We start from the raw sequence: 72089 nt of genomic DNA on the forward strand, positions 1-72089 counted from the left end.
TCACCCTAAAGAAATATACACTTGGCACATGGCCAACTGGGTGGCTTCAGAAAAAAGCGCTTGCCGTTTTAAGCGTTTTCTTGGAAACCACCAGTATCTTAGATCTATATTGTATTTTCCGCTGAAAGATACACGTACAATGCAAGTCTATGCTTATTTTCTCAGAAGTTTATTTAGTATGTTATGTACGGGTATAATTACGGGTCTGTACACTCGTCTGTGAAACTGAACTTTATGTCGCGGACGAAACGAAGCACATGCGTTTATATATGCAACTGCATACACGTGCATCTTCTGTGAGTCCCTGGACTCATGTACAGAACTTTTGGATATTACTGACTGACTGTTTTTGTGATAATTTTGTACCGCATTTCGTTACCAATATTGTGGCAATAGTATTCTTTGCCGGGCGACGAGGAGTAGCCGGTGCCACTTGAAGGCGCCATTCTTTCCTAATAAGACACGCCAATAAAAAAAGCACAAATCGAACATTAGGAACGAATAAGCACTTTGTTCGGATGTACAGGATTCTTGGGAGGATGCGAACTATTGCTGTATATAATCGGTAAGGTCTGGCTCTCTCATAGACGTAGCCTGCTATAATGCGCAAGTCGTCATCGTTTAGGTCAACACTGTGTTCGTGGAGATGAAATTTAATGTATTTTAGCTTAGATGTTATGTTTTATTACAAAAACAGTTCACGGCTTCAAATATTCGAAAACTTTTCGGAAAATATTTGCGTTTACAAATGGTAGCAATTCAATTCGAAGACCGCATTGAATTGCTTCGCGCGCCAGACTACAAAAAGGAATTAATAGTTCAATGCGACGCAAGCGACAGAGGTATGGGCGTGGTACTTAGTCAGGTCGGCGACGATAACGAGGAGCATCCTATCCTCTATGCCAGCCGTAAAGTAAATCTAAGAGAGGAAGCCTACAGCGCTTCAGAGAAGGAATGCGCTTGTTTAGTTTGGGCCGCCCAGAAGTTGTCGTGTTACATGTACGGAGCGAAGTTCATCTTCGAGACCGACCACTGTCCTCTGACGTGGCTCAATCAAATGTCACACAAAAATGGCCGCTCGCTCCGATGTAGTCTTAATCTCCAAGAGTACAACTTCTCCGTTAGATATAAGAAGGGAAAGTTGCATAGCAATGCGAATGGTTTGAGCAGGCTAATTTGAATTCTGCGTTTGAGGGTCCCGCCTAAATTTTAGGGTTACTAGTGTTAATTTTATTAAGCCAAGAAGATCGCATCTCATTTAGCAAGATTCGCTCCATGATTGCTGAATTTGTCAGCACGAAATTGCTTCAGAAATTGGCATAGCGAAATGCAGCATTTTTTTTGTTTCTGCACTTATTTTTTTTGGAAGCCTACAGGGTCTAAAGTCAGAGCCAATGTACGTCATCTCGGCGTAGAGCCGTGTTGTGGGGTTCATTTTGCAGTTGGTGGTCCTTGTTGGATGTTTTGGGGCGGTGACATTACACAAGCCACCAGGCATTCCCCCTGGCCACCAGGCATTCTCTTCCTGCCCAGCGGTTATCTGCGCTAGACAGTCGAGATTTTCCGGGACATGGAGGCGCTGTTAAGAACGGCCAGCTGCAGTGCAAGTTTGCCAGCCATTTACGCAAGCGGTGGCAACCTCATCTTCGAACGCCGCCGCCAACCACTGGCCATGCCGCGACTAAGTCGACTTTGTGTCGGGAACAATTCGCGCATCCTCCACTCTCCGTCGCTTTAGCTAGGATGCGTTTGACGAAGTAGGCTTTGTGCTGAAACCACCACCGTTACGGTCTGGCCTCGTCGCCGTTGTGACTGAAGGAGTTCGACGAAGCAGGCTTTGTGCGCAACACGACAACGCCGCCCTGTTCTGCAATGAGTGGGGGAGTTGCCGCGGGAACGCCGACGAAGGCCCCTTCCCACGTGCCGACTAAGACGCAGGACAATGGCTACCCGGGCGTGCTACCCGGGTCCCCTCCGAGTTCTACAAAATTCGTGTGGTGTCGGTTTCGGACCGTGAACACGTGTGTGTGTGTGCATGTGTCTGTGTAAACTGTCCCGCGGAGAGGCGGCAGTTTACGATGACTAAACGAACGTTCGCGTCACCTTGTATCGCGGGAGGACCGAGTGTTTAAAAACTGCTGTTGTGCGGATGCTCGACACACTTAAGCAGTCACGTTGGACTGAGACACTCTCTCAAGCAGTCGTGTTAGACTGACGTACTTTCTCTCGCAGTCATGCTAGACTGATGAACTGCATGTAAATACCGTAAATAAACCCCTTTCCTCGTTCTCGATGAGAAGCAGTCCTTCCCTTCATCATCGTCCTCAGCGTGGATAACGGCATGGGCGAGCTACCTTCGAATTAATGCCGGACTCCAATCTTGACAACGGGTTACGAGCGATGGGATTCAGCCCCCAATCCTGACACCATGGAGGCTTGGACGCCATCCCCGGGCGGTAGTGACAGCGAGCCCGAACGGACTCAGGCGCATAGAAGGGTCGTGGACGGAGGGGGATTAAGACCCGTGGCTCCGTGTTTCGCGCCTGCGCCATCATAAAGCAGAGATGCAGACAGCCTGCTATCGGCCAGAATGCCTGTTTACTTCTACTTCTTCAGCCCCTCTCCATCCATGGAGTCCGACCGCGCGAGCCTAAGTGTGTCATTCTCTTCAATACAATATATAAATGCAAGACTCTTCTCTTTCAAATCGCCTTTGGCATATGCAGCGCGACCCACCTCATCAACCAGCGTAGTGAATACGCATGCAGTGCTTCTTAGCGAGTCAAAATAAGAGAGTAAAAATTGAGAAACTTTTTTCAGGAAATTTACTTAACCATTTTTTAGAACAATCGCGCATATGTGGAACTGAATCCAGTGAGCATTCTGTGCCCAATCGAAAAAACTCCTACGCGCCATATTCACTAATTCCAGTGAGCCTCATTGCGGTGGCATTAAAAAGCCGTTCATTCCTATGTATCATATGTGGCCACCATGTGACATATGGAACTGTACTAGATTTTATATGTGTCCTGATATGTTTTCCATGTTTTCCAAGTATTATGTCTCCTCCATCTTTGATTAAATCGACTGTTATTTCATCTTCTCCTGCAGCTCTTGATCGTTTCATCTGGCGGCTCTTTATACGAAGTGTCTATGGACTGCAATGTCATCCCAATGTCGTGTGTAAGAATTGTAGTCGTGCATATCAAAAGGGGGTATGTCGCCTTGCCGTCGTCTGCCTTATCCACACCAAAGACGACGTTGAAAAGAGGAGCAGCTTCTCATCGGGAATGAAGGAATATAATTTACACCAGGAATAGACAAGGTTACTTCGCAACACTCTGGCGTGACTGAACTGATGTACACCGAAGGAGCCGAAAAATGTCTACCTGAATCCCCTCTGCCCTCCCTATATCTGTAGGTCAGAGAAACCGACAGGTACACCTTCCTCTAATCGGAGCATCTAAAGTAACCGAAGACTCCGCCTTCAAGAGATGGCCACGCGCAATTACATATTACCTTTGTTAACTAAACACAATGTGGGAATACCCACCGGCCCAAGCAGTTAACTACCCCAGAGACAGGAGGGAACCACTTGCTGAAGAAGGGGTTCAAACTTGCCTCACTTGACCCATATCGGCTGATTGATTGGACAATCAATTAACTGGTTCGTTTGACAGTCGCCTTGAGCGGCTAGCAATTGCCTTTACACTTGCTTTCACAGGAGCTTCTTGATCCCGTCATCGTGATCCGCGGTCGAGCAGCATCCAGAAAACACCGCTTTACAACCGCGCATTCTTCGTCAACCATGCATGTCACGCAATGCCATCACCGGTGGTCCGGTGGGGCGTGCTGACACCTTCACGATGCTGAAGCGGTTGACAGTTCGTTGATGCTACTGGCTTATCGTAGCGATGCGTTCGTCGTCCCGCCGTCATCGTCACACAGTCGTTGTAATTCCAGCATCATCATGCCGTCATCGTCATTCCAGCTTCTTCGTCATGCCATCGCTATCACGCTGTCGTCATCATACCATCGCCGTCGCTCCAGCGTTATCCTCCCGTTGTCGTCATGCCAGGATCGTTATTCCAGACTCGTTATATGTGTGTCATTGTTGTCATAGTGTCATCGCCATACTGTCGTCATCATGCCGTCGTGGTCGCTTCGTCGGCGTCATTTTGTTTGTAGCGATTTCAATGTGGTCATATCAGTATAGTCCTGCCCTCGTCGTCATTTCGTCGTCCTCGCAGCTTCGTTGTCATGTCTTCGTGGCCGTTCAATCATCATCATTTTGTCGCAGTGATTCTGCTGTCATGTCATTGTCGTCATGACGTTGTCCATCCAGCGTCATCGCCGCAATTTCTTCGTAATCATGCGTAGGATGCGCATGATCAAGAGCCACAAGTTCCTGTCGAGCGAGTCGGTTCCCGCTTATCATTTGCTGTATGCTTGCAAATGGTTGATAAACTAGAACATTGTTCTTTGCAAACACTAATCACAGGTTCGTGTAAACCGACTCCCATAGCGTGTGGGATCCGCATGTTTTCTTTCTTTTTCTCATTTGCCAGCTGAATAGCAAAGCCGGCATTGCTTGACCGCTCGCTACATGTACTTGCGGGATAAGCACGCCATGTGCACCAGAAATCTCCGGCATGCGCACTCTGGGCTCTTTTTGCGAATCTTTTCAGAGAAGCGTGTCAATTGTAATGTAAGAAAAAAAGAAAAAAAGTGGGCTTTGATAAAAGAAGCAATCTCCGGTAGCACTCGCCTAACCTTCCCGTTTCTGACCGGCTGTGGGATGTAAGTCAGGAAGAAAAGGCAAAGATGCCATTGATAATAGTTTTTGGACTGGAAAACAACACTCAAGTGCTCAAGTCCCACGCTGCTCGTTTTGACTGCCTGACACACAACAGCTAATTTGCGGAGCGGTGAACTTGTACGGAACTATGCCGAGCAAGGTTTCCAAATTAAAAAAAATGTTATATGTCCCCTAAAATAAACATAAAAATGAGGTAATTACATAAAAGAAACGCCAAAAAACAAGCCATCTTATGCGCTTTCTATGATATTTTCAGATGGAGCGCCTCGTTGCGAAAATCAGGCCTAAAACTGAAGGAAAACCAACATTTTGGCACGTTTGTCATACTTTTGCCAAAAGTTCGTAAATTGTACTGGCGCCATCAATTTTAACTTGAAGTACAGCCCTAGGACAGTGAAGTAAAATAATTACGATGAACAAATGAGTAGGTATTTCGCCAGTGAAGCATAGCCAACTTGGCGAGATTTTTTCAACATTTCTAGCTCCTTAAGCTGCGTTTCCAACTGAAGCTTCCCATAAAGACCAGTGCATATTGACATGTGCTTAAATTGTTTATGTTTTTGGAGACCGTTCTCGAGATAATTTTTGTTACAGTGTTATCGCTCAGCCCAAGACGCGCAACGGACGTTTCTGTATCGGCTAGATATATTATCACTGGTTTTATCTGTTGGCTATCGTTCACCCAACCGTGCAATCAGATTGAATTTGCGATACGAATTGTGCAGTACTTTCTGAAAGGCATGCAGCCACCAGCAACTACGCCGCCATCTTGGACAAGTGATGTACAAAAGCAGACGTGCTTGACCCACAGAACCAGATTTCGACGATTGGCGAGTGTGCTCTCCACTCTCAATGTGCTGAGCAATAATTTTTTTTTTTGCTGGGCGCAGGTTCGTCCAGTGAACAGTTAGTTTCGTAACTTGCGTTGCACACTGTAGTTCATTACCGTCACTACAACGTGACAGTATTGAAGATAAATCATTGTAGGTTCAGCGGACGAAGTAGGGCAGCATTGTGCACTAAAATAAGTTTGGTATTAATTTTCTAGCGGAACCATGTTTCAAGTACTTTAATAAGCTTAAGGAAAATATCACGTTACACAAAAACATATAAGGTATCCCAGCTAACGTTAAAGAAGTATGGGGTTTTACGTGCCAAAACCACTTTCGGACTATGAGGCACCCCGTAGTGGGGAACTCCGAAAATTTCGACCACCTGGGGTTCTTTAACGTGCACCTAAATCTAAGTACACGGGTGTTTTCGGATTTCGCCCCCATCGAAATGCGGCCGCCGCGCCCCAGCTAACGTTATCCAATATGTTCAATAAAATAAAATATTTCAAAAAACACGGTACAAACTACGATTATAAAATCTACGATGTTTGGTGTTCATAGACACTGACGAGTTAACACCGCAGTTCTTATAACTGCGTCTCGCACTGTGTTTTTTGAATAATTTGCTTCGTTGAACGGCTTGGCTAACGTTAGCTGGGAAACACAGTATACTATAAAATGACTTCGAGTAAGGTAGTCAGTAACCATGTTTTTTTTACAAGAAAATCTGAGACGCACGAGTAAATAGTCTGGGACAGTTGGTGTGCAGTAACCCTGTTTTGTACGACAGAAGTGCTAAACAGTAGCTCACTATGGTGAAATACCCTAACAGAAGGCTGCTTTTCTACAGCGTAAGGTTAAAAAACACCACTTTCGGAAAGGAAAAAAAATGGAGGTGCCGGGGTTTGAACCCGGGACTTCTCGCATGCGAAACGAGCACTCTACCTCTGAGCTACACCCCCGCATTCAATCAATTTATAGTAGCAAGATAACTACAGCGAAACTAGCACACATACCAGTGCATAATCTCCTGGCACCACGATGCTTTCAAAGCTCAAGTCCTTCAAATTTACCTGAAACTCCGGCATTATTCATCCAGCCAAAGCCAGCCAGCCAACCTCAAAACTTAAGAGGAAGCTTTAGCTCGGGTGCTCCTATCTAAATACATGTAAAAGCAGAATTCGTTTTTCTCGGCCACCACAGCACCAAATTTGACGAGGTTTGCTGCATTTAAAAGAAAAGCTTAAGATCTAGTGACTGTTGGTTTCGGATTTTTGATTTAGGTCGTCAATTTTTTATTAAAAGTTGGCAAAAAATGAAAATTTTCAAAAAACGAAACTATCAAGTTTACAACTCTATACCTCAGCTACGAAAATTGATAATACAATTCCGTGAACTGCATCTAATAGTACATTTAAAGCGGACAAAATTGATGGGTTACACATGAATGTAAAATAATATTGTAAAATGGAAATATAGGTTTTGCAGAACCCTTGTAAACAACGTAACAAATTCACGTAAGATATAAAATGACGTATCGAATTTGTCCGCTTTCAATGATCTGATGGATCTCGCTTACAGAACCGCAATATCTGCTCTTGATGCAGAGTTATGAATTTGTGAACTTCATGCTTCTACTTTTTTCAAACTTTCGAATTTTTGAAAATCTTTTTAACAAAATTCAGGGCCTAAATAGAAATTCCGTGACCAACAGTCACTAGAATTTCACTTTCCCTGTCAAATTCAACAAATTTCATTAAAATCGGTCCAGGGGTTATCTCAGAAAATCGTTTTTGCGTTTTTACATGTATTTGAATAGGCCGCGTCGGAGTTGGGCCCGAGCTAAAGCTTCCTCTTAACAGGAAGCTTTAGCTCGGTTTGATGAAATTTTAGCCCGATTTTGATGAAATTTGTTGCATTTGAAAGAGAAAGTTAAATTCTAGTGACTGTTGGAAGCGGAATTTCGATTTATGGCTTGAATTTTTCTAAAACAATTTTCAAATATTTGACCGCTTGGAAAAAATAGAAGCACGAAGTTTACAAATTGATAGCTATGCATCAAGAACTGATATCGCGGTTCTGTAAACGGCATCCATTAGATCATTCAAAGCGGACAAATTCAATATGTCATTTTACATCTTACATGAATTTGTTACGTTGGTTACAACGGTTTTACAAAAGTTGTATATCCCTATGATTAAATTTTTTTATATTCATGTGTAACATATCAATTTAGTCCGCTATGGATGTACTTTTAGATGCAATTCACAGAATTGTATTATAATCTTTAGTGGTTGAGTTACAGAGTTGTAAACTTGATAGTTTCGTTTTCTGAAAATTTTTGATTTTCGCGAATTTTTAATAAAGGATTGACAACCTAACTCAAAAATTCGAAACCAGCAGTCACTAGATTTTAAGTTTGTCTTTTAAATGCAACAAACCTCGTCAATTTTGGTGCAGTGGTTGCCGAGAAAAACGAATTCTCCTTTTACATGTATTTAGATAGGAGCACTCGAGCTGAAGCTTCCTCTTAAGGGCGGAGCTCTTCCAGTTGTTCATTTTATACTCTGCAGAGGCCACGTGTGCTCTCATTTTCTACTATCGCTGAACTTTTCCCCATACTATTGGCGTTCCGCTTCACAGCATCAATAGACAGCACGCAGTGATTCTTAAGCCAAATCCACCTCGCTAAAATGCATGAACCATAATTTTTTGAATACATATTTATTATACGAAACGCTGAAAGAGCTAACAGAAGCAAGTGCTACTGATTACGTTGCAGCATTTCAGTGGATGCTAACTCACTGCACTATTCCTGGAAACGCTTCAGCGGATGGAACTGCGAATCGGGTTCACAAATAAAAAAAAATGGAGAGATTAAACTATCCTCTTTCACGTAGTGAAGACTGCTTGCTCCTGAAACAGTGACCCGGTCGCCTCAGCAAAAATACCTAGTTTGATCAACAGTTTGAAAGCACCGAATTATTGTTTTACTGCAATGGGAATTATATGAAAACTCCCGGCGCATTTACACCATCGGTGTACATGTCGCCGTCACCGTGATGTTCCGTATAAAGTGCAAGTGCGATGACATTGCGGCCGCTCGCCGTATGCTATGGGACTAAATGAAAGCGTGCAAATGTGAGCCGAGAAGGATGGCGGCTCGAACTAGCGCGCGCACGGGAAGAAGGCGGGGAGAAAGCGCGCAGTCTTTCATCGCGCGTTGGTAGCAGGGGGCGCTCTACTCCAACGGAGGATGGACAAGGTTGAGAAGTGAGGGAAGCTCATAGTAAAGTTGATTATGAAGAACGACTGAGGAATATGGAAGAATGTAAATGGACTGGTAGAGTGTTCAGCTACTTGTACAGAAAATAACATTGATTCACAGTGGAGGAAAAGAACTAGGAAGCTTACCAGCAAGTATGCGGCCTGTAGGGTGGGCAAAACAGCAACAAAGAACGTCAAGCGGAAAGTCAGACAGGCTGAATTAATCTCATGGGTGGCGGCAATGTAAAAGAATCCTGCCATGAGTAACTTCTTAAGAGGAAAAAACGAAATTCGGCGTAAATTCTGATGGCACGTAGGACTGATGTCTTATAACACCTTTGGCAAAAGTAGAATATGGCCTCTTTGCTGGCAAGCAAGCAAGATGGTGTGAGGGAATCCGAGTCAGGTGTCGGATGTGTGCTCTCAGGATATCAGTATTTATGTAGACTGTCAAAGGAGTGTCTCCAGCAATGGCCACTGTCGCAATCGATGACGTAGTTTTGGGGAGACCGAGACAAGTTCTTACTGCTTGTGCTTGCACACTCTGAAGTTTGCGGATATTTGTAGTGCAAGTATTTCCTAGCACATGTAAGCTGCACTGCACGATGCCCAAAAACAGTGCTTTATATAGTTGCGGGCAAATTTAATTCTATTAGATCGAGGGTCATTCACCCTAAAGAAATATACACTTGGCACATGGCCAACTGGGTGGCTTCAGAAAAAAGCGCTTGCCGTTTTAAGCGTTTTCTTGGAAACCACCAGTATCTTAGATCTATATTGTATTTTCCGCTGAAAGATACACGTACAATGCAAGTCTATGCTTATTTTCTCAGAAGTTTATTTAGTATGTTATGTACGGGTATAATTACGGGTCTGTACACTCGTCTGTGAAACTGAACTTTATGTCGCGGACGAAACGAAGCACATGCGTTTATATATGCAACTGCATACACGTGCATCTTCTGTGAGTCCCTGGACTCATGTACAGAACTTTTGGATATTACTGACTGACTGTTTTTGTGATAATTTTGTACCGCATTTCGTTACCAATATTGTGGCAATAGTATTCTTTGCCGGGCGACGAGGAGTAGCCGGTGCCACTTGAAGGCGCCATTCTTTCCTAATAAGACACGCCAATAAAAAAAGCACAAATCGAACATTAGGAACGAATAAGCACTTTGTTCGGATGTACAGGATTCTTGGGAGGATGCGAACTATTGCTGTATATAATCGGTAAGGTCTGGCTCTCTCATAGACGTAGCCTGCTATAATGCGCAAGTCGTCATCGTTTAGGTCAACACTGTGTTCGTGGAGATGAAATTTAATGTATTTTAGCTTAGATGTTATGTTTTATTACAAAAACAGTTCACGGCTTCAAATATTCGAAAACTTTTCGGAAAATATTTGCGTTTACAAATGGTAGCAATTCAATTCGAAGACCGCATTGAATTGCTTCGCGCGCCAGACTACAAAAAGGAATTAATAGTTCAATGCGACGCAAGCGACAGAGGTATGGGCGTGGTACTTAGTCAGGTCGGCGACGATAACGAGGAGCATCCTATCCTCTATGCCAGCCGTAAAGTAAATCTAAGAGAGGAAGCCTACAGCGCTTCAGAGAAGGAATGCGCTTGTTTAGTTTGGGCCGCCCAGAAGTTGTCGTGTTACATGTACGGAGCGAAGTTCATCTTCGAGACCGACCACTGTCCTCTGACGTGGCTCAATCAAATGTCACACAAAAATGGCCGCTCGCTCCGATGTAGTCTTAATCTCCAAGAGTACAACTTCTCCGTTAGATATAAGAAGGGAAAGTTGCATAGCAATGCGAATGGTTTGAGCAGGCTAATTTGAATTCTGCGTTTGAGGGTCCCGCCTAAATTTTAGGGTTACTAGTGTTAATTTTATTAAGCCAAGAAGATCGCATCTCATTTAGCAAGATTCGCTCCATGATTGCTGAATTTGTCAGCACGAAATTGCTTCAGAAATTGGCATAGCGAAATGCAGCATTTTTTTTGTTTCTGCACTTATTTTTTTTGGAAGCCTACAGGGTCTAAAGTCAGAGCCAATGTACGTCATCTCGGCGTAGAGCCGTGTTGTGGGGTTCATTTTGCAGTTGGTGGTCCTTGTTGGATGTTTTGGGGCGGTGACATTACACAAGCCACCAGGCATTCCCCCTGGCCACCAGGCATTCTCTTCCTGCCCAGCGGTTATCTGCGCTAGACAGTCGAGATTTTCCGGGACATGGAGGCGCTGTTAAGAACGGCCAGCTGCAGTGCAAGTTTGCCAGCCATTTACGCAAGCGGTGGCAACCTCATCTTCGAACGCCGCCGCCAACCACTGGCTATGCCGCGACTAAGTCGACTTTGTGTCGGGAACAATTCGCGCATCCTCCACTCTCCGTCGCTTTAGCTAGGATGCGTTTGACGAAGTAGGCTTTGTGCTGAAACCACCACCGTTACGGTCTGGCCTCGTCGCCGTTGTGACTGAAGGAGTTCGACGAAGCAGGCTTTGTGCGCAACACGACAACGCCGCCCTGTTCTGCAATGAGTGGGGGAGTTGCCGCGGGAACGCCGACGAAGGCCCCTTCCCACGTGCCGACTAAGACGCAGGACAATGGCTACCCGGGCGTGCTACCCGGGTCCCCTCCGAGTTCTACAAAATTCGTGTGGTGTCGGTTTCGGACCGTGAACACGTGTGTGTGTGTGCATGTGTCTGTGTAAACTGTCCCGCGGAGAGGCGGCAGTTTACGATGACTAAACGAACGTTCGCGTCACCTTGTATCGCGGGAGGACCGAGTGTTTAAAAACTGCTGTTGTGCGGATGCTCGACACACTTAAGCAGTCACGTTGGACTGAGACACTCTCTCAAGCAGTCGTGTTAGACTGACGTACTTTCTCTCGCAGTCATGCTAGACTGATGAACTGCATGTAAATACCGTAAATAAACCCCTTTCCTCGTTCTCGATGAGAAGCAGTCCTTCCCTTCATCATCGTCCTCAGCGTGGATAACGGCATGGGCGAGCTACCTTCGAATTGATGCCGGACTCCAATCTTGACAACGGGTTACGAGCGATGGGATTCAGCCCCCAATCCTGACACCATGGAGGCTTGGACGCCATCCCCGGGCGGTAGTGACAGCGAGCCCGAACGGACTCAGGCGCATAGAAGGGTCGTGGACGGAGGGGGATTAAGACCCGTGGCTCCGTGTTTCGCGCCTGCGCCATCATAAAGCAGAGATGCAGACAGCCTGCTATCGGCCAGAATGCCTGTTTACTTCTACTTCTTCAGCCCCTCTCCATCCATGGAGTCCGACCGCGCGAGCCTAAGTGTGTCATTCTCTTCAATACAATATATAAATGCAAGACTCTTCTCTTTCAAATCGCCTTTGGCATATGCAGCGCGACCCACCTCATCAACCAGCGTAGTGAATACGCATGCAGTGCTTCTTAGCGAGTCAAAATAAGAGAGTAAAAATTGAGAAACTTTTTTCAGGAAATTTACTTAACCATTTTTTAGAACAATCGCGCATATGTGGAACTGAATCCAGTGAGCATTCTGTGCCCAATCGAAAAAACTCCTACGCGCCATATTCACTAATTCCAGTGAGCCTCATTGCGGTGGCATTAAAAAGCCGTTCATTCCTATGTATCATATGTGGCCACCATGTGACATATGGAACTGTACTAGATTTTATATGTGTCCTGATATGTTTTCCATGTTTTCCAAGTATTATGTCTCCTCCATCTTTGATTAAATCGACTGTTATTTCATCTTCTCCTGCAGCTCTTGATCGTTTCATCTGGCGGCTCTTTATACGAAGTGTCTATGGACTGCAATGTCATCCCAATGTCGTGTGTAAGAATTGTAGTCGTGCATATCAAAAGGGGGTATGTCGCCTTGCCGTCGTCTGCCTTATCCACACCAAAGACGACGTTGAAAAGAGGAGCAGCTTCTCATCGGGAATGAAGGAATATAATTTACACCAGGAATAGACAAGGTTACTTCGCAACACTCTGGCGTGACTGAACTGATGTACACCGAAGGAGCCGAAAAATGTCTACCTGAATCCCCTCTGCCCTCCCTATATCTGTAGGTCAGAGAAACCGACAGGTACACCTTCCTCTAATCGGAGCATCTAAAGTAACCGAAGACTCCGCCTTCAAGAGATGGCCACGCGCAATTACATATTACCTTTGTTCACTAAACACAATGTGGGAATACCCACCGGCCCAAGCAGTTAACTACCCCAGAGACAGGAGGGAACCACTTGCTGAAGAAGGGGTTCAAACTTGCCTCACTTGACCCATATCGGCTGATTGAATGGACAATCAATTAACTGGTTCGTTTGACAGTCGTCTTGAGCGGCTAGCAATGGCCGTTACACTTGCTTTCACAGGAGCTTCTTGATCCCGTCATCGTGATCCGCGGTCGAGCAGCATCCAGAAAACATCGCTTTACAACCGCGCATTCTTCGTGAACGACAATGAACGACAATCTTGTGGGCATCATTAAGGAGTGTGCAATGGAAGTCGGTGGTAACTCCGTTAGGCAGGATACCAGCAAACTATCGCAGGAGACGAAAGATCTGATCAAGAAACGCCAATGTATGAAAGCATCTAACCCTACAGCTAGAATAGAACTGGCAGAACTTTCGAAGTTAATCAACAAGCGTAAGACAGCTGACATAAGGAAGTATAATATGGATAGAATTGAACATGCTCTCAGGAGCGGAGGAAGCCTAAAAACAGTGAAGAAGAAACTAGGAATTGGCAAGAATCAGATGTATGCGTTGAGAGACAAAGCCGGCAATATCATTACTAATATGGATGAGATAGTTCAAGTGGCTGAGGAGTTCTATAGAGATTTATACAGTACCAGTGGCACGCCCGACGATAATAGAAGAGAAAATAGTCTAGAGGAATTCGAAATCCCGAAGGTAACGCCGGAAGAAGTAAAGAAAGCCTTAGGAGATATGCAAAGGGGGAAGGCAGCAGGGGAGGATCAGGTAACAGCAGATTTGTTGAAGGATGGTGGACAGATTGTTCTAGAGAAACTGGCCACCCTGTATACGCAATGCCTCATGACCTCGAGCGTACCGGAATCTTGGAAGAACGCTAACATAATCCTAATCCATAAGAAAGGGGACGCCAAAGACTTGAAAAATTATAGACCGATCAGCTTACTGTCCGTTGCCTACAAAGTATTTACTAAGGTAATTGCAAATAGAATCAGGAACACCTTAGACTTCTGTCAACCAAAGGACCAGGCAGGATTCCGTAAAGGCTACTCAACAATAGACCATATTCACACTATCAATCAAGTGATAGAGAAATGTGCAGAATATAACCAACCCTTATATATAGCTTTCATTGATTACGAGAAAGCGTTTGATTCAGTCGAAACCTCAGCAGTCATGGAGGCATTACGGAATCAGGGTGTAGATGAGCCATATGTAAAAATACTGGAAGATATCTATAGCGGCTCCACAGCCACCGTAGTCCTCCATAAAGCAAGCAACAAAATCCCAATAAAGAAAGGCGTCAGGCAGGGAGATACGATATCTCCAATGCTATTCACAGCGTGTTTACAGGAGGTATTCAGAGACCTGGATTGGGAAGAATTGGGGATAAAAGTTAATGGAGAATACCTTAGTAACTTGCGATTCGCTGATGATATTGCCTTGCTTAGTAACTCAGGGGACCAGTTGCAATGCATGCTCACTGACCTGGAGAGGCAAAGCAGAAGAGTGGGTCTAAAAATTAATATGCAGAAAACTAAAGTAATGCTTAACAGTCTCGGGAGAGAACAGCAATTTACAATAGGCAGCGAGGCACTGGAAGTCGTAAGGGAATACATCTACTTAGGGCAGGTAGTGACGGCGGATCCGGATCATGAGACGGAAATAATCAGAAGAATAAGAATGGGCTGGAGTGCGTTTGGCAGGCATTCCCAAATCATGAACAGCAGGTTGCCGTTATCCCTCAAGAGAAAAGTATATAATAGCTGTGTCTTACCAGTACTCACCTACGGGGCAGAAACCTGGAGGCTTACGAAAAGGGTTCTACTCAAATTGAGGACGACACAACGAGCTATGGAAAGAAGAATGATAGGTGTAACGTTAAGGGATAAGAAAAGAGCAGATTGGGTGAGGGAACAAACGGGAGTTAATGACATCTTAGTTGAAATCAAGAAAAAGAAATGGGCATGGGCAGGACATGTAATGAGGAGGAAAGATAACCGATGGTCATTAAGGGTTACGGACTGGATCCCAAGGGAAGGGAAGCGTAGCAGGGGGCGACAGAAAGTCAGGTGGGCGGATGAGATTAAGAAGTTTGCAGGGACGGCATGGCCACAATTAGTACATGACCGGGGTTGTTGGAGAAGTATGGGAGAGGCCTTTGCCCTGCAGTGGGCGTAACCAGGCTGATGATGATGATGATGATTCTTCGTCAACCATGCATGTCACGCAATGCCATCACCGCTGGTCCGGTGGGGCGTGCTGACACCTTCACGATGCTGAAGCGGTTGACAGTTCGCTGATGCTACTGGCTTATCGTAGCGATGCGTTAGTCGTCACGCCGTCATCGTCACACATTCGTTGTAATTCCAGCATCATCATGCCGTCATCGTCATTCCAGCTTCTTCGTCATGCCATCGCTATCACGCTGTCGTCATCATACCATCGCCGTCGCTCCAGCGTTATCCTCCCGTTGTCGTCATGCCAGGATCGTTATTCCAGACTCGTTATATGTGTGTCATTGTTGTCATAGTGTCATCGCCATACTGTCGTCATCATGCCGTCGTGGTCGCTTCGTCGGCGTCATTTTGTTTGTAGCGATTTCAATGTGGTCATATCAGTATAGTCCTGCCCTCGTCGTCATTTCATCGTCCTCGCAGCTTCGTTGTCATGTCTTCGTGGCCGTTCAATCATCATCATTTTGTCGCAGTGATTCCGCTGTCATGTCATTGTCGTCATGACGTTGTCCATCCAGCGCCATCGCCGCAATTTCTTCGTAATCATGCGTAGGATGCGCATGATCAAGAGCCACAAGTTCCTGTCGAGCGAGTCGGTTCCCGCTTATCATTTGCTGTATGCTTGCAAATGGTTGATAAACTAGAACATTGTTCTTTGCAAACACTAATGACAGGTTCGTGTAAACCGACTCCCATAGCGTGTGGGATCCGCATGTTTTCTTTCTTTTTCTCATTTGCCAGCTGAATAGCAAAGCCGGCATTGCTTGACCGCTCTCTACATGTACTTGCGGGATAAGCACGCCATGTGCACCAGAAATCTCCGGCATGCGCACTCTGGGCTCTTTTTGCGAATCTTTTCAGAGAAGCGTGTCAATTGTAATGTAAGAAAAAAAGAAAAAAAGTGGGCTTTGATAAAAGAAGCAATCTCCGGTAGCACTCGCCTAACCTTCCCGTTTCTGACCGGCTGTGGGATGTAAGTCAGGAAGAAAAGGCAAAGATGCCATTGATAATAGTTTTTGGACTGGAAAACAACACTCAAGTGCTCAAGTCCCACGCTGCTCGTTTTGACTGTCTGACACACAACAGCCAATTTGCGGAGCGGTGAACTTGTACGGAACTATGCCGAGCAAGGTTTACAAATTAAAGAAAGTTATATCTTCCCTAAAATAAACATAAAAATGAGGTAATTACATAAAAGAAACGCCAAAAAACAAGCTATCTTATGCGCTTTCTATGATATTTTCAGATGGAGTGCCTCGTTGCGAAAATCAGGCCTAAAACTGAAGGAAAACCAACATTTTGGCATGTTTGTCATACTTTTGCCAAAAGTTCGTAAATTGTACTGGCGCCATCAATTTTAACTTGAAGTACAGCCCTAGGACAGTGAAGTAAAATAATTACGATGAACAAATGAGTAGGTATTTCGCCAGTGAAGCATAGCCAACTTGGCGAGATTTTTTCAACATTTCTAGCTCCTTAAGCTGCGTTTCCAACTGAAGCTTCCCATAAAGACCAGTGCATATTGACATGTGCTTAAATTGTTTATGTTTTTGGTGACCGTTCTCGAGATAATTTTTGTTACAGTGTTATCGCTCAGCCCAAGACGCGCAACGGACGTTTCTGTATCGGCTAGATATATTATCGCTGGTTTTATCTGTTGGCTATCGTTCACCCAACCGTGTAATCAGATTGAATTTGCGATACGAATTATGCAGTACTTTCTGAAAGGCATGCAGCCACCAGCAACTACGCCGCCATCTTGGACAAGTGATGTACAAAAGCAGACGTGCTTGACCCACAGAACCAGATTTCGACGATTGGCGAGTGTGCTCTCCACTCTCAATGTGCTGAGCAATAATTTTTTTTTTTGCTGGGCGCAGGTTCGACCAGTGAACAGTTAGTTTCGTAACTTGCGTTGCACACTGTAGTTCATTACCGTCACTAAAACGTGACAGTATTGAAGATAAATCATTGTAGGTTCAGCGGACGAAGTTGGGCAGCATTGTGCACTAAAATAATTTTGGTATTAATTTTCTAGCGGAACCATGTTTCAAGTACTTTAATAAGCTTAAGGAAAATATTACGTTACACAAAAACATATAAGGTATCCCAGCTAACGTTAAAGAAGTATGGGGTTTTACGTGCCAAAACCACTTTCGGACTATGAGGCACCCCGTAGTGGGGAACTCCGAAAATTTCGACCACCTGGGGTTCTTTAACGTGCACCTAAATCTAAGTACACGGGTGTTTTCGGATTTCGCCCCCATCGAAATGCGGCCGCCGCGCCCCAGCTAACGTTATCCAATATGTTCAATAAAATAAAATATTTCAAAAAACACGGTACAAACTACGATTATAAAACCTACGATGTTTGGTGTTCATAGACACTGACGAGTTAACACCGCAGTTCTTATAACTGCATCTCGCACTGTGTTTTTTGAATAATTTGCTTCGTTGAACGGCTTGGCTAACGTTAGCTGGGAAACCAGTATACTAGAAAATGACTTCGAGTAAGGTAGTAAGTAACCATGTTTTTTTTACAAGAAAATCTGAGACGCACGAGTAAATCGTCTGGGACAGTTGGTGTGCAGTAACCCTGTTTTGTACGACATAAGTGCTAAACAGTAGCTCACTATGGTGAAATACGCTAACAGAAGGCTGCTTTTCTACAGCGTAAGGTTAAAAAAACACCACTTTCGGAAAGGAAAAAAAATGGAGGTGCCGGGGTTTGAACCCGGGACTTCTCGCATGCGAAACGAGCACTCTACCTCTGAGCTACACTTTTTTTTTTTCTTTATTGCCGACTTCAACACGTCAGTTTACAAAATCAGTCCGCGCGAAGAACACAACACGTATGCTAAAAATACGTCACCCTCACTTGGGGTTACGTGATGAGATTAAAATTCACGCATGTGTAGCAAAGCTTCCATTCTTGGAAGCCACTCAGGCACTGGGTCTTGTATCTTGTATCCTTCAATAGCTCTGCTAACAGATTCACAAAAATACTGTCTTATCGGCCTGGCATCAATGTCTGCGTGGCTGACCGCCATCCTGGATCGCCAAATACTGTGCAGGCCCAATATCATAATCATGTCAAAAGGAACCCCGTCTTCACTCTCGACGGGCAGAAATCTAATTCCGAAAGCATCCACCGGTAAGTCTTTTTTAATCGTGCGTTGGAGAATGTCCCAAAAGAAAAGGGCTTCCCAACAATCTAAGAAAACATGTTCGATAGTTTGCGGCTTCCGGCATATGAAACAATGATTTCCCCAAGGCACAAAGAAACCCTTCGCTTCCAAATACGTCTTGACTTCAAGAGTGTTCGTATGGAGCTTAAAGAAGAAACTTTTAACTCCGCCTGGTACAGTCATTCTTTTCACACGTTTTAGAACTGACTGCCATGGACCTGCACAGTACAACGACCTGTACAACGGTACCGGAAGAAAGACCTCACACAGGTCCTTAAAAAGTTTCTTTCGCGACACCACTGACAAATATTCAAACGAAAATCGCACTTGCAAGACGCGACATGCCATGTACACCTCTTTAAGGAAGCCAAAAATGCTCCCTTGCATACTCTCCGAACTAACAACCAAGTTTGGCAAAACCCTGCCCAACCTAACCTGACACACAGTTCGCAAAAAGGGGTCATTCGTGTCACGAAAAAACATAAATCGGTTAACCAACTGGCGCAGATATAGATGGGCCAAACCTAGTCCTCCAGAGCGGACGCGGTGAAACAGATTGGTGCGTCGTGTCCGCTCCCAAGTGCTTCCCCACACAAAAACCGCAAATACACGGTGCAGCTTCTGCACATTGACGCGAGAACAATGAATTGCTTGCAAGACATACCACAGCTTGGTTACAAAAAAAAGGTTACAAATTGTGGCACGCGCGAAAATAGACCAGCTGAAGCCTTTGAGCCTGTCGGCCTTCTCACGCATTTCAGCAACTTGGCATTTCCAATATGGCTCACTGTCGCGATAATTCTCCAGCGGCACTCCTAAATATTTTACTGGGGTTGCTGTCCAAGTCATGTTTGCGAAATTCGTTGGGGTTAATGGCCAGTCGCCGTGCCAGAACCCCAAACACTTAGCCCAGTTCACAGCACTCCCGCTCACAGAACAAAAGTCTTTCACAATTTGAACCACAACACGAACGCTTTCGTAGTCAGCACAGAATAAGGCAATGTCATCAGCATACGCGAGAATGCGGACCTCCGCCGCATGCAAACGAAAACCATGAACGCTGTTGCTTTCAATAACGCTCAAACAAAAAGGTTCAATATACAAACAAAAAAGCAATGGTGACAGGGGGCAACCCTGACGCACAGAGCGTTGCACTTGGATGCGCGCTCCCACCCCCTTATTTACTAACAACCGCGTCGTGCATCCTCTGTACGCCATGGCTACGCCTTGGCAGATGACTGACCCGACATTAACGTGCTCTAAAACAGAGAACAAGAGGTCATGCGGCACCCTGTCGAAGGCTTTCTCTAGATCGAGCTGGAGCATTGCGATGCTTTCATGCAAAGCGTCGCAACACTCGAGCACGGACCGGGCTGTGTGTATGTTGGTATATATGGTGCGACCTTTGATACCACAGGTCTGATGTGGTCCCACTAATTCTTGCATCACGGCTTGGAGTCTTTTAGCCAGAATTTTCATGAAGATCTTGTAGTCTACATTAGTCAGGGATATGGGTCGGTAAGCGGTAACCTGTCGCAGTCTCGCTTCATCTTCGCTTTTTGGTATTAAAATTGTATGGGATGTTAAAAATGAAGGAGGAAGCATATCCTTGTCATAAGCCTCATTAAACAGTGTAGCCAAAACCGGTGCTAAATCATCTTTGAATGCCTTATAAAGCGGTGCTACTAGCCCGTCTGGTCCTGGGGACTTTCCCGGGTTGAGGTCTTCTATGGCTTTCAGCACTTCTTCTGTTGAAATGGGCAGTTCTAGCCGCTCTTTCGTATCATCACTAAGCCGCGGCATTAAAGAGAGGAAACGGGTCTTGAAGTCTTCGGTTCTTACTTTGGTGTAACCAAAGAGCCCGCTGTAGTATTCATAAAAGGCCCTTTCTATATTTCCTTTGTCTACGAAGATTACACCGTTCCACTCTATTTTTGGTATGTCATTCTTGCGGGCGTGCCTTTTTTCCAAGCCGAAAGCACGTTTTGTGGGCATTTCGCCCGCTATCAGCCGCTGTGCCCTCGCCCTCACGATCGCTCCTCGATATCGCTCCGTATCTATTGCCTCTAGTTTCTGCTTGACGGTGCGCATTTCTTCGGTGCAAGTGCCTGGCTGCTTTCCTTCTTGCATTATCAAAAACTTTAGGTCATCTCTCAGCGTGTTTTCCTGCAGCCTTTGCTTTTGCTTTATAGCGCACGATCGTTCAATTGCCATCATTTTCATTGCCTGCTTAAATCTTTCCCACTTCGCTCCCAGAAGTTCGTTGTCCGCCATTGGCAGTTCGTGTATCGCCGACGTAACGCGATCCACGAAGATATCATCGTTTAGAAGCTTCTCATTAAGTTTCCAGTTTTCCCACACAAATTTGCTTTTCGTTCCTTTTCTTTTACCTACATGGAAGACAACAAGACAATGGTCACTGAACGGCACTGGTTGTACGCTGTATTCGCCGCAGTACGGTATCAGTTCAACAGATACGTACGCCCGATCCAGACGCGCGTGACTCGTTCCTTGGAAATGGGTAAACCGAACGCCAGAACCACATCCGAGACAATCACCAACATCCTCTAGATGACAGCGATCAATTATGTCACTTAAACAGGCAGTACTCGCATCTCGGTAGGGCGTCGCACTGGTTTTGTCGCGTGCCATGCTTACGCAGTTGAAATCGCCAAGTAAGACAAGCAGACGGTCTGTGTCACAATGGTTGCCGACTGTCTCAAAAAGGTTTCGCCTCTCTTCCGTGTTAGTGTGCGCGTAAATACTGATAATACGCAATTCCAAACCAGCAAGTGTGATGTCACAGACAATCCATCGACCGAAAACGCAAGTCTCAACTCTTTCCACAATCGCTCCCAGAGACTGGCGAATCAACAGCATGCAACCTGCCGAGGTACCCACGGCATGAGACACGCAAACATCATACCGACTACTGAACGAGAGCCCCATTCTGTCGGTCTGGTCTTGACTCTCGATTTTGGTCTCTTGTATCGCTACAATATCCAATTCCTGCTCAGTCACGAGTCTCAGCAGCTGATTTTGCCTCCTCCTGGATGAAAGACCCCTGACATTAAGCGTGGCTACTACGAGGTGTCTTTCAAATGCCGCCATCGTTAAGCAAGACCAGGCCGCCAGTACGGCGCTTACCTTCATGCGCACAACGCCGCGCCGTGTAGTGCCGTCCCTCCATTATTAGGTCTTCGGGTTGTCGTCGCGAGGAAGCGACGACGATCGTTGCCCGCTGGTGACACGCTGCTTTTTCCCTTCGCCTACGCCCCACTGGCGTTCTAGGAGACGCAGTCGTTGCTCCTGGCTCATTGCACTGACATCGTCGTGGCGCCGTTTCGCAGCCGCAGGGTCAGACTCCATGGGTTCCTCGTTGCTTTTTTCAGAAGGGCGTGGAATATCTTGCGGTGAATTGGTATCCATGCTCGTGGTTGCCGACTTGGGGGTGCTGGGCGCTGACTCACGAGTCCCTGGCATGGCGCCTTTCTTTTCATCGCTCAGCGCTGCGGCCGTTGGGCTCTCGACCACTGGGTTGGAGGCGGCTTGCTCAGCTTCATCCTCGTCCATGTGCAGCTCACTATTATCGCCGAATGTTCCTCGAGTCGCGGCGCGGGCGTATGACTTCGTGCATTCAGCCTCTTCATGCCCGAAGGCGTGGCACTCGCTGCACTTGGGCACCTTGCAGTCCCGCCTAATGTGGCCTGTGTTGCGGCAGCGGAGACATATCGGCGCACGCCCGGGCACGACGACTAATACTGTACCGTTCCCGATACGCAGCTGATGGGGTATGCGCTCGAGGCTTGCACCTTCTCGAAGAACCAGCCGCACAACACGAGTAGTCGAGTCGGCGTTTTCAAACCCGCCGGTCTTCCATCTATCGCTCGAAACTTCTTTCACTTCGCCGTACTCGGCGAACGCCCGCCTCAGAGTTTCGTTGCTGACGTTGAAGGCACACCAATGCACCTTCAGCCGCACTTCCTGCCTTTCAGGGTCAAAGACAACGCAAGTCTTCCCTTTAACAACAATATGCCCGATGTCGAGCAACTTTTTCTTGGCTTCTTCCCTACGGAAGTTGACTAACCAGACGTGCGACATCTGGTACGCTCCGATACCGCCCGCCTGTTCAATGACGCCGGCTTCTTTCATCGGCTGGCGGAAATCTTCTATCCTGTAAGGCCTTCCAGCGGTGTCGCAGTGAAGAACAACCATTGTTTTCAGTCCTTCTCCGGTTGGCAGCGGCGGCAGTACAATCCTGTAATCTTTCAGGCCATCCAAAAACGAGCACACATACCAGTGCATAATCTACTGGCACCACGATGCTTTCAAAGCTCAAGTCCTTCAAATTTACCTGAAACTCCGGCATTATTCATCCAGCCAAAGCCAGCCAGCCAACCTCAAAACTTAAGAGGAAGCTTTAGCTCGGGTGCTCCTATCTAAATACATGTAAAAGCAGAATTCGTTTTTCTCGGCCACCACAGCACCAAATTTGACGAGGTTTGCGGCATTTAAAAGAAAAACTTAAGATCTAGTGACTGTTGGTTTCGGATTTTTGATTTAGGTCGTCAATTCTTTATTAAAAATTGGCAAAAAATGAAAATTTTCAAAAAACGAAACTATCAAGTTTACAACTCTATACCTCAGCAACGAAAATTGATAATACAATTCCGTGAACTGCATCTAATAGTACATTTAAAGCGGACAAAATTGATAGGGTACACATGAATGTAAAATAATATTGTAAAATGGAAATATAGGTTTTGCAGAACCCTTGTAAACAACGTAACAAATTCACGTAAGATATAAAATGACGTATCGAATTTGTCCGCTTTCAATGATCTGATGGATCTCGCTTACAGAACCGCAATATCTGCTCTTGATGCAGAGTTATGAATTTGTGAACTTCATGCTTCTACTTTTTTCAAACTTTCGAATTTTTGAAAATCTTTTTAACAAAATTCAGGGCCTAAATAGAAATTCCGTGACCAACAGTCACTAGAATTTCACTTTCCCTGCCAAATTCAACAAATTTCCTTAAAATCGGTCCAGGGGTTATCTCAGAAAATCGTTTTTGCGTTTTTACATGTATTTGAATAGGCCGCGTCGGAGTTGGGCCCGAGCTAAAGCTTCCTCTTAAGAGGAAGCTTTAGCTCGGTTTGATGAAATTTTAGCCCGATTTTGATGAAATTTGTTGCATTTGAAAGAGAAAGTTAAATTCTAGTGACTGTTGGAAGCGGAATTTCGATTTATGGCTTGAATTTTTCTAAAACAATTTTCAAATATTTGACCGCTTGGAAAAAATAGAAGCACGAAGTTTACAAATTGATAGCTATGCATCAAGAACTGATATCGCGGTTCTGTAAACGGCATCCATTAGATCATTCAAAGCGGACAAATTCAATATGTCATTTTACATCTTACATGAATTTGTTACGTTGGTTACAACGGTTTTACAAAAGTTGTATTTCCCTATGATTAAATTTTTTTATATTCATGTGTAAGATAACAATTTAGTCCGCTATGGATGTACTTTTAGATGCAATTCACAGAATTGTATTATAATCTTTAGTGGTTGAGTTACAGAGTTGTAAACTTGATAGTTTCGTTTTTTGAAAATTTTTGATTTTCGCCAATTTTTAATACAATATTGACGACCTAACTCAAAAATTCGAAACCAGCAGTCACTAGATTTTAAGTTTGTCTTTTAAATGCAACAAACCTCGTCAATTTTGGTGCAGTGGTTGCCGAGAAAAACGAATTCTCCTTTTACATGTATTTAGATAGGAGCACTCGAGCTAAAGCTTCCTCTTAAGGGCGGAGCTCTTCCAGTTGTTCATTTTATACTCTGCAGAGGCCACGTGTGCTCTCATTTTCTACTATCGCTGAACATTTCCCTATACTATTGGCGTTCCGCTTCACAGCATCAATAGACAGCACGCAGTGATTCTTAAGCCAAATCCGCCTCGCTAAAATGCATGAACAATAATTTTTTGAATACATATTTATTATACGAAACGCTGAAAGAGCTAACAGAAGCAAGTGCTACTAATTACGTTGCAGTATTTCAGTGGATGCTAACTCACTGCACTATTCCTGGAAACGCTTCAGCGGATGGAACTGCGAATCGGGTTCACAAATAAAAAAAAAGGGAGAGATTAAACTATCCTCTTTCACGTAGTGAAGACTGCTTGCTCCTGAAACAGTGACCCGGTCGCCTCAGCAAAAATACCTAGTTTGATCAACAGTTTGAAAGCACCGAATTATTGTTTTACTGCAATGGGAATTATATGAAAACTCCCGGCGCATTTACACCATCGGTGTGCATGTCGCCGTCACCGTGATGTTCCGTATAAAGTGCAAGTGCGATGACATTGCGGCCGCTCGCCGTATGCTATGGGTGTGAATGAAAGCGTGCAAATGTGAGCCGAGAAGGATGGCGGCTCGAACTAGCGCGCGCACGGGAAGAAGGCGGGGAGAAAGCGCGCAGTCTTTCATCGCGCGTTGGTAGCAGGGGGCGCTCTACTCCAACGGAGGATGGACAAGGTTGAGAAGTGAGGGAAGCTCATAGTAAAGTTGATTATGAAGAACGACTGAGGAATATGGAAGAATGTAAATGGACTGGTAGAGTGTTCAGGTACTTGTACAGAAAATAACATTGATTCACAGTCGAGGAAAAGAACTAGGAAGCTTACCAGCAAGTATGCGGCCTGTAGGGTGGGCAAAACAGCAACAAAGAACGTCAAGCGGAAAGTCAGACAGGCTGAATTAATCTCATGGGTGGCGGCAATGTAAAAGAATCCTGCCATGAGTAACTACTTAAGAGGAAAAAACGAAATTCGGCGTAAATTCTGATGGCACGTAGGACTGATGTCTTATAACACCTTTGGCAAAAGTAGAATATGGACTCTTTGCTGGCAAGCAAGCAAGATGGTGTGAGGGAATCCGAGTCAGGTGTCGGATGTGTGCTCTCAGGATATCAGTATCTATGTAGACTGTCAAAGGAGTGTCTCCAGCAATGGCCACTGTCGCAATCGATGACGTAGTTTTGGGGAGACCGAGACAAGTTCTTAGTGCTTGTGCTTGCACACTCTGAAGTTTGCGGATATTTGTAGTGCAAGTATTTCCTAGCACATGTAAGCTGCACTGCACGATGCCCAAAAACAGTGCTTTATATAGTTGCGGGCAAATTTAATTCTATTAGATCGAGGGTCATTCACCCTAAAGAAATATACACTTGGCACATGGCCAACTGGGTGGCTTCAGAAAAAAGCGCTTGCCGTTTTAAGCGTTTTCTTGGAAACCACCAGTATCTTAGATCTATATTGTATTTTCCGCTGAAAGATACACGTACAATGCAAGTCTACGCTTATTTTCTCAGAAGTTTATTTAGTATGTTATGTACGGGTATAATTACGGGTCTGTACACTCGTCTGTGAAACTGAACTTTATGTCGCGGACGAAACGAAGCACATGCGTTTATATATGCAACTGCATACACGTGCATCTTCTGTGGGTCCCTGGACTCATGTACAGAACTTTTGGATATTACTGACTGACTGTTTTTGTGATAATTTTGTACCGCATTTCGTTACCAATATTCTGGCAATAGTATTCTTTGCCGGGCGACGAGGAGTAGCCGGTGCCACTTGAAGGCGCCATTCTTTCCTAATAAGACACGCCAATAAAAAAAGCACAAATCGAACATTAGGAACGAATAAGCACTTTGTTCGGATGTACAGGATTCTTGGGAGGATGAGAACTATTGCTGTATATAATCGGTAAGGCCTGGCTCTCTCATAGACGTAGCCTGCTATAATGCGCAAATCGTCATCGTTTAGGTCAACACTGTGTTCGTGGAGATGAAATTTAATGTATTTTAGCTGAGATGTTATGTTTTATTACAAAAACAGTTCACGGCTTCAAATATTCGAAAACTTTTCGGAAAATATTTGCGTTTACAAATGGTAGCAATTCAATTCGAAGACCGCATTGAATTGCTTCGCGCGCCAGACTACAAAAAGGAATTAATAGTTCAATGCGACGCAAGCGACAGAGGTATGGGCGTGGTACTTAGTCAGGTCGGCGACGATAACGAGGAGCATCCTATCCTCTATGCCAGCCGTAAAGTAAATGTAAGAGAGGAAGCCTACAGCGCCTCAGAGAAGGAATGCGCTTGTTTAGTTTGGGCCGCCCAGAAGTTGTCGTGTTACATGTACGGAGCGAAGTTCATCTTCGAGACCGACCACTGTCCTCTGACGTGGCTCAATCAAATGTCACACAAAAATGGCCGCTTGCTCCGATGTAGTCTTAATCTCCAAGAGTACAACTTCTCCGTTAGATATAAGAAGGGAAAGTTGCATAGCAATGCGAATGGTTTGAGCAGGCTAATTTGAATTCTGCGTTTGAGGGTCCCGCCTAAATTTTAGGGTTACTAGTGTTAATTTTATTAAGCCAAGAAGATCGCATCTCATTTAGCAAGATTCGCTCCATGATTGCTGAATTTGTCAGCACGAAATTGCTTCAGAAATTGGCATAGCGAAATGCAGCATTTTTTTTTTGTTTCTGCACTTATTTTTTTTTGAAAGCCTATAGGGTCTAAAGTGAGAGCCAATGTACGTCATCTCGGCGTAGAGCCGTGTTGTGGGGTTCATTTTGCAGTTGGTGGTCCTTGTTGGATGTTTTGGGGCGGTGACATTACACAAGTGCTCGCTGCGAGCCAAGGCATCACCCCCTGGCCACCAGGCATTCTCTTCCTGCCCAGCGGTTATCTGCGCTAGACAGTCGAGATTTTCCGGGACATGGAGGCGCTGTTAAGAACGGCCAGCTGCAGTGCAAGTTTGCCAGCCATTTACGCAAGCGGTGGCAACCTCATCTTCGAACGCCGCCGCCAACCACTGGCCATGGCGCGACTAAGTCGACTTTGTGTCGGGAACAATTCGCGCATCCTCCACTCTCCGTCGCTTTAGCTAGGATGCGTTTGACGAAGTAGGCTTTGTGCTGAAACCGCCACCGTTACGGTCTGGCCTCGTCGCCGTTGTGACTGAAGGAGTTCGACGAAGCAGGCTTTGTGCGCAACACGACAACGCCGCCCTGTTCTGCTATGAGTGGGGGAGTTGCCGCGGGAACGCCGACGAAGGCCCCTTCCCACGTGCCGACTAAGACGCAGGACAATGGCTACCCGGGCGTGCTACCCGGGTCCCCTCCGAGTTCTACAAAATTCGTGTGGTGTCGGTTTCGGACCGTGAACACGTGTGTGTGTGTGCATGTGTCTGTGTAAACTGTCCCGCGGAGAGGCGGCAGTTTACGATGACTAAACAAACGTTCGCGTCACCTTGTATCGCGGGAGGACCGAGTGTTTAAAAACTGCTGTTGTGCGGATGCTCGACACACTTAAGCAGTCACGTTGGACTGAGACACTCTCTCAAGCAGTCGTGTTAGACTGACGTACTTTCTCTCGCAGTCATGCTAGACTGATGAACTGCATGTAAATACCGTAAATATACCCCTTTCCTCGTTCTCGATGAGAAGCAGTCCTTCCCTTCATCATCGTCCTCAGCGTGGATAACGGCATGGGCGAGCTACCTTCGAATTGATGCCGGACTCCAATCTTGACAACGGGTTACGAGCGATGGGATTCAGCCCCCAATCCTGACACCATGGAGGCTTGGACGCCATCCCCGGGCGCTAGTGACAGCGAGCCCGAACGGACTCAGGCGCTTAGAAGGGTCGTGGACGGAGGGGGATTAAGACCCGTGGCTCCGTGTTTCGCGCCTGCGCCATCATAAAGCAGAGATGCAGACAGCCTTCTATCGGCCAGAATGCCTGTTTACTTCTACTTCTTCTTCCCCTCTCCATCCATGGAGTCCGACCGCGCGAGCCTAAGTGTGTCATTCTCTTCAATATAATATATAAATGCAAGACTCTTCTCTTTCAAATCGCCTTTGGCATATGCAGCGCGACCCACCTCATCAACCAGCCTAGTGAATACACATGCAGTGCTTCTTAGCGAGTCAAAATAAGAGAGTAAAAACTTGAGAAATTTTTTTCAGGAAATTTACTTAACCATTTTTTAGAACAATCGCGCATATGTGGAACTGAATCCAGTGAGCATTCTGTGCCCAGTCGAAAAAACTCCTATGCGCCATATTCACTAATTCCAGTGAGCCACATTGCGGTGGCATTAAAAAGCCGTTCATTCCTGTGTATCATATGTGGCCACCATGTGACATATGGAACTGTACTAGATTTTATATATGTCCTGATATGTTTTCCATGTTTTCCAAGTATTACGTCTCCTCCATCTTTGATTAAATCGACTGTTATTTCATCTTCTCCTGCAGCTCTTGATCGTTTCATCTGGCGGCTCTTTATACGAAGTGTCTATGGACTGCAATGTCATCCCAATGTCGTGTGTAAGAATTGTAGTCGTGCATATCAAAAGGGGGTATGTCGCCTTGCCGTCGTCTGCCTTATCCACACCAAAGACGGCGTTGAAAAGAGGAGCAGCTTCTCATCGGGAATGAAGGAATATAATTTACACCAGGAATAGACAAGGTTATTTCGCAACACTCTGGCGTGACTGAACAGATGTACACCGAAGGAGCCGAAAAATGTCTACCTGAATCCCCTCTGCCCTCCCTATATCTGTAGGTCAGAGAAACCGACAGGTAGACCTTCCTCTAATCGGAGCATCTAAAGTAACCGAAGACTCCGCCTTCAAGAGATGGCCACGCGCAATTACATATTACCTTTGTTCACTAAACACAATGTGGGAATACCCACCGGCCCAAGCAGTTAACTACCCCAGAGACAGGAGGGAACCACTTGCTGAAGAAGGGGTTCAAACTTGCCTCACTTGACCCATATCGGCTGATTGAATGGACAATCAATTAACTGGTTCGTTTGACAGTCGTCTTGAGCGGCTAGCAATGGCCGTTACACTTGCTTTCACAGGAGCTTCTTGATCCCGTCATCGTGATCCGCGGTCGAGCAGCATCCAGAAAACACCGCTTTACAACCGCGCATTCTTCGTCAACCATGCATGTCACGCAATGCCATCACCGCTGGTCCGGTGGGGCGTGCTGACACCTTCACGATGCTGAAGCGGTTGACAGTTCGCTGATGCTACTGGCTTATCGTAGCGATGCGTTAGTCGTCACGCCGTCATCGTCACACATTCGTTGTAATTCCAGCATCATCATGCCGTCATCGTCATTCCAGCTTCTTCGTCATGCCATCGCTATCACGCTGTCGTCATCATACCATCGCCGTCGCTCCAGCGTTATCCTCCCGTTGTCGTCATGCCAGGATCGTTATTCCAGACTCGTTATATGTGTGTCATTGTTGTCATAGTGTCATCGCCATACTGTCGTCATCATGCCGTCGTGGTCGCTTCGTCGGCGTCATTTTGTTTGTAGCGATTTCAATGTGGTCATATCAGTATAGTCCTGCCCTCGTCGTCATTTCATCGTCCTCGCAGCTTCGTTGTCATGTCTTCGTGGCCGTTCAATCATCATCATTTTGTCGCAGTGATTCCGCTGTCATGTCATTGTCGTCATGACGTTGTCCATCCAGCGTCATCGCCGCAATTTCTTCGTAATCATGCGTAGGATGCGCATGATCAAGAGCCACAAGTTCCTGTCGAGCGAGTCGGTTCCCGCTTATCATTTGCTGTATGCTTGCAAATGGTTGATAAACTAGAACATTGTTCTTTGCAAACACTAATGACAGGTTCGTGTAAACCGATTCCCATAGCGTGTGGGATCCGCATGTTTTCTTTCTTTTTCTCATTTGCCAGCTGAATAGCAAAGCCGGCATTGCTTGACCGCTCTCTACATGTACTTGCGGGATAAGCACGCCATGTGCACCAGAAATCTCCGGCATGCGCACTCTGGGCTCTTTTTGCGAATCTTTTCAGAGAAGCGCGTCAATTGTAATGTAAGAAAAAAAGAAAAAAAGTGGGCTTTGATAAAAGAAGCAATCTCCGGTAGCACTCGCCTAACCTTCCAGTTTCTGACCGGCTGTGGGATGTAAGTCAGGAAGAAAAGGCAAAGATGCCATTGATAATAGTTTTTGGACTGGAAAACAACACTCAAGTGCTCAAGTCCCACGCTGCTCGTTTTGACTGTCTGACACACAACAGCCAATTTGCGGAGCGGTGAACTTGTACGGAACTATGCCGAGCAAGGTTTCCAAATTAAAGAAAGTTATATCTCCCCTAAAATAAACATAAAAATGAGGTAATTACATAAAAGAAACGCCAAAAAACAAGCTATCTTATGCGCTTTCTATGATATTTTCAGATGGAGCGCCTCGTTGCGAAAATCAGGCCTAAAACTGAAGGAAAACCAACATTTTGGCACGTTTGTCATACTTTTGCCAAAAGTTCGTAAATTGTACTGGCGCCATCAATTTTAACTTGAAGTACAGCCCTAGGACAGTGAAGTAAAATAATTACGATGAACAAATGAGTAGGTATTTCGCCAGTGAAGCATAGCCAACTTGGCGAGATTTTTTCAACATTTCTAGCTCCTTAAGCTGCGTTTCCAACTGAAGCTTCCCATAAAGACCAGTGCATATTGACATGTGCTTAAATTGTTTATGTTTTTGGTGACCGTTCTCGAGATAATTTTTGTTACAGTGTTATCGCTCAGCCCAAGACGCGCAACTGACGTTTCTGTATCGGCTAGATATATTATCGCTGATTTTATCTGTTCGCTATAGTTCACCCAACCGTGTAATCAGATTGAATTTGCGATACGAATTGTGCAGTACTTTCTGAAAGGCATGCAGCCACCAGCAACTACGCCGCCATCTTGGACAAGTGATGTACAAAAGCAGACGTGCTTGACCCACAGAACCAGATTTCGACGATTGGCGAGTGTGCTCTCCACTCTCAATGTGCTGAGCAATAATTTTTTTTTTGCTGGGCGCAGGTTCGTCCAGTGAACAGTTAGTTTCGTAACTTGCGTTGCACACTGTAGTTCATTACGTCACTAAAACGTGACAGTATTGAAGATAAATCATTGTAGGTTCAGCGGACGAAGTAGGGCAGCATTGTGCACTAAAATAAGTTTGGTATTAATTTTCTAGCGGAACCATGTTTCAAGTACTTTAGTAAGCTTAAGGAAAATATCACGTTACACAAAAACATATAAGGTATCCCAGCTAACGTTAAAGAAGTAAGGGGTTTTACGTGCCAAAACCACTTTCGGGCTATGAGGCACCCCGTAGTGGGAACTCCGAAAATTTCGACCACCTGGGGTTCTTTAACGTGCACCTAAATCTAAGTACACGGGTGTTTTCGGATTTCGCCCCCATCGAAATGCGGCCGCCGCGCCCCAGCTAACGTTATCCAATATGTTCAATAAAATAAAATATTTCAAAAAACACGGTACAAACTACGATTATAAAATCTACGATGTTTGGTGTTCATAGACACTGACGAGTTAACACCGCAGTTCTTATAACTGCATCTCGCACTGTGTTTTTTGAATAATTTGCTTCGTTGAACGGCTTGGCTAACGTTAGCTGGGAAACACAGTATACTAGAAAATGACTTCGAGTAAGGTAGTAAGTAACCATGTTTTTTTTACAAGAAAATCTGAGACGCACGAGTAAATCGTCTGGGACAGTTGGTGTGCAGTAACCCTGTTTTGTACGACAGAAGTGCTAAACAGTAGCTCACTATGGTGAAATACGCTAACAGAAGGCTGCTTTTCTACAACGTAAGGTTAAAAAAACACCACTTTCGGAAAGGAAAAAAAATGGAGGTGCCGGGGTTTGAACCCGGGACTTCTCGCATGCGAAACGAGCACTCTACCTCTGAGCTACACCCCCGCATTTAATCTCATTATAGTAGCAAGATAACTACAGCAAAACTAGCACACATACCAGTGCATAATCTCCTGGCACCACGATGCTTTCAAAGCTCAAGTCCTTAAAATTTACCTGAAACTCCGGCATTATTCATCCAGCCAAAGCCAGCCAGCCAACCTCAAAACTTAAGAGGAAGCTTTAGCCCGGGTGCTCCTATCTAAATACATGTAAAAGCAGAATTCATTTTTCTCGGCCACCACAGCACCAAATTTGACGAGCTTTGCTGCATTTAAAAGAAAAACTTAAGATCTAGTGACTGTTGGTTTCGGATTTTTGATTTAGGTCGTCAATTTTTTATTAAAAATTGGCAAAAGATGAAAATTTTCAAAAAACGAAGCTATCAAATTTACAACTCTATACCTCAGCAACGAAAATTGATAATACAATTCCGTGAACGGCATCTAATAGTACATTTAAAGCGGACAAAATTGATAGGGTACACATGAATGTAAAATAATATTGTAAAATGGAAATATAGGTTTTGCAGAACCCTTGTAAACAACGTAACAAATTCACGTATGATATAAAATGACGTATGGAATTTGTCCGCTTTCAATGATCTGATGGATCTCGCTTACAGAACCGCAATATCTGCTCTTGATGCAGAGTTATGAATTTGTGAACTTCATGCTTCTATTTTTTTCAAACTTTCGAATTTTTGAAAATCTTTTTAACAAAATTCAGGGCCTAAATAGAAATTCCGTGACCAACAGTCACTAGAATTTCACTTTCCCTGTCAAATTCAACAAATTTCATTAAAATCGGTCCAGGGGTTATCTCAGAAAATCGTTTTTGCGTTTTTACATGTATTTGAATAGGCCGCGTCGGAGTTGGGCCCGAGCTAAAGCTTCCTCTTAAGAGGAAGCTTTAGCTCGGTTTGATGAAATTTTAGCCCGATTTTGATGAAATTTGTTGCATTTGAAAGAGAAAGTTAAATTCTAGTGACTGTTGGAAGCGGAATTTCGATTTACGGCTTGAATTTTTCGAAAACAATTTTCAAATATTAGCCGCTTGGAAAAAATAGAAGCACGAAGTTTACAAATTGATAGCTATGCATCAAGAACTGATATCGCGGTTCTGTAAACGGCATCCATTAGATCATTCAAAGCGGACAAATTCAATATGTCATTTTACATCTTACATGAATTTGTTACGTTGGTTACAACGGTTTTACAAAAGTTGTATTTCCCTATGATTAAATTTTTTTATATTCATGTGTAACATATCAATTTAGTCCGCTATGGATGTACTTTTAGATGCAATTCACAGAATTGTATTATAATCTTTAGTGGTTGAGTTACAGAGTTGTAAACTTGATAGTTTCGTTTTTTGAAAATTTTTGATTTTCGCCAATTTTTAATAAAAGATTGACGACCTAACTCAAAAATTCGAAACCAGCAGTCACTAGATTTTAAGTTTGTCTTTTAAATGCAACAAACCTCGTCAATTTTGGTGCAGTGGTTGCCGAGAAAAACGAATTCTCCTTTTACATGTATTTAGATAGGAGCACTCGAGCTAAAGCTTCCTCTTAAGGGCGGAGCTCTTCCAGTTGTTCATTTTATACTCTGCAGAGGCCACGTGTGATCTCATTTTCTACTATCGCTGAACTTTTCCCTGTACTATTGGCGTTCCGCTTCACAGCATCAATAGACAGCACGCAGTGATTCTTAAGTCAAATCCGCCTCGCTAAAATGCATGAACAATAATTTTTTGAATACATATTTATTATACGAAACGCTGAAAGAGCTAACAGAAGCAAGTGCTACAAATTACGTTGCAGCATTTCAGTGGATGCTAACTCACTGCACTATTCCTGGAAACGCTTCAGCGGATGGAACTGCGAATCGGGTTCACAAATAAAAAAAAAGGGAGAGATTAAACTATCCTCTTTCACGTAGTGAAGACTGCTTGCTCCTGAAACAGTGACCCGGTCGCCTCAGCAAAAATACCTAGTTTGATCAACAGTTTGAAAGCACCGAATTATTGTTTTACTGCAATGGGAATTATTTGAAAACTCCCGGCGCATTTACACCATCGGTGTGCATGTCGCCGTCACCGTGATGTTCCGTATAAAGTGCAAGTGCGATGACATTGCGGCCGCTCGCCGTATGCTATGGGTGTGAATGAAAGCGTGCAAATGTGAGCCGAGAAGGATGGCGGCTCGAACTAGCGCGCGCACGGGATGAAGGCGGGGAGAAAGCGCGCAGTCTTTCATCGCGCGTTGGTAGCAGGGGGCGCTCTACTCCAACGGAGGATGGACAAGGTTGAGAAGTGAGGGAAGCTCATAGTAAAGTTGATTATGAAGAACGACTGAGGAATATGGAAGAATGTAAATGGACTGGTAGAGTGTTCAGGTACTTGTACAGAAAATAACATTGATTCACAGTGGAGGAAAAGAACTAGGAAGCTTACCAGCAAGTATGCGGCCTGTAGGGTGGGCAAAACAGCAACAAAGAACGTCAAGCGGAAAGTCAGACAGGCTGAATTAATCTCATGGGTGGCGGCAATGTAAAAGAATCCTGCCATGAGTAACTACTTAAGAGGAAAAAACGAAATTCGGCGTAAATTCTGATGGCACGTAGGACTGATGTCTTAGAACACCTTTGGCAAAAGTAGAATATGGCCTCTTTGCTGGCAAGCAAGCAAGATGGTGTGAGGGAATCCGAGTCAGGTGTCGGATGTGTGCTCTCAGGATATCAGTATCTATGTAGACTGTCAAAGGAGTGTCTCCAGCAATGGCCACTGTCGCAATCGATGACGTAGTTTTGGGGAGACCGAGACAAGTTCTTAGTGCTTGTGCTTGCACACTCTGAAGTTTGCGGATATTTGTAGCGCAAGTATTTCCTAGCACATGTAAGCTGCACTGCACGATGCCCAAAAACAGTGCTTTATATAGTTGCGGGCAAATTTAATTCTATTAGATCGAGGGTCATTCACCCTAAAGAAATATAAACTTGGCACATGGCCAACTGGGTGGCTTCAGAAAAAAGCGCTTGCCGTTTTAAGCGTTTCCTTGGAAACCACCAGTATCTTAGATCTATATTGTATTTTCCGCTGAAAGATACACGTACAATGCAAGTCTATGCTTATTTTCTCAGAAGTTTATTTAGTATGTTATGTACGGGTATAATTACGGGTCTGTACACTCGTCTGTGAAACTGAACTTTATGTCGCGGACGAAACGAAGCACATGCGTTTATATATGCAACTGCATACACGTGCATCTTCTGTGGGTCCCTGGACTCATGTACAGAACTTTTGGATATCACTGACTGACTGTTCTTGTGATAATTTTGTACCGCATTCCGTTACCAATGTTGTGGCAATAGTATTCTTTGCCGGGCGACGAGGAGTAGCCGGTGCCACTTGAAGGCGCCATTCTTTCCTAATAAGACACGCCAATAAAAAAAGCACAAATCGAACATTAGGAATGAATAAGCACTTTGTTCGGATGTACAGGATTCTTGGGAGGCTGCGAACTATTGCTGTATATAATCGGTAAGGTCTGGCTCTCTCATAGACGAAGCCTGCTATAATGCGCAAGTCGTCATCGTTTAGGTCAACACTGTGTTCGTGGAGATGAAATTTAATGTATTTTAGCTGAGATGTTATGTTTTATTACAAAAACAGTTCACGGCTTCAAATATTCGAAAACTTTTCGGAAAATATTTGCGTTTACAAATGGTAGCAATTCAATTCGAAGACCGCATTGAATTGCTTCGCGCGCCAGACTACAAAAAGGAATTAATAGTTCAATGCGACGCAAGCGACAGAGGTATGGGCGTGGTACTTAGTCAGGTCGGCGACGATAACGAGGAGCATCCTATCCTCTATGCCAGCCGTAAAGTAAATCTAAGAGAGGAAGCCCACAGCGCTTCAGAGAAGGAATGCGCTTGTTTAGTTTGGGCCGCCCAGAAGTTGTCGTGTTACATGTACGGAGCGAAGTTCATCTTCGAGACCGACCAATGTCCTCTGACGTGGCTCAATCAAATGTCACACAAAAATGGCCGCTTGCTCCGATGTAGTCTTAATCTCCAAGAGTACAACTTCTCCGTTAGATATAAGAAGGGAAAGTTGCATAGCAATGCGAATGGTTTGAGTAGGCTAATTTGAATTCTACGTTTGAGGGTCCCGCCTAAATTTTAGGGTTACTAGTGTTAATTTTATTAAGCCAAGAAGATCGCATCTCATTTAGCAAGATTCGCTCCATGATTGCTGAATTTGTCAGCACGAAATTGCTTCAGAAATTGGCATTGCGAAATGCAGCATTTTTTTTTGTTTCTGCACTTATTTTTTTTTTTTTTGAAGCCTATAGGGTCTAAAGTAACAGCCAATGTACGTCATCTCGGCGTAGAGCCGTGTTGTGGGGTTCATTTTGCAGTTGGTGGTCCTTGTTGGATGTTTTGGGGCGGTGACATTACACAAGTGGTCGCTGCGAGCCAAGGCATCACCCCCTGGCTACCAGGCATTCTCTTCCTGCCCAGCGGTTATCTGCGCTAGACAGTCGAGATTTTCCGGGACATGGAGGCGCTGTTAAGAACGGCGAGCCGCAGTGCAAGTTTGCCAGCCATTTACGCAAGCGGTGGCAACCTCATCTTCGAACGCCGCCGCCAACCACTGGCCATGGCGCGACTAAGTCGACTTTGTGTCGGGAACAATTCGCGCATCCTCCACTCTCCGTCGCTTTAGCTAGGATGCGTTTGACGAAGTAGGCTTTGTGCTGAAACCGCCACCGTTACGGTCTGGCCTCGTCGCCGTTGTGACTGAAGGAGTTCGACGAAGCAGGCTTTGTGCGCAACACGACAACGCCGCCCTGTTCTGCTATGAGTGGGGGAGTTGCCGCGGGAACGCCGACGAAGGCCCCTTCCCACGTGCCGACTAAGACGCAGGACAATGGCTACCCGGGCGTGCTACCCGGGTCCCCTCCGAGTTCTACAAAATTCGTGTGGTGTCGGTTTCGGACCGTGAACACGTGTGTGTGTGTGCATGTGTCTGTGTAAACTGTCCCGCGGAGAGGCGGCAGTTTACGATGACTAAACGAACGTTCGCGTCACCTTGTATCGCGGGAGGACCGAGTGTTTAAAAACTGCTGTTGTGCGGATGCTCGACACACTTAAGCAGTCACGTTGGACTGAGACACTCTCTCAAGCAGTCGTGTTAGACTGACGTACTTTCTCTCGCAGTCATGCTAGACTGATGAACTGCATGTAAATACCGTAAATAAACCCCTTTCCTCGTTCTCGGTGAGAAGCAGTCCTTCCCTTCATCATCGTCCTCAGCGTGGATAACGGCATGGGCGAGCTACCTTCGAATTGATGCCGGACTCCAATCTTGACAACGGGTTACGAGCGATGGGATTCAGCCCCCAATCCTGACACCATGGAGGCTTGGACGCCATCCCCGGGCGCTAGTGACAGCGAGCCCGAACGGACTCAGGCGCTTAGAAGGGTCGTGGACGGAGGGGGATTAAGACCCGTGGCTCCGTGTTTCGCGCCAGCGCCATCATAAAGCAGAGATGCAGACAGCCTGCTATCGGCCAGAATGCCTGTTTACTTCTACTTCTTCTTCCCCTCTCCATCCATGGAGTCCGACCGCGCGAGCCTAAGTGTGTCATTCTCTTCAATACAATATATAAATGCAAGCCTCTTCTCTTTCAAATCGCCTTTGGCATATGCAGCGCGACCCACCTCATCAACCAGCCTAGTGAATACGCGTGCAGTGCTTCTTAGCGAGTCAAAATAAGAGAGTAAAAACTTGAGAAATTTTTTTCAGGAAATTTAATTAACCATTTTTTAGAACAATCCCGCATATGGGGAACTGAATCCAGTGAGCATTCTGTGCCCAATCGAAAAAACTCCTATGCGCCATATTCACTAATTCCAGTGAGCCACATTGCGGTGGCATTAAAAAGCCGTTCATTCCTATGTATCATATGCGGCCACCATGTGACATATGGAACTGTACTAGATTTTATATGTGTCCTGATATGTTTTCCATGTTTTCCAAGTATTATGTCTCCTCCATCTTTGATTAAATCGACTGTTATTTCATCTTCTCCTGCAGCTCTTGATCGTTTCATCTGGCGGCTCTTTATACGAAGTGTCTATGGACTGCAATGTCATCCCAATGTCGTGTGTAAGAATTGTAGTCGTGCATATCAAAAGGGGGTATGTCGCCTTGCCGTCGTCTGCCTTATCCACACCAAAGACGACGTTGAAAAGAGGAGCAGCTTCTCATCGGGAATGAAGGAATATAATTTACACCAGGAATAGACAAGGTTACTTCGCAACACTCTGGCGTGACTAAACTGATGTACACCGAAGGAGCCGAAAAATGTCTACCTGAATCCCCTCTGCCCTCCCTATATCTGTAGGTCAGAGAAACCGACAGGTACACCTTCCTCTAATCGGAGCATCTAAAGTAACCGAAGACTCCGCCTTCAAGAGATGGCCACGCGCAATTACATATTACCTTTGTTCACTAAACACAATGTGGGAATACCCACCGGCCTAAGCAGTTGACTACCCCAGAGACAGGAGGGAACCACTTGCTGAAGAAGGGGTTCAAACTTGCCTCACTTGACCCATATCGGCTGATTGAATGGACAATCAATTAACTGGTTCGTTTGACAGTCGTCTTGAGCGGCTAGCAATGGCCCTTACACTTGCTTTCACAGGAGCTCCTTGATCCCGTCATCGTGATCCGCGGTCGAGCAGCATCCAGAAAACACCGCTTTACAACCGCGCATTCTTCGTCAACCATGCATGTCACGCAATGCCATCACCGCTGGTCCGGTGGGGCGTGCTGACACCTTCACGATGCTGAAGCGGTTGACAGTTCGCTGATGCTACTGGCTTATCGTAGCGATGCGTTCGTCGTCACGCCGTCATCGTCACACATTCGTTGTAATTCCAGCATCATCATGCCGTCATCGTCATTCCAGCTTCTTCGTCATGCCATCGCTATCACGCTGTCGTCATCATACCATCGCCGTCGCTCCAGCGTTATCCTCCCGTTGTCGTCATGCCAGGATCGTTATTCCAGACTCGTTATATGTGTGTCATTGTTGTCATAGTGTCATCGCCATACTGTCGTCATCATGCCGTCGTGGTCGCTTCGTCGGCGTCATTTTGTTTGTAGCGATTTCAATGTGGTCATATCAGTATAGTCCTGCCCTCGTCGTCATTTCATCGTCCTCGCCGCTTCGTTGTCATGTCTTCGTGGCCGTTCAATCATCATCATTTTGTCGCAGTGATTCCGCTGTCATGTCATTGTCGTCATGACGTTGTCCATCCAGCGTCATCGCCGCAATTTCATCGTAATCATGCGTAGGATGCGCATGATCAAGAGCCACAAGTTCCTGTCGAGCGAGTCGGTTCCCGCTTATCATTTGCTGTATGCTTGCAAATGGTTGATAAACTGGAACATTGTTCTTTGCAAACACTAATGACAGGTTCGTGTAAACCGACTCCCATAGCGTGTGGGATCCGCATGTTTTCTTTCTTTTTCTCATTTGCCAGCTGAATAGCAAAGCCGGCATTGCTTGACCGCTCTCTACATGTACTTGCGGGATAAGCACGCCATGTGCACCAGAAATCTCCGGCATGCGCACTCTGGGCTCTTTTTGCGAATCTTTTCAGAGAAGCGTGTCAATTGTAATGTAAGAAAAAAAGAAAAAAAGTGGGCTTTGATAGAAGAAGCAATCTCCGGTAGCACTCGCCTAACCTTCCAGTTTCTGACCGGCTGTGGGATGTAAGTCAGGAAGAAAAGGCAAAGATGCCATTGATAACAGTTTTTGGACTGGAAAACAACACTCAAGTGCTGAAGTCCCACGCTGCTCGTTTTGACTGTCTGACGCACAACAGCCAATTTGCGGAGCGGTGAACTTGTACGGAACTATGCCGAGCAAGGTTTCCAAATTAAAGAAAGTTATATCTCCCCTAAAATAAACATAAAAATGAGGTAATTACATAAAAGAAACGCCAAAAAACAAGCTATCTTACGCGCTTTCTATGATATTTTCAGATGGAGCGCCTCGTTGCGAAAATCACGCCTAAAACTGAAGGAAAACCAACATTTTGGCACGTTTGTCATACTTTTGCCAAAAGTTCGTAAATTGTACTGGCGCCATCAATTTTAACTTGAAGTACAGCCCTAGGACAGTGAAGTAAAATAATTACGATGAACAAATGAGTAGGTATTTCGCCAGTGAAGCATAGCCAACTTGGCGAGATTTTTTCAACATTTCTAGCTCCTTAAGCTGCGTTTCCAACTGAAGCTTCCCATAAAGACCAGTGCATATTGACATGTGCTTAAATTGTTTATGTTCTTGGTGACCGTTCTCGAGATAATTTTTGTTACAGTGTTATCGCTCAGCCCAAGACGCGCAACGGACATTTCTGTATCGGCTAGATATATTATCGCTGATTTTATCTGTTGGCTATCGTTCACCCGACCGTGTAATCAGATTGAATTTGCGATACGAATTGTGCAGTACTTTCTGAAAGGCATGCAGCCACCAGCAACTACGCCGCCATCTTGGACAAGTGATGTACAAAAGCAGACGTGCTTGACCCACAGAACCAGATTTCGACGATTGGCGAGTGTGCTCTCCACTCTCAATGTGCTGAGCAATAATTTTTTTTTTTGCTGGGCGCAGGTTCGTCCAGTGAACAGTTAGTTTCGTAACTTGCGTTGCACACTGTAGTTCATTACCGTCGCTAAAACGTGACAGTATTGAAGATAAATCATTGTAGGTTCAGCGGACGAAGTAGGGCAGCATTGTGCACTAAAATAAGTTTGGTATTAATTTTCTAGCGGAACCATGTTTCAAGTACTTTAGTAAGCTTAAGGAAAATATCACGTTACACAAAAACATATAAGGTATCCCAGCTAACGTTAAAGAAGTATGGGGTTTTACGTGCCAAAACCACTTTCGGACTATGAGGCACCCCGTAGTGGGGAACTTCGAAAATTTCGACCACCTGGAGTTCTTTAACGTGCACCTAAATCTAAGTACACGGGTGTTTTCGGATTTCGCCCCCATCGAAATGCGGCCGCCGCGCCCCAGCTAACGTTATCCAATATGTTCAATAAAATAAAATATTTCAAAAAACACGGTACAAACTACGATTATAAAATCTACGATGTTTGGTGTTCATAGACACTGACGAGTTAACACCGCAGTTCTTATAACTGCAACTCGCACTGTGTTTTTTGAATAATTTGCTTCGTTGAACGGCTTGGCTAACGTTAGCTGGGAAACACAGTATACTAGAAAATGACTTCGAGTAAGGTAGTAAGTAACCATGTTTTTTTTACAAGAAAATCTGAGACGCACGAGTAAATCGTCTGGGACAGTTGGTGTGCAGTAACCCTGTTTTGTACGACAGAAGTGCTAAACAGTAGCTCACTATGGTGAAATACGCTAACAGAAGGCTGCTTTTCTACAACGTAAGGTTAAAAAAACACCACTTTCGGAAAGGAAAAAAAATGGAGGTGCCGGGGTTTGAACCCGGGACTTCTCGCATGCGAAACGAGCACTCTACCTCTGAGCTACACCTCCGCATTTAATCTCATTATAGTAGCAAGATAACTACAGCAAAACTAGCACACATACCAGTGCATAATCTCCTGGCACCACGATGCTTTCAAAGCTCAAGTCCTTAAAATTTACCTGAAACTCCGGCATTATTCATCCAGCCAAAGCCAGCCAGCCAACCTCAAAACTTAAGAGGAAGCTTTAGCTCGGGTGCTCCTATCTAAATACATGTAAAAGCAGAATTCGTTTTTCTCGGCCACCAAAGCACCAAATTTGACGAGGTTTGCTGCATTTAAAAGAAAAACTTAAGATCTAGTGACTGTTGGTTTCGGATTTTTGATTTAGGTCGTCAATTCTTTATTAAAAATTGGCAAAAAATGAAAATTTTCAAAAAACGAAACTATCGAGTTTACAACTCTATACCTCAGCAACGAAAATTGATAATACAATTCCGTGAACTGCATCTAATAGTACATTTAAAGCGGACAAAATTGATATGTTACACATGAATGTAAAATAATATTGTAAAATGGAAATATAGGTTTTGCAGAACCCTTGTAAGTAACGTAACAAATTCACGTAAGATATAAAATGACGTATCGAATTTGTCCGCTTTCAATGATCTGATGGATCTCGCTTACAGAACCGCAATATCTGCTCTTGATGCAGAGTTATGAATTTGTGAACTTCATGCTTCTATTTTTTTCAAACTTTCGAATTTTTGAAAATCTTTTTAACAAAATTCAGGGCCTAAATAGAAATTCCGTGACCAACAGTCACTAGAATTTCACTTTCCCTGTCAAATTCAACAAATTTCATTAAAATCGGTCCAGGGGTTATCTCAGAAAATCGTTTTTGCGTTTTTACATGTATTTGAATAGGCCGCGTCGGAGTTGGGCCCGAGCTAAAGCTTCCTCTTAAGAGGAACCTTTAGCTTGGTTTGATGAAATTTTAGCCCGATTTTGATGAAATTTGTTGCATTTGAAAGAGAAAGTTAAATTCTAGTGACTGTTGGAAGCGGAATTTCGATTTATGGCTTGAATTTTTCTAAAACAATTTTCAAATATTTGACCGTTTGAAAAAAATAGAAGCACGAAGTTTACAAATTGATAGCTATGCATCAAGAACTGATATCGCGGTTCTGTAAACGGCATCCATTAGATCATTCAAAGCGGACAAATTCAATATGTCATTTTACATCTTACAAGAATTTGTTACGTTGGTTACAACGGTTTTACAAAAGTTGTATTTCCCTATGATTAAATTTTTTTATATTCATGTGTAACATATCAATTTAGTCCGCTATGGATGTACTTTTAGATGCAATTCACAGAATTGTATTATAATCTTTAGTGGTTGAGTTACAGAGTTGTAAACTTGATAGTGTCGTTTTTTGAAAATTTTTGATTTTCGCCAATTTTTAATAAAAGATTGACGACCTAACTCAAAAATTCGAAACCAACAGTCACTAGAGTTTAAGTTTGTCTTTTAAATGCAACAAACCTCGTCAATTTTGGTGCAGTGGTTGCCGAGAAAAACGAATTCTCCTTTTACATGTATTTAGATAGGAGCACTCGAGCTAAAGCTTCCTCTTAAGGGCGGAGCTCTTCCAGTTGTTCATTTTATACTCTGCAGAGGCCACGTGTGCTCTCATTTTCTACTATCGCTGAACTTTTCCCTATACTATTGGCGTTCCGCTTCACAGCATCAATAGACAGCACGCAGTGATTCTTAAGCCAAATCCGCCTCGCTAAAATGCATGAACAATAATTTTTTGAATACATATTTATTATACGAAACGCTGAAAGAGCTAACAGAAGCAAGTGCTACTAATTACGTTGCAGCATTTCAGTGGATGCTAACTCACTGCACTATTCCTGGAAACGCTTCAGCGGATGGAACTGCTAATCGGGTTCACAAATAAAAAAAAGGGAGAGATTAAACTATCCTCTTTCACGTAGTGAAGACTGCTTGCTCCTGAAACAGTGACCCGGTCGCCTCAGCAAAAATACCTAGTTTGATCAACAGTTTGAAAGCACCGAATTATTGTTTTACTGCAATGGGAATTATATGAAAACTCCCGGCGCATTTACACCATCGGTGTGCATGTCGCCGTCACCGTGATGTTCCGTATAAAGTGCAAGTGCGATGACACTGCGCCCGCTCGCCGTATGCTATGGGTGTGAATGAAAGCGTGCAAATGTGAGCCGAGAAGGATGGCGGCTCGAACTAGCGCGCGCACGGGAAGAAGGCGGGGAGAAAGCGCGCAGTCTTTCATCGCGCGTTGGTAGCAGGGGGCGCTCTACTCCAACGGAGGATGGACAAGGTTGAGAAGTGAGGGAAGCTCATAGTAAAGTTGATTATGAAGAACGACTGAGGAATATGGAAGAATGTAAATGGACTGGTAGAGTGTTCAGGTACTTGTACAGAAAATAACATTGATTCACAGTGGAGGAAAAGAACTAGGAAGCTTACCAGCAAGTATGCGGCCTGTAGGGTGGGCAAAACAGCAACAAAGAACGTCAAGCGGAAAGTCAGACAGGCTGAATTAATCTCATAGGTGGCGGCAATGTAAAAGAATCCTGCCATGAGTAACTACTTAAGAGGAAAAAACGAAATTCGGCGTAAATTCTGATGGCACGTAGGACTGATGTCTTATAACACCTTTGGCAAAAGTAGAATATGGCCTCTTTGCTGGCAAGCAAGCAAGATGGTGTGAGGGAATCCGAGTCAGGTGTCGGATGTGTGCTCTAAGGATATCAGTATCTATGTAGACTGTCAAAGGAGTGTCTCCAGCAATGGCCACTGTCGCAATCGATGACGTAGTTTTGGGGAGACCGAGACAAGTTCTTAGTGCTTGTGCTTGCACACTCTGAAGTTTGCGGATATTTGTAGTGCAAGTATTTCCTAGCACATGTAAGCTGCACTGCACGATGCCCAAAAACAGTGCTTTATACAGTTGCGGGCAAATTTAATTCTATTAGATCGAGGGTCATTCACCCTAAAGAAATATACACTTGGCACATGGCCAACTGGGTGGCTTCAGAAAAAAGCGCTTGCCGTTTTAAGCGTTTTCTTGGAAACCACCAGTATCTTAGATCTATATTGTATTTTCCGCTGAAAGATACACGTACAATGCAAGTCTATGCTTATTTTCTCAGAAGTTTATTTAGTATGTTATGTACGGGTATAATTACGGGTCTGTACACTCGTCTGTGAAACTGAACTTTATGTCGCGGACGAAACGAAGCACATGCGTTTATATATGCAACTGCATACACGTGCATCTTCTGTGGGTCCCTGGACTCATGTACAGAACTTTTGGATATTACTGACTGACCGTTTTTGTGATAATTTTGTACCGCATTTCGTTACCAATGTTGTGGCAATAGTATTCTTTGCCGGGCGACGAGGAGTAGCCGGTGCCACTTGAAGGCGCCATTCTTTCCTAATAAGACACGCCAATAAAAAAAGCACAAATCGAACATTAGGAACGAATAAGCACTTTGTTCGGATGTACAGGATTCTTGGGAGGATGCGAACTATTGCTGTATATAATCGGTAAGGTCTGGCTCTCTCATAGACGTAGCCTGCTATAATGCGCAAGTCGTCATCGTTTAGGTCAACACTGTGTTAGTGGAGATGAAATTTAATGTATTTTAGCTGAGATGTTATGTTTTATTACAAAAACAGTTCACGGCTTCAAATATTCGAAAACTTTTCGGAAAATATTTGCGTTTACAAATGGTAGCAATTCAATTCGAAGACCGCATTGAATTGCTTCGCGCGCCAGACTACAAAAAGGAATTAATAGTTCAATGCGACGCAAGCGACAGAGGTATGGGCGTGGTACTTAGTCAGGTCGGCGACGATAACGAGGAGCATCCTATCCTCTATGCCAGCCGTAAAGTAAATCTAAGAGAGGAAGCCTACAGCGCTTCAGAGAAGGAATGCGCTTGTTTAGTTTGGGCCGCCCAGAAGTTGTCGTGTTACATGTACGGAGCGAAGTTCATCTTCGAGACCGACCACTGTCCTCTGACGTGGCTCAATCAAATGTCACACAAAAATGGCCGCTTGCTCCGATGTAGTCTTAATCTCCAAGAGTACAACTTCTCCGTTAGATATAAGAAGGGAAAGTTGCATAGCAATGCGAATGGTTTGAGCGCGCTAATTTGAATTCTGCGTTTGAGGGTCCCGCCTAAATTTTAGGGTTACTAGTGTTAATTTTATTAAGCCAAGAAGATCGCATCTCATTTAGCAAGATTCCCTCCATGATTGCTGAATTTGTCAGCACGAAATTTCTTCAGAAATTGGCATAGCGAAATGCAGCATTTTTTTTTTGTTTCTGCACTTATTTTTTTTTGAAGCCTATAGGGTCTAAAGTGAGAGCCAATGTACGTCATCTCGGCGTAGAGCCGTGTTGTGGGGTTCATTTTGCAGTTGGTGGTCCTTGTTGGATGTTTTGGGGCGGTGACATTACACAAGTGGTCGCTGCGAGCCAAGGCATCACCCCCTGGCCACCAGGCATTCTCTTCCTGCCCAGCGGTTATCTGCGCTAGACAGTCGAGAATTTCCGGGACATGGAGGCGCTGTTAAGAACGGCGAGCTGCAGTGCAAGTTTGCCAGCCATTTACGCAAGCGGTGGCAACCTCTTCTTCGAACGCCGCCGCCAACCACTGGCCATGGCGCGACTAAGTCGACTTTGTGTCGGGAACAATTCGCGCATCCTCCACTCTCCGTCGCTTTAGCTAGGATGCGTTTGACGAAGTAGGCTTTGTGCTGAAACCGCCACCGTTACGGTCTGGCCTCCTCGCCGTTGTGACTGAAGGAGTTCGACGAAGCAGGCTTTGTGCGCAACACGACAACGCCGCCCTGTTCTGCTATGAGTGGGGGAGTTGCCGCGGGAACGCCGACGAAGGCCCCTTCCCACGTGCCGACTAAGACACAGGACAATGGCTACCCGGGCGTGCTACCCGGGTCCCCTCCGAGTTCTACAAAATTCGTGTGGTGTCGGTTTCGGACCGTGAACACGTGTGTGTGTGTGCATGTGTCTGTGTAAACTGTCCCGCGGAGAGGCGGCAGTTTACGATGACTAAACGAACGTTCGCGTCACCTTGTATCGCGGGAGGACCGAGTGTTTAAAAACTGCTGTTGTGCGGATGCTCGACACACTTAAGCAGTCACGTTGGACTGAGACACTCTCTCAAGCAGTCGTGTTAGACTGACGTACTTTCTCTCGCAGTCATGCTAGACTGATGAACTGCATGTAAATACCGTAAATAAACCCCTTTCCTCGTTCTCGATGAGAAGCAGTCCTTCCCTTCATCATCGTCCTCAGCGTGGATAACGGCATGGGCGAGCTACCTTCGAATTGATGCCGGACTCCAATCTTGACAACGGGTTACGAGCGATGGGATTCAGCCCCCAATCCTGACACCATGGAGGCTTGGACGCCATCCCCGGGCGCTAGTGACAGCGAGCCCGAACGGACTCAGGCGCTTAGAAGGGTCGTGGACGGAGGGGGATTAAGACCCGTGGCTCCGTGTTTCGCGCCTGCGCCATCATAAAGCAGAGATGCAGACAGCCTGCTATCGGCCAGAATGCCTGTTTACTTCTACTTCTTCTTCCCCTCTCCATCCATGGAGTCCGACCGCGCGAACCTAAGTGTGTCATTCTCTTCAATACAATATATAAATGCAAGACTCTTCTCTTTCAAATCGCCTTTGGCATATGCAGCGCGACCCACCTCATCAACCAGCCTAGTGAATACGCATGCAGTGCTTCTTAGCGAGTCAAAATAATAGAGTAAAAACTTGAGAAATTTTTTTCAGGAAATTTACTTAACCATTTTTTAGAACAATCGCGCATATGTGGAACTGAATCCAGTGAGCATTCTGTGCAAAATCGAAAAAACTCCTATTCGCCATATTCACTAATTCCAGTGAGCCACATTGCGGTGGCATTAAAAAGCCGTTCATTCCTATGTATCATATGTGGCCACCATGTGACATATGGAACTGTACTAGATTTTATATGTGTCCTGATATGTTTTCCATGTTTTCCAAGTATTATGTCTCCTCCATCTTTGATTAAATCGACTGTTATTTCATCTTCTCCTGCAGCTCTTGATCGTTTCATCTGGCGGCTCTTTATACGAAGTGTCTATGGACTGGAATGTCATCCCAATGTCGTGTGTAAGAATTGTAGTCGTGCATATCAAAAGGGGGTATGTCGCCTTGCCGTCGTCTGCCTTATCCACACCAAAGACGACGTTGAAAAGAGGAGCAGCTTCTCATCGGGAATGAAGGAATATAATTTACACCAGGAATAGACAAGGTTATTTCGCAACACTCTGGCGTGACTGAACTGATGTACACCGAAGGAGCCGAAAAATGTCTACCTGAATCCTCTCTGCCCTCCCTATATCTGTAGGTCAGAGAAACCGACAGGTACACCTTCCTCTAATCGGAGCATCTAAAGTAACCGAAGACTCCGCCTTCAAGAGATGGCCACGCGCAATTACATATTACCTTTGTTCACTAAACACAATGTGGGAATACCCACCGGCCCAAGCAGTTAACTACCCCAGAGACAGGAGGGAACCACTTGCTGAAGAAGGGGTTCAAACTTGCCTCACTTGACCCATATCGGCTGATTGAATGGACAATCAATTAACTGGTTCGTTTGACAGTCGTCTTGAGCGGCTAGCAATGGCCGTTACACTTGCTTTCACAGGAGCTTCTTGATCCCGTCATCGTGATCCGCGGTCGAGCAGCATCCAGAAAACACCGCTTTACAACCGCGCATTCTTCGTCAACCATGCATGTCACGCAATGCCATCACCGCTGGTCCGGTGGGGCGTGCTGACACCTTCACGATGCTGAAGCGGTTGACAGTTCGCTGATGCTACTGGCTTATCGTAGCGATGCGTTAGTCGTCACGCCGTCATCGTCACACATTCGTTGTAATTCCAGCATCATCATGCCGTCATCGTCATTCCAGCTTCTTCGTCATGCCATCGCTATCACGCTGTCGTCATCATACCATCGCCGTCGCTCCAGCGTTATCCTCCCGTTGTCGTCATGCCAGGATCGTTATTCCAGACTCGTTATATGTGTGTCATTGTTGTCATAGTGTCATCGCCATACTGTCGTCATCATGCCGTCGTGGTCGCTTCGTCGGCGTCATTTTGTTTGTAGCGATTTCAATGTGGTCATATCAGTATAGTCCTGCCCTCGTCGTCATTTCATCGTCCTCGCAGCTTCGTTGTCATGTCTTCGTGGCCGTTCAATCATCATCATTTTGTCGCAGTGATTCCGCTGTCATGTCATTGTCGTCATGACGTTGTCCATCCAGCGTCATCGCCGCAATTTCTTCGTAATCATGCGTAGGATGCGCATGATCAAGAGCCACAAGTTCCTGTCGAGCGAGTCGGTTCCCGCTTATCATTTGCTGTATGCTTGCAAATGGTTGATAGACTAGAACATTGTTCTTTGCAAACACTAATGACAGGTTCGAGTAAACCGACTCCCATAGCGTGTGGGATCCGCATGTTTTCTTTCTTTTTCTCATTTGCCAGCTGAATAGCAAAGCCGGCATTGCTTGACCGCTCTCTACATGTACTTGCGGGATAAGCACGCCATGTGCACCAGAAATCTCCGGCATGCGCACTCTGGGCTCTTTTTGCGAATCTTTTCAGAGAAGCGTGTCAATTGTAATGTAAGAAAAAAAGAAAAAAATGGGCTTTGATAAAAGAAGCAATCTCCGGTAGCACACGCCTAGCCTTCCAGTTTCTCACCGGCTGCGGGATGTAAGTCAGGAAGAAAAGGCAAAGATGCCATTGATAATAGTTTTTGGACTGGAAAACAACACTCAGGTGCTGAAGTCCCACGCTGCTCGTTTTGACTGTCTGACGCACAACAGCCAATTTGCGGAGCGGTGAACTTGTACGGAACTATGCCGAGCAAGGTTTCCAAATCAAAGAAAGTTATATCTCCCCTAAAATAAACATAAAAATGAGGTAATTACATAAAAGAAACGCCAAAAAACAAGCTATCTTATGCGCTTTCTATGATATTTTCAGATGGAGCGCCTCGTTGCGAAAATCAGGCCTAAAACTGAAGGAAAACAAACATTTTGGCACGTTTGTCATACTTTTGCCAAAAGTTCGTAAATTGTACTGGCGCCATCAATTTTAACTTGAAGTACAGCCCTAGGACAGTGAAGTAAAATAATTACGATGAACAAAGGAGTAGGTATTTCGCCAGTGAAGCATAGCCAACTTGGCGAGATTTTTTCAACATTTCTAGCACCTTAAGCTGCGTTTCCAACTGAAGCTTCCCATAAAGACCAGTGCATATTGACATGTGCTTAAATTGTTTATGTTTTTGGTGACCGTTCTCGAGATAATTTTTGTTACAGTGTTATCGCTCAGCCCAAGACGCGCAACGGACGTTTCTGTATCGGCTAGATATATTATCGCTCATTTTATCTGTTGGCTATCGTTCACCCAACCGTGTAATCAGATTGAATTTGCGATACGAATTGTGTAGTACTTTCTGAAAGGCATGCAGCCACCAGCAACTACGCCGCCATCTTGGACAAGTGATGTACAAAAGCAGACGTGCTTGACCCACAGAACCAGATTTCGACGATTGGCGAGTGTGCTCTCCACTCTCAATGTGCTGAGCAATAATTTTTTTTTTTTTTGCTGGGCGCAGGTTCGTCCAGTGAACAGTTAGTTTCGTAACTTGCGTTGCACACTGTAGTTCATTACCGTCACTAAAACGTGACAGTATTGAAGATAAATCATTGTAGGTTCAGCGGACGAAGTAGGGCAGCATTGTGCACTAAAATAAGTTTGGTATTAATTTTCTAGCGGAACCATGTTTCAAGTACTTTAATAAGCTTAAGGAAAATATCACGTTACACAAAAACATATAAGGTATCCCAGCTAACGTTAAAGAAGTATGGGGTTTTACGTGCCAAAACCACTTTCGGACTATGAGGCACCCCGTAGTGGGGAACTCCGAAAATTTCGACCACCTGGGGTTCTTTAACGTGCACCTAAATCTAAGTACACGGGTGTTTTCGGATTTCGCCCCCATCGAAATGCGGCCGCCGCGCCCCAGCTAACGTTATCCAATATGTTCAATAAAATAAAATATTTCAAAAAACACGGTACAAACTACGATTATAAAATCTACGATGTTTGGTGTTCATAGACACTGACGAGTTAACACCGCAGTTCTTATAACTGCATCTCGCACTGTGTTTTTTGAATAATTTGCTTCGTTGAACGGCTTGGCTAACGTTAGCTGGGAAACACAGTATACTAGAAAATGACTTCGAGTAAGGTAGTAAGTAACCATGTTTTTTTTACAAGAAAATCTGAGACGCACGAGTAAATCGTCTGGGACAGTTGGCGTGCAGTAACCCTGTTTTGTACGACAGAAGTGCTAAACAGTAGCTCACTATGGTGAAATACGCTAACAGAAGGCTGCTTTTCTACAGCGTAAGGTTAAAAAAACACCACTTTCGGAAAGGAAAAGAAATGGAGGTGCCGGGGTTTGAACCCGGGACTTCTCGCATGCGAAACGAGCACTCTACCTCTGAGCTACACCCCCGCATTTAATCTCTTTCTAGTAGCAAGATAACTACAGCGAAACTAGCACACATACCAGTGCATAATCTCCTGGCACCACGATGCTTTCAAAGCTCAAGTCCTTCAAATTTACCTGAAACTCCGGCATTATTCATCCAGCCAAAGCCAGCCAGCCAACCTCAAAACTTAAGAGGAAGCTTTAGCTCGGGTGCTCCTATCTAAATACATGTAAAAGCAGAATTCGTTTTTCTCGGCCACCACAGCACCAAATTTGACGAGCTTTGCTGCATTTAAAAGAAAAACTTAAGATCTAGTGACTGTTGGTTTCGGATTTTTGATTTAGGTCGTCAATTTTTTATTAAAAATTGGCAAAAAATGAAAATTTTCAAAAAACGAAACTATCAAGTTTACAACTCTATACCTCAGCAACGAAAATTGATAATACAATTCCGTGAACTGCATCTAATAGTACATTTAAAGCGGACAAAATTGATAGGTTACACATGAATGTAAAATAATATTGTAAAATGGAAATATAGGTTTTGCAGAACCCTTATAAACAACGTAACAAATTCACGTAAGATATAAAATGACGTATCGAATTTGTCCGCTTTCAATGATCTGATGGATCTCGCTTACAGAACCGCAATATCTGCTCTTGATGCAGAGTTATGAATTTGTGAACTTCATGCTTCTATTTTTTTCAAACTTTCGAATTTTTGAAAATCTTTTTAACAAAATTCAGGGCCTAAATAGAAATTCCGTGACCAACAGTCACTAGAATTTCACTTTCCCTGTCAAATTCAACAAATTTCATTAAAATCGGTCCAGGGGTTATCTCAGAAAATCGTTTTTGCGTTTTTACATGTATTTGAATAGGCCGCGTCGGAGTTGGGCCCGAGCTAAAGCTTCCTCTTAAGAGGAACCTTTAGCTTGGTTTGATGAAATTTTAGCCCGATTTTGATGAAATTTGTTGCATTTGAAAGAGAAAGTTAAATTCTAGTGACTGTTGGAAGCGGAATTTCGATTTATGGCTTGAATTTTTCTAAAACAATTTTCAAATATTAGCCGCTTGGAAAAAATAGAAGCACGAAGTTTACAAATTGATAGCTATGCATCAAGAACTGATATCGCGGTTCTGTAAACGGCATCCATTAGATCATTCAAAGCGGACAAATTCAATATGTCATTTTACATCTTACATGAATTTGTTACGTTGGTTACAACGGTTTTACAAAAGTTGTATTTCCCTATGATTAAATTTTTTTATATTCATGTGTAACATAACAATTTAGTCCGCTATGGATGTACTTTTAGATGCAATTCACAGAATTGTATTATAATCTTTAGTGGTTGAGTACAGAGTTGTAAACTTGATAGTTTCGTTTTTTGAAAATTTTTGATTTTCGCCAATTTTTAATAAAAGATTGACGACCTAACTCAAAAATTCGAAACCAGCAGTCACTAGATATTAAGTTTGTCTTTTAAATGCAACAAACCTCGTCAATTTTGGTGCAGTGGTTGCCGAGAAGAACGAATTCTCCTTTTACATGTATTTAGATAGGAGCACTCGAGCTAAAGCTTCCTCTTAAGGGCGGAGCTCTTCCAGTTGTTCATTTTATACTCTGCAGAGGCCACGTGTGCTCTCATTTTCTACTATCGCTGAACTTTTCCCTGTACTATTGGCGTTCCGCTTCACAGCATCAATAGACAGCACGCAGTGATTCTTAAGCCAAATCCGCCTCGCTAAAATGCATGAACAATAATTTTTTGAATACATATTTATTATACGAAACGCTGAAAGAGCTAACAGAAGCAAGTGCTACTAATTACGTTGCAACATTTCAGTGGATGCTAACTCACTGCACTATTCCTGGAAATGCTTCAGCGGATGGAACTGCGAATCGGGTTCACAAATAAAAAAAAAGGGAGAGATTAAACTATCCTCTTTCACGTAGTGAAGACTGCTTGCTCCTGAAACAGTGACCCGGTCGCCTCAGCAAAAATACCTAGTTTGATCAACAGTTTGAAAGCACCGAATTATTGTTTTACTGCAATGGGAATTATATGAAAACTCCCGGCGCATTTACACCATCGGTGTGCATGTCGCCGTCACCGTGATGTTCCGTATAAAGTGCAAGTGCGATGACATTGCGGCCGCTCGCCGTATGCTATGGGTGTGAATGAAAGCGTGCAAATGTGAGCCGAGAAGGATGGCGGCTCGAACTAGCGCGCGCACGGGAAGAAGGCGGGGAGAAAGCGCGCAGTCTTTCATCGCGCGTTGGTAGCAGGGGGCGCTCTACTCCAACGGAGGATGGACAAGGTTGAGAAGTGAGGGAAGCTCATAGTAAAGTTGATTATGAAGAACGACTGAGGAATATGGAAGAATGTAAATGGACTGGTAGAGTGTTCAGGTACTTGTACAGAAAATAACATTGATTCACAGTGGAGGAAAAGAACTAGGAAGCTTACCAGCAAGTATGCGGCCTGTAGGGTGGGCAAAACAGCAACAAAGAACGTCAAGCGGAAAGTCAGACAGGCTGAATTAATCTCATAGGTGGCGGCAATGTAAAAGAATCCTGCCATGAGTAACTACTTAAGAGTAAACAACGAAATTCGGCGTAAATTCTGATGGCACGTAGGACTGATGTCTTATAACACCTTTGGCAAAAGTAGAATATGGCCTCTTTGCTGGCAAGCAAGCAAGATGGTGTGAGGGAATCCGAGTCAGGTGTCGGATGTGTGCTCTAAGGATATCAGTATCTATGTAGACTGTCAAAGGAGTGTCTCCAGCAATGGCCACTGTCGCAATCGATGACGTAGTTTTGGGGAGACCGAGACAAGTTCTTAGTGCTTGTGCTTGCACACTCTGAAGTTTGCGGATATTTGTAGTGCAAGTATTTCCTAGCACATGTAAGCTGCACTGCACGATGCCCAAAAACAGTGCTTTATACAGTTGCGGGCAAATTTAATTCTATTAGATCGAGGGTCATTCACCCTAAAGAAATATACACTTGGCACATGGCCAACTGGGTGGCTTCAGAAAAAAGCGCTTGCCGTTTTAAGCGTTTTCTTGGAAACCACCAGTATCTTAGATCTATATTGTATTTTCCGCTGAAAGATACACGTACAATGCAAGTCTATGCTTATTTTCTCAGAAGTTTATTTAGTATGTTATGTACGGGTATAATTACGGGTCTGTACACTCGTCTGTGAAACTGAACTTTATGTCGCGGACGAAACGAAGCACATGCGTTTATATATGCAACTGCATACACGTGCATCTTCTGTGGGTCCCTGGACTCATGTACAGAACTTTTGGATATTACTGACTGACCGTTTTTGTGATAATTTTGTACCGCATTTCGTTACCAATGTTGTGGCAATAGTATTCTTTGCCGGGCGACGAGGAGTAGCCGGTGCCACTTGAAGGCGCCATTCTTTCCTAATAAGACACGCCAATAAAAAAAGCACAAATCGAACATTAGGAACGAATAAGCACTTTGTTCGGATGTACAGGATTCTTGGGAGGATGCGAACTATTGCTGTATATAATCGGTAAGGTCTGGCTCTCTCATAGACGTAGCCTGCTATAATGCGCAAGTCGTCATCGTTTAGGTCAACACTGTGTTCGTGGAGATGAAATTTAATGTATTTTAGCTGAGATGTTATGTTTTATTACAAAAACAGTTCACGGCTTCAAATATTCGAAAACTTTTCGGAAAATATTTGCGTTTACAAATGGTAGCAATTCAATTCGAAGACCGCATTGAATTGCTTCGCGCGCCAGACTACAAAAAGGAATTAATAGTTCAATGCGACGCAAGCGACAGAGGTATGGGCGTGGTACTTAGTCAGGTCGGCGACGATAACGAGGAGCATCCTATCCTCTATGCCAGCCGTAAAGTAAATCTAAGAGAGGAAGCCTACAGCGCTTCAGAGAAGGAATGCGCTTGTTTAGTTTGGGCCGCCCAGAAGTTGTCGTGTTACATGTACGGAGCGAAGTTCATCTTCGAGACCGACCACTGTCCTCTGACGTGGCTCAATCAAATGTCACACAAAAATGGCCGCTTGCTCCGATGTAGTCTTAATCTCCAAGAGTACAACTTCTCCGTTAGATATAAGAAGGGAAAGTTGCATAGCAATGCGAATGGTTTGAGCGCGCTAATTTGAATTCTGCGTTTGAGGGTCCCGCCTAAATTTTAGGGTTACTAGTGTTAATTTTATTAAGCCAAGAAGATCGCATCTCATTTAGCAAGATTCCCTCCATGATTGCTGAATTTGTCAGCACGAAATTTCTTCAGAAATTGGCATAGCGAAATGCAGCATTTTTTTTTGTTTCTGCACTTATTTTTTTTGGAAGCCTATAGGGTCTAAAGTGAGAGCCAATGTACGTCATCTCGGCGTAGAGCCGTGTTGTGGGGTTCATTTTGCAGTTGGTGGTCCTTGTTGGATGTTTTGGGGCGGTGACATTACACAAGTGGTCGCTGCGAGCCAAGGCATCACCCCCTGGCCACCAGGCATTCTCTTCCTGCCCAGCGGTTATCTGCGCTAGACAGTCGAGATTTTCCGGGACATGGAGGCGCTGTTAAGAACGGCGAGCTGCAGTGCAAGTTTGCCAGCCATTTACGCAAGCGGTGGCAACCTCATCTTCGAACGCCGCCGCCAACCACTGGCCATGGCGCGACTAAGTCGACTTTGTGTCGGGAACAATTCGCGCATCCTCCACTCTCCGTCGCTTTAGCTAGGATGCGTTTGACGAAGTAGGCTTTGTGCTGAAACCGCCACCGTTACGGTCTGGCCTCGTCGCCGTTGTGACTGAAGGAGTTCGACGAAGCAGGCTTTGTGCGCAACACGACAACGCCGCCCTGTTCTGCTATGAGTGGGGGAGTTGCCGCGGGAACGCCGACGAAGGCCGCTTCCCACGTGCCGACTAAGACGCAGGACAATGGCTACCCGGGCGTGCTACCCGGGTCCCCTCCGAGTTCTACAAAATTCGTGTGGTGTCGGTTTCGGACCGTGAACACGTGTGTGTGTGTGCATGTGTCTGTGTAAACTGTCCCGCGGAGAGGCGGCAGTTTACGATGACTAAACGAACGTTCGCGTCACCTTGTATCGCGGGAGGACCGAGTGTTTAAAAACTGCTGTTGTGCGGATGCTCGACACACTTAAGCAGTCACGTTGGACTGAGACACTCTCTCAAGCAGTCGTGTTAGACTGACGTACTTTCTCTCGCAGTCATGCTAGACTGATGAACTGCATGTAAATACCGTAAATAAACCCCTTTCCTCGTTCTCGATGAGAAGCAGTCCTTCCCTTCATCATCGTCCTCAGCGTGGATAACGGCATGGGCGAGCTACCTTCGAATTGATGCCGGACTCCAATCTTGACAACGGGTTACGAGCGATGGGATTCAGCCCCCAATCCTGACACCATGGAGGCTTGGACGCCATCCCCGGGCGCTAGTGACAGCGAGCCCGAACGGACTCAGGCGCTTAGAAGGGTCGTGGACGGAGGGGGATTAAGACCCGTGGCTCCGTGTTTCGCGCCTGCGCCATCATAAAGCAGAGATGCAGACAGCCTTCTATCGGCCAGAATGCCTGTTTACTTCTACTTCTTCTTCCCCTCTCCATCCATGGAGTCCGACCGCGCGAGCCTAAGTGTGTCATTCTCTTCAATACAATATATAAATGCAAGACTCTTCTCTTTCAAATCGCCTTTGGCATATGCAGCGCGACCCACCTCATCAACCAGCCTAGTGAATACGCATGCAGTGCTTCTTAGCGAGTCAAAATAAGAGAGTAAAAACTTGAGAAATTTTTTTCAGGAAATTTACTTAACCATTTTTTAGAACAATCGCGCATATGTGGAACTGAATCCAGTGAGCATTCTGTGCCCAATCGAAAAAACTCCTATGCGCCATATTCACTAATTCCAGTGAGCCACATTGCGGTGGCATTAAAAAGCCGTTCATTCCTATGTATCATATGTGGCCACCATGTGACATATGGAACTGTACTAGATTTTATATGCGTCCTGATATGTTTTCCATGTTTTCCAAGTATTATGTCTCCTCCATCTTTGATTAAATCGACTGTTATTTCATCTTCTCCTGCAGCTCTTGATCGTTTCATCTGGCGGCTCTTTATACGAAGTGTCTATGGACTGGAATGTCATCCCAATGTCGTGTGTAAGAATTGTAGTCGTGCATATCAAAAGGGGGTATGTCGCCTTGCCGTCGTCTGCCTTATCCACACCAAAGACGGCGTTGAAAAGAGGAGCAGCTTCTCATCGGGAATGAAGGAATATAATTTACACCAGGAATAGACAAGGTTATTTCGCAACACTCTGGCGTGACTGAACTGATGTACACCGAAGGAGCCGAAAAATGTCTACCTGAATCCCCTCTGCCCTCCCTATATCTGTAGGTCAGAGAAACCGACAGGTACACCTTCCTCTAATCGGAGCATCTAAAGTAACCGAAGACTCCGCCTTCAAGAGATGGCCACGCGCAATTACATATTACCTTTGTTCACTAAACACAATGTGGGAATACCCACCGGCCCAAGCAGTTAACTACCCCAGAGACAGGAGGGAACCACTTGCTGAAGAAGGGGTTCAAACTTGCCTCACTTGACCCATATCGGCTGATTGAATGGACAATCAATTAACTGGTTCGTTTGACAGTCGTCTTGAGCGGCTAGCAATGGCCGTTACACTTGCTTTCACAGGAGCTTCTTGATCCCGTCATCGTGATCCGCGGTCGAGCAGCATCCAGAAAACATCGCTTTACAACCGCGCATTCTTCGTCAACCATGCATGTCACGCAATGCCATCACCGCTGGTCCGGTGGGGCGTGCTGACACCTTCACGATGCTGAAGCGGTTGACAGTTCGCTGATGCTACTGGCTTATCGTAGCGATGCGTTAGTCGTCACGCCGTCATCGTCACACATTCGTTGTAATTCCAGCATCATCATGCCGTCATCGTCATTCCAGCTTCTTCGTCATGCCATCGCTATCACGCTGTCGTCATCATACCATCGCCGTCGCTCCAGCGTTATCCTCCCGTTGTCGTCATGCCAGGATCGTTATTCCAGACTCGTTATATGTGTGTCATTGTTGTCATAGTGTCATCGCCATACTGTCGTCATCATGCCGTCGTGGTCGCTTCGTCGGCGTCATTTTGTTTGTAGCGATTTCAATGTGGTCATATCAGTATAGTCCTGCCCTCGTCGTCATTTCATCGTCCTCGCAGCTTCGTTGTCATGTCTTCGTGGCCGTTCAATCATCATCATTTTGTCGCAGTGATTCCGCTGTCATGTCATTGTCGTCATGACGTTGTCCATCCAGCGTCATCGCCGCAATTTCTTCGTAATCATGCGTAGGATGCGCATGATCAAGAGCCACAAGTTCCTGTCGAGCGAGTCGGTTCCCGCTTATCATTTGCTGTATGCTTGCAAATGGTTGATAGACTAGAACATTGTTCTTTGCAAACACTAATGACAGGTTCGAGTAAACCGACTCCCATAGCGTGTGGGATCCGCATGTTTTCTTTCTTTTTCTCATTTGCCAGCTGAATAGCAAAGCCGGCATTGCTTGACCGCTCTCTACATGTACTTGCGGGATAAGCACGCCATGTGCACCAGAAATCTCCGGCATGCGCACTCTGGGCTCTTTTTGCGAATCTTTTCAGAGAAGCGTGTCAATTGTAATGTAAGAAAAAAAGAAAAAAAGTGGGCTTTGATAAAAGAAGCAATCTCCGGTAGCACTCGCCTAACCTTCCAGTTTCTCACCGGCTGTGGGATGTAAGTCAGGAAGAAAAGGCAAAGATGCCATTGATAATAGTTTTTGGACTGGAAAACAACACTCAGGTGCTGAAGTCCCACGCTGCTCGTTTTGACTGTCTGACGCACAACAGCCAATTTGCGGAGCGGTGAACTTGTACGGAACTATGCCGAGCAAGGTTTCCAAATTAAAGAAAGTTATATCTCCCCTAAAATAAACATAAAAATGAGGTAATTACATAAAAGAAACGCCAAAAAACAAGCTATCTTATGCGCTTTCTATGATATTTTCAGATGGAGCGCCTCGTTGCGAAAATCAGGCCTAAAACTGAAGGAAAACCAACATTTTGGCACGTTTGTCATACTTTTGCCAAAAGTTCGTAAATTGTACTGGCGCCATCAATTTTAACTTGAAGTACAGCCCTAGGACAGTGAAGTAAAATAATTACGATGAACAAAGGAGTAGGTATTTCGCCAGTGAAGCATAGCCAACTTGGCGAGATTTTTGCAACATTTCTAGCACCTTAAGCTGCGTTTCCAACTGAAGCTTCCGATAAAGACCAGTGCATATTGACATGTGCTTAAATTGTTTATGTTTTTGGTGACCGTTCTCGAGATAATTTTTGTTACAGTGTCATCGCTCAGCCCAAGACGCGCAACGGACGTTTCTGTATCGGCTAGATATATTATCGCTGATTTTATCTGTTGGCTATCGTTCACCCAACCGTGTAATCAGATTAAATTTGCGATACGAATTGTGTAGTACTTTCTGAAAGGCATGCAGCCACCAGCAACTACGCCGCCATCTTGGACAAGTGATGTACAAAAGCAGACGTGCTTGACCCACAGAACCAGATTTCGACGATTGGCGAGTGTGCTCTCCACTCTCAATGTGCTGAGCAATAATTTTTTTTTTTTGCTGGGCGCAGGTTCGTCCAGTGAACAGTTAGTTTCGTAACTTGCGTTGCACACTGTAGTTCATTACCGTCACTAAAACGTGACAGTATTGAAGATAAATCATTGTAGGTTCAGCGGACGAAGTAGGGCAGCATTGTGCACTAAAATAAGTTTGGTATTAATTTTCTAGCGGAACCATGTTTCAAGTACTTTAATAAGCTTAAGGAAAATATCACGTTACACAAAAACATATAAGGTATCCCAGCTAACGTTAAAGAAGTATGGGGTTTTACGTGCCAAAACCACTTTCGGACTATGAGGCACCCCGTAGTGGGGAACTCCGAAAATTTCGACCACCTGGGGTTCTTTAACGTGCACCTAAATCTAAGTACACGGGTGTTTTCGGATTTCGCCCCCATCGAAATGCGGCCGCCGCGCCCCAGCTAACGTTATCCAATATGTTCAATAAAATAAAATATTTCAAAAAACACGGTACAAACTACGATTATAAAATCTACGATGTTTGGTGTTCATAGACACTGACGAGTTAACACCGCAGTTCTTATAACTGCATCTCGCACTGTGTTTTTTGAATAATTTGCTTCGTTGAACGGCTTGGCTAACGTTAGCTGGGAAACACAGTATACTAGAAAATGACTTCGAGTAAGGTAGAAAGTAACCATGTTTTTTTTACAAGAAAATCTGAGACGCACGAGTAAATCGTCTGGGACAGTTGGTGTGCAGTAACCTGTTTTGTACGACAGAAGTGCTAAACAGTAGCTCACTATGGTGAAATACGCTAACAGAAGGCTGCTTTTCTACAGCGTAAGGTTAAAAAAACACCACTTTCGGAAAGGAAAAAAAATGGAGGTGCCGGGGTTTGAACCCGGGACTTCTCACATGCGTAACGAGCACTCTACCTCTGAGCTACACCCCCGCATTTAATCTCTTTATAGTAGCAAGATAACTACAGCGAAACTAGCACACATACCAGTGCATAATCTCCTGGCACCACGATGCTTTCAAAGCTCAAGTCCTTCAAATTTACCTGAAACTCCGGCATTATTCATCCAGCCAAAGCCAGCCAGCCAACCTCAAAAGCTTTAGCTCGGTTTGATGAAATTTTAGCCCGATTTTGATGAAATTTGTTGCATTTGAAAGAGAAAGTTAAATTCTAGTGACTTTTGGAAGCGGAATTTCGATTGTTGGCTTGAATTTTTCTAAAACAATTTTCAAATATTTGACCGTTTGAAAAAAATAGAAGCACGAAGTTTACAAATTGATAGCTATGCATCAAGAACTGATATCGCGGTTCTGTAAACGGCATCCATTAGATCATTCAAAGCGGACAAATTCAATATGTCATTTTACATCTTACATGAATTTGTTACGTTGGTTACAACGGTTTTACAAAAGTTGTATTTCCCTATGATTAAATTTTTTTATATTCATGTGTAACATATCAATTTAGTCCGCTATGGATGTACTTTTAGATGCATTTCACAGAATTGTATTATAATCTTTAGTGGTTGAGTTACAGAGTTGTAAACTTGATAGTTTCGTTTTTTGAAAATTTTTGATTTTCGCCAATTTTTAATAAAATATTGACGACCTAACTCAAAAATTCGAAACCAAGAGTCACTAGATTTTAAGTTTGTCTTTTAAATGCAACAAACCTCGTCAATTTTGGTGCAGTGGTTGCCGAGAAAAACGAATTCTCCTTTTACATGTATTTAGATAGGAGCACTCGAGCTAAAGCTTCCTCTTAAGGGCGGAGCACTTCCAGTTGTTCATTTTATACTCTGCAGAGGCCACGTGTGCTCTCATTTTCTACTATCGCTGAACTTTTCCCTATACTATTGGCGTTCCGCTTCACAGCATCAATAGACAACACGCAGTGATTCTTAAGCCAAATCCGCCTCGCTAAAATGCATGAACAATAATTTTTTGAATACATATTTATTATACGAAACGCTGAAAGAGCTAACAGAAGCAAGTGCGACTAATTACGTTGCAGCATTTCAGTGGATGCTAACTCACTGCACTATTCCTGGAAACGCTTCAGCGGATGCAACTGCGAATCGGGTTCACAAATAAAAAAAAAGGGAGAGATTAAACTATCCTCTTTCACGTAGTGAAGACTGCTTGCTCCTGAAACAGTGACCCGGTCGCCTCAGCAAGAATACCTAGTTTGATCAATAGTTTGAAAGCACCGAATTATTGTTTTACTGCAATGGGAATTATATGAAAACTCCCGACGCATTTACACCATCGGTGTGCATGTCGCCGTCACCGTGATGTTCCGTATAAAGTGCAAGTGCGATGACACTGCGGCCGCTCGCCGTATGCTATGGGTGTGAATGAAAGCGTGCAAATGTGAGCCGAGAAGGATGGCGGCTCGAACTAGCGCGCGCACGGGAAGAAGGCGGGGAGAAAGCGCGCAGTCTTTCATCGCGCGTTGGTAGCTGGGGGCGCTCTACTCCAACGGAGGATGGACAAGGTTGAGAAGTGAGGGAAGCTCATAGTAAAGTTGATTATGAAGAACGACTGAGGAATATGGAAGAATGTAAATGGACTGGTAGAGTGTTCAGGTACTTGTACAGAAAATAACATTGATTCACAGTGGAGGAAAAGAACTAGGAAGCTTACCAGCAAGTATGCGGCCTGTAGGGTGGGCAAAACAGCAACAAAGAACGTCAAGCGGAAAGTCAGACAGGCTGAATTAATCTCATGGGTGGCGGCAATGTAAAAGAATCCTGCCATGAGTAACTACTTAAGAGGAAAAAACGAAATTCGGCGTAAATTCTGATGGCACGTAGGACTGATGTCTTATAACACCTTTGGCAAAAGTAGAATATGGCCTCTTTGCTGGCAAGCAAGCAAGATGGTGTGAGGGAATCCGAGTCAGGTGTCGGATGTGTGCTCTCAGGATATCAGTATCTATGTAGACTGTCAAAGGAGTGTCTCCAGCAATGGCCACTGTCGCAATCGATGACGTAGTTTTGGGGAGACCGAGACAAGTTCTTAGTGCTTGTGCTTGCACACTCTGAAGTTTGCGGATATTTGTAGTGCAAGTATTTCCTAGCACATGTAAGCTGCACTGCACGATGCCCAAAAACAGTGCTTTATATAGTTGCGGGCAAATTTAATTCTATTAGATCGAGGGTCATTCACCCTAAAGAAATATACACTTGGCACATGGCCAACTTGGTGGCTTCACAAAAAAGCGCTTGCCGTTTTAAGCGTTTTCTTGGAAACCACCAGTATCTTAGATCTATATTGTATTTTCCGCTGAAAGATACACGTACAATGCAAGTCTATGCTTATTTTCTCAGAAGTTTATTTAGTATGTTATGTACGGGTATAATTACGGGTCTGTACACTCGTCTGTGAAACTGAACTTTATGTCGCGGATGAAACGAAGCACATGCGTTTATATATGCAACTGCATACACGTGCATCTTCTGTGGGTCCCTGGACTCATGCATAGAACTTTTGGATATTACTGACTGACTGTTTTTGTGATAATTTTGTACCGCATTTCGTTACCAATGTTGTGGCAATAGTATTCTTTGCCGGGCGACGAGGAGTAGCCGGTGCCACTTGAAGGCGCCATTCTTTCCTAATAAGACACGCCAATAAAAAAAGCACAAATCGAACATTAGGAACGAATAAGCACTTTGTTCGGATGTACAGGATTTTTGGGAGGATGCGAACTATTGCTGTATACAATCGGTAAGGTCTGGCTCTCTCATAGACGTAGCCTGCTATAATGCGCAAGTCGTCATCGTTTAGGTCAACACTGTGTTCGTGGAGATGAAATTTAATGTATTTTAGCTGAGATGTTATGTTTTATTACAAAAACAGTTCACGGCTTCAAATATTCGAAAACTTTTCGGAAAATATTTGCGTTTACAAATGGTAGCAATTCAATTCGAAGACCGCATTGAATTGCTTCGCGCGCCAGACTACAAAAAGGAATTAATAGTTCAATGCGACGCAAGCGACAGAGGTATGGGCGTGGTACTTAGTCAGGTCGGCGACGATAACGAGGAGCATCCTATCCTCTATGCCAACCGTAAAGTAAATCTAAGAGAGGAAGCCTACAGCGCTTCAGAGAAGGAATGCGCTTGTTTAGTTTGGGCCGCCCAGAAGTTGTCGTGTTACATGTACGGAGCGAAGTTCATCTTCGAGACCGACCACTGTCCTCTGACGTGGCTCAATCAAATGTCACACAAAAATGGCCGCTTGCTCCGATGTAGTCTTAATCTCCAAGAGTACAACTTCTCCGTTAGATATAAGAAGGGAAAGTTGCATAGCAATGCGAATGGTTTGAGCAGGCTAATTTGAATTCTGCGTTTGAGGGTCCCGCCTAAATTTTAGGGTTACTAGTGTTAATTTTATTAAGCCAAGAAGATCGCATCTCATTTAGCAAGATTCGCTCCATGATTGCTGAATTTGTCAGCACGAAATTGATTCAGAAATTGGCATAGCGAAATGCAGCATTTTTTTTTGTTTCTGCACTTATTTTTTTTGGAAGCCTATAGGGTCTAAAGTGAGAGCCAATGTACGTCACCTCGGCGTAGAGCCGTGTTGTGGGGTTCATTTTGCAGTTGGTGGTCCTTGTTGGATGTTTTGGGGCGGTGACATTACACAAGTGGTCGCTGCGAGCCAAGGCATCACCCCCTGGCCACCAGGCATTCTCTTCCTGCCCAGCGGTTATCTGCGCTAGACAGTCGAGATTTTCCGGGACATGGAGGCGCTGTTAAGAACGGCCAGCTGCAGTGCAAGTTTGCCATCCATTTACGCAAGCCGTGGCAACCTCATCTTCGAACGCCGCCGCCAACCACTGGCCATGGCGCGACTAAGTCGACTTTGTGTCGGGAACAATTCGCGCATCCTCCACTCTCCGTCGCTTTAGCTAGGATGCGTTTGACGAAGTAGGCTTTGTGCTGAAACCGCCACCGTTACGGTCTGGCCTCGTCGCCGTTGTGACTGAAGGAGTTCGACGAAGCAGGCTTTGTGCGCAACACGACAACGCCGCCCTGTTCTGCTATGAGTGGGGGAGTTGCCGCGGGAGCACCGACGAAGGCCCCTTCCCACGTGCCGACTAAGACGCAGGACAATGGCTACCCGGGCGTGCTACCCGGGTCCCCTCCGAGTTCTACAAAATTCGTGTGGTGTCGGTTTCGGACCGTGAACACGTGTGTGTGTATGCATGTGTCTGTGTAAACTGTCCCGCGGAGAGGCGGCAGTTTACGATGACTAAACGAACGTTCGCGTTACCTTGTATCGCGGGAGGACCGAGTGTTTAAAAACTGCTGTTGTGCGGATGCTCGGCACACTTAAGCAGTCTCGTTGGACTGAGACACTCTCTCAAGCAGTCGTGTTAGACTGACGTACTTTCTCTCGCAGTCATGCTAGACTGATGAACTGCATGTAAATACCGTAAATAAACCCCTTTCCTCGTTCTCGATGAGAAGCAGTCCTTCCCTTCATCATCCTCCTCAGCGTGGATAACGGCATTGGCGAGCTACCTTCGAATTGATGCCGGACTCCAATCTTGACAACGGGTTACGAGCGATGGGATTCAGCCCCCAATCCTGACACCATGGAGGCTTGGACGCCATCCCCGGGCGGTAGTGACAGCGAGCCCGAACGGACTCAGGCGCTTAGGAGGGTCGTGGACGGAGGGGGATTAAGACCCGTGGCTCCGTGTTTCGCGCCTGCGCCATCATAAAGCAGAGATGCAGACAGCCTGCTATCGGCCAGAATGCCTGTTTACATCTACTTCTTCTTCCCCTCTCCATCCATGGAGTCCGACCGCGCGAGCCTAAGTGTGTCATTCTCTTCAATACAATATATAAATGCAAGACTCTTCTCTTTCAAATCGCCTTTGGCATATGCAGCGCGACCCACCTCATCAACCAGCCTAGTGAATACGCATGCAGTGCTTCTTAGCGAGTCAAAATAAGAGAGTAAAAACTTGAGAAATGTTTTTCAGGAAATTTACTTAACCATTTTTTAGAACAATCGCGCATATGTGGAACTGAATCCAGTGAGCATTCTGTGCCCAATCGAAAAAACTCCTATGCGCCATATTCACTAATTCCAGTGAGCCACATTGCGGTGGCATTAAAAAGCCGTTCATTCCTGTGTATCATATGTGGCCACCATGTGACATATGGAACTGTACTAGATTTTATATATGTCCTGATATGTTTTCCATGTTTTCCAAGTATTACGTCTCCTCCATCTTTGATTAAATCGACTGTTATTTCATCTTCTCCTGCAGCTCTTGATCGTTTCATCTGGCGGCTCTTTATACGAAGTGTCTATGGACTGCAATGTCATCCCAATGTCGTGTGTAAGAATTGTAGTCGTGCATATCAAAAAGGGGTATGTCGCCTTGCCGTCGTCTGCCTTATCCACACCAAAGACGACGTTGAAAAGAGGAGCAGCTTCTCATCGGGAATGAAGGAATATAATTTACACCAGGAATAGACAAGGTTACTTCGCAACACTCTGGCGTGACTGAACTGATGTACACCGAAGGAGCCGAAAAATGTCTACCTGAATCCCCTCTGCCCTCCCTATATCTGTAGGTCAGAGAAACCGACAGGTACACCTTCCTCTAATCGGAGCATCTAAAGTAACCGAAGACTCCGCCTTCAAGAGATGGCCACGCGCAATTACATATTACCTTTGTTCACTAAACACAATGTGGGAATAGCCACCGGCCCAAGCAGTTAACTACCCCAGAGACAGGAGGGAACCACTTGCTGAAGAAGGGGTTCAAACTTGCCTCACTCGACCCATATCGGCTGATTGAACGGACAATCAATTAACTGGTTCGTTTGACAGTCGTCTTGAGCGGCTAGCAATGGCCGTTACACTTGCTTTCACAGGAGCTTCTTGATCCCGTCATCGTGATCCGCGGTCGAGCAGCATCCAGAAAACACCGCTTTACAACCGCGCATTCTTCGTCAACCATGCATGTCACGCAATGCCATCACCGCTGGTCCGGTGGGGCGTGCTGACACCTTCACGATGCTGAAGCGGTTAACAGTTCGCTGATGCTACTGGCTTATCGTAGCGATGCGTTCGTCGTCACGCCGTCATCGTCACACATTCGTTGTAATTCCAGCATCATCATGCCGTCATCCTCATTCCAGCTTCTTCGTCATGCCATCGCTATCACGCTGTCGTCATCATACCATCGCCGTCGCTCCAGCGTTATCCTCCCGTTGTCGTCATGCCAGGATCGTTATTCCAGACTCGTTATATGTGTGTCATTGTTGTCATAGTGTCATCGCCATACTGTCGTCATCATGCCGTCGTGGTCGCTTCGTCGGCGTCATTTTGTTTGTAGCGATTTCAATGTAGTCATATCAGTATAGTCCTGCCCTCGTCGTCATTTCATCGTCCTCGCAGCTTCGTTGTCATGTCTTCGTGGCCGTTCAATCATCATCATTTTGTCGCAGTGATTCCGCTGTCATGTCATTGTCGTCATGACGTTGTCCATCCAGCGTCATCGCCGCAATTTCTTCGTAATCATGCGTAGGATGCGCATGATCAAGAGCCACAAGTTCCTGTCGAGCGAGTCGGTTCCCGCTTATCATTTGCTGTATGCTTGCAAATGGTTGATAAACTAGAACATTGTTCTTTGCAAACACTAATGACAGGTTCGTGTAAACCGACTCCCATAGCGTGTGGGATCCGCATGTTTTCTTTCTTTTTCTCATTTGCCAGCTGAATAGCAAAGCCGGCATTGCTTGACCGCTCTCTACATGTACTTGCGGGATAAGCACGCCATGTGCACCAGAAATCTCCGGCATGCGCACTCTGGGCTCTTTTTGCGAATCTTTTCAGAGAAGCGTGTCAATTGTAATGTAAGAAAAAAAGAAAAAAAGTGGGCTTTGATAAAAGAAGCAATCTCCGGTAGCACTCGCCTAACCTTCCAGTTTCTGACCGGCTGTGGGATGTAAGTCAGGAGGAAAAGGCAAAGATGCCATTGATAATAGTTTTTGGACTGGAAAACAACACTCAAGTGCTCAAGTCCCACGCTGCTCGTTTTGACTGTCTGACACACAACAGCCAATTTGCGGAGCGGTGAACTTGTACGGAACTATGCCGAGCAAGGTTTCCAAATTAAAGAAAGTTATATCTCCCCTAAAATAAACATAAAAATGAGGTAATTACATAAAAGAAACGCCAAAAAACAAGCCATCTTATGCGCTTTATATGATATTTTCAGATGGAGCGCCTCGTTGCGAAAATCAGGCCTAAAACTGAAGGAAAACCAACATTTTGGCACGTTTGTCATACTTTTGCCAAAAGTTCGTAAATTGTACTGGCGCCATCAATTTTAACTTGAAGTACAGCCCTAGGACAGTGAAGTAAAATAATTACGATGAACAAATGAGTAGGTATTTCGCCAGTGAAGCATAGCCAACTTGGCGAGATTTTTTCAACATTTCTAGCTCCTTAAGCTGCGTTTCCAACTGAAGCTTCCCATAAAGACCAGTGCATATTGACATGTGCTTAAATTGTTTATGTTTTTGGTGACCGTTCTCGAGATAATTTTTGTTACAGTGTTATCGCTCAGCCCAAGACGCGCAACGGACGTTTCTGTATCGGCTAGATATATTATCGCTGATTTTATCTGTTGGCTATCGTTCACCCAACCGTGTAATCAGATTGAATTTGCGATAGGAATTGTGCAGTACTTTCTGAAAGGCATGCAGCCACCAGCAACTACGCCGCCATCTTGGACAAGTGATGTACAAAAGCAGACGTGCTTGACCCACAGAACCAGATTTCGACGATTGGCGAGTGTGCTCTCCACTCTCAATGTGCTGAGCAATAATTTTTTTTTGCTGGGCGCAGGTTCGTCCAGTGAACAGTTAGTTTCGTAACTTGCGTTGCACACTGTAGTTCATTACCGTCACTAAAACGTGACAGTATTGAAGATAAATCATTGTAGGTTCAGCGGACGAAGTAGGGCAGCATTGTGCACTAAAATAAGTTTGGTATTAATTTTCTAGCGGAACCATGTTTCAAGTACTTTAATAAGCTTAAGGAAAATATCACGTTACACAAAAACATATAAGGTATCCCAGCTAACGTTAAAGAAGTAAGGGGTTTTACGTGCCAAAACCACTTTCGGACTATGAGGCACCCCGTAGTGGGGAACTCCGAAAATTTCGACCACCTGGGGTTCTTTAACGTGCACCTAAATCTAAGTACACGGGTGTTTTCGGATTTCGCCCCCATCGAAATGCGGCCGCCGCGCCCCAGCTAACGTTATCCAATATGTTCAATAAAATAAAATATTTCAAAAAACACGGTACAAACCACGATTATAAAATCTACGATGTTTGGTGTTCATAGACACTGACGAGTTAACACCGCAGTTCTTATAACTGCATCTCGCACTGTGTTTTTTGAATAATTTGCTTCGTTGAACGGCTTGGCTAACGTTAGCTGGGAAACACAGTATACTAGAAAATGACTTCGAGTAAGGTAGTCAGTAACCATGTTTTTTTTACAAGAAAATCTGAGACGCACGAGTAAATCGTCTGGGACAGTTGGCGTGCAGTAACCCTGTTTTGTACGACAGAAGTGCTAAACAGTAGCTCACTATGGTGAAATACGCTAACAGAAGGCTGCTTTTCTACAGCGTAAGGTTAAAAAAACACCACTTTCGGAAAGGAAAAAAAATGGAGGTGCCGGGGTTTGAACCCGGGACTTCTCGCATGCGAAACGAGCACTCTACCTCTGAGCTACACCCCCGCATTTAATCTCTTTCTAGTAGCAAGATAACTACAGCGAAACTAGCACACATACCAGTGCATAATCTCCTGGCACCACGATGCTTTCAAAGCTCAAGTCCTTCAAATTTACCTGAAACTCCGGCATTATTCATCCAGCCAAAGCCAGCCAGCCAACCTCAAAACTTAAGAGGAAGCTTTAGCTCGGGTGCTCCTATCTAAATACATGTAAAAGCAGAATTCGTTTTTCTCGGCCACCACAGCACCAAATTTGACGAGCTTTGCTGCATTTAAAAGAAAAACTTAAGATCTAGTGACTGTTGGTTTCGGATTTTTGATTTAGGTCGTCAATTTTTTATTAAAAATTGGCAAAAAATGAAAATTTTCAAAAAACGAAACTATCAAGTTTACAACTCTATACCTCAGCAACGAAAATTGATTATACAATTCCGTGAACTGCATCTAATAGTACATTTAAAGCGGACAAAATTGATAGGTTACACATGAATGTAAAATAATATTGTAAAATGGAAATATAGGTTTTGCAGAACCCTTGTAAACAACGTAACAAATTCACGTAAGATATAAAATGACGTATCGAATTTGTCCGCTTTCAATGATCTGATGGATCTCGCTTACAGAACCGCAATATCTGCTCTTGATGCAGAGTTATGAATTTGTGAACTTCATGCTTCTATTTTTTTCAAACTTTCGAATTTTTGAAAATCTTTTTAACAAAATTCAGGGCCTAAATAGAAATTCCGTGACCAACAGTCACTAGAATTTCACTTTCCCTGTCAAATTCAACAAATTTCATTAAAATCGGTCCAGGGGTTATCTCAGAAAATCGTTTTTGCGTTTTTACATGTATTTGAATAGGCCGCGTCGGAGTTGGGCCCGAGCTAAAGCTTCCTCTTAAGAGGAACCTTTAGCTTGGTTTGATGAAATTTTAGCCCGATTTTGATGAAATTTGTTGCATTTGAAAGAGAAAGTTAAATTCTAGTGACTGTTGGAAGCGGAATTTCGATTTATGGCTTGAATTTTTCTAAAACAATTTTCAAATATTAGCCGCTTGGAAAAAATAGAAGCACGAAGTTTACAAATTGATAGCTATGCATCAAGAACTGATATCGCGGTTCTGTAAACGGCATCCATTAGATCATTCAAAGCGGACAAATTCAATATGTCATTTTACATCTTACATGAATTTGTTACGTTGGTTACAACGGTTTTACAAAAGTTGTATTTCCCTATGATTAAATTTTTTTATATTCATGTGTAACATATCAATTTAGTCCGCTATGGATGTACTTTTAGATGCAATTCACAGAATTGTATTATAATCTTTAGTGGTTGAGTTACAGAGTTGTAAACTTGATAGTTTCGTTTTTTGAAAATTTTTGATTTTCGCCAATTTTTAATAAAAGATTGACGACCTAACTCAAAAATTCGAAACCAGCAGTCACTAGATTTTAAGTTTGTCTTTTAAATGCAACAAACCTCGTCAATTTTGGTGCAGTGGTTGCCGAGAAGAACGAATTCTCCTTTTACATGTATTTAGATAGGAGCACTCGAGCTAAAGCTTCCTCTTAAGGGCGGAGCTCTTCCAGTTGTTCATTTTATACTCTGCAGAGGCCACGTGTGCTCTCATTTTCTACTATCGCTGAACTTTTCCCTGTACTATTGGCGTTCCGCTTCACAGCATCAATAGACAGCACGCAGTGATTCTTAACCCAAATCCGCCTCGCTAAAATGCATGAACAATAATTTTTTGAATACATATTTATTATACGAAACGCTGAAAGAGCTAACAGAAGCAAGTGCTACTAATTACGTTGCAACATTTCAGTGGATGCTAACTCACTGCACTATTCCTGGAAACGCTTCAGCGGATGGAACTGCGAATCGGGTTCACAAATAAAAAAAAAGGGAGAGATTAAACTATCCTCTTTCACGTAGTGAAGACTGCTTGCTCCTGAAACAGTGACCCGGTCGCCTCAGCAAAAATACCTAGTTTGATCAACAGTTTG

At 44.6% G+C, this 72089-nt stretch overlaps 1 protein-coding gene and 5 non-coding genes across 6 annotated transcripts; all 6 read right to left on the reverse strand.

Annotated features, from left to right (window-relative positions):
- Window positions 1-6542: 6542 nt before the first annotated feature.
- On the reverse strand, window positions 6543-6614 carry TRNAA-CGC (transfer RNA alanine (anticodon CGC)). The gene has a single exon. It is a non-coding gene; the product is annotated as a tRNA-Ala (tRNA).
- A 15155-nt stretch (window positions 6615-21769) lies between these two features.
- Window positions 21770-22882, reverse strand: LOC142572440 (uncharacterized). The gene has a single exon (XM_075681598.1). The coding sequence runs from the start codon at window positions 22880-22882 to the stop codon at window positions 21770-21772; it is 1113 nt and encodes a 370-aa protein (XP_075537713.1).
- Window positions 22883-32347: 9465 nt separating this feature from the next.
- TRNAA-CGC (transfer RNA alanine (anticodon CGC)) lies at window positions 32348-32419 on the reverse strand. Its single transcript has one exon. It is a non-coding gene; the product is annotated as a tRNA-Ala (tRNA).
- A 9532-nt stretch (window positions 32420-41951) lies between these two features.
- On the reverse strand, window positions 41952-42023 carry TRNAA-CGC (transfer RNA alanine (anticodon CGC)). The gene has a single exon. It is a non-coding gene; the product is annotated as a tRNA-Ala (tRNA).
- Window positions 42024-51553: 9530 nt separating this feature from the next.
- TRNAA-CGC (transfer RNA alanine (anticodon CGC)) lies at window positions 51554-51625 on the reverse strand. The gene has a single exon. It is a non-coding gene; the product is annotated as a tRNA-Ala (tRNA).
- Window positions 51626-70009: 18384 nt separating this feature from the next.
- On the reverse strand, window positions 70010-70081 carry TRNAA-CGC (transfer RNA alanine (anticodon CGC)). The gene has a single exon. It is a non-coding gene; the product is annotated as a tRNA-Ala (tRNA).
- Between the last annotated feature and the right edge of the window lie 2008 nt (window positions 70082-72089).

The sequence above is a fragment of the Dermacentor variabilis genome, chromosome 1 (assembly GCF_050947875.1).
Source record: "Dermacentor variabilis isolate Ectoservices chromosome 1, ASM5094787v1, whole genome shotgun sequence".
NCBI lineage: Eukaryota > Metazoa > Arthropoda > Arachnida > Ixodida > Ixodidae > Dermacentor > Dermacentor variabilis.

Coding starts and splice junctions, on each gene's coding strand:
- LOC142572440 (XM_075681598.1), bottom strand. CDS start 22,882: ATGCACTGGTATGTGTGCTCGTTTTTGGATGGCCTGAAAGATTACAGG.